General features: G+C 40.4%; 3 protein-coding genes across 3 annotated transcripts in view; 2 read left to right on the forward strand and 1 right to left on the reverse strand.

Annotated features, from left to right (window-relative positions):
• Positions 1–2,797: 2,797 nt before the first annotated feature.
• Positions 2,798–34,576, forward strand: qsox1 (quiescin Q6 sulfhydryl oxidase 1). Its single transcript, XM_080472677.1, has 13 exons — positions 2,798–3,287; positions 4,596–4,696; positions 6,895–6,943; positions 7,902–8,004; positions 9,040–9,130; positions 9,336–9,481; positions 13,833–13,967; positions 14,085–14,214; positions 20,817–20,939; positions 22,589–22,727; positions 24,262–24,438; positions 31,022–31,183; positions 31,686–34,576. Exons 1-13 carry the CDS (start codon positions 2,996–2,998, stop codon positions 32,507–32,509), a joined length of 2,472 nt encoding a protein of 823 aa, XP_080328803.1. The 5' UTR covers positions 2,798–2,995; the 3' UTR covers positions 32,510–34,576.
• Positions 34,577–44,778: 10,202 nt separating this feature from the next.
• lhx4 (LIM homeobox 4) lies at positions 44,779–56,214 on the forward strand (the record flags this gene model as incomplete). The annotated part of the gene is given in 8 exon segments (XM_080474177.1): positions 44,779–44,836; positions 44,839–44,876; positions 44,879–45,104; positions 48,874–49,045; positions 50,485–50,687; positions 51,284–51,438; positions 52,287–52,458; positions 53,273–56,214. Coding segments are annotated over 8 exon segments (1,413 nt in total). The 3' UTR covers positions 53,662–56,214.
• A 7,243-nt stretch (positions 56,215–63,457) lies between these two features.
• The window catches only part of acbd6 (acyl-CoA binding domain containing 6), a 32,388-nt gene continuing 31,759 nt past the window's right edge, over positions 63,458–64,086 (reverse strand). Inside the window, exon 8 of the mRNA XM_080473132.1 lies at positions 63,458–64,086. This exon is cut by the window's right edge and continues 335 nt beyond it. The gene's annotated coding sequence lies outside the window, so the exon portion shown is untranslated.

The raw sequence follows: 64,086 nt of genomic DNA on the forward strand, positions 1-64,086 counted from the left end.
ATGACTGTATCCAAGGGCTTTTGGTCCCGCTGTCGGTGCTGCTCTGATTCAACAAACTGTGTTCAAAGTGACTGTGGCATGTGTAACAGCGCATCAATCCTCACTGACTGTATGGCGCTAAAGTGACCTTAAACTTAGTACCTAGACTTTGTTTTCTACCGTCAATGTTTTAATAGTTGCCGATGTGTACGTTCAAGCTGTAAATTATATAATATAGTGAAAAGACCAAAAATATTTTATACCAATCTCTTCATGCTGTATGACTTGTATGTCTAGTCTGTATTCAGATGTAACTGTAACTATGACATGATTAGTACTTGAGAAACACTTTGTGCAAGGCTTTATGATAAAACCCTCGACCGTTGTCCTTTTGAATTGTGTGGGGGGACGTCGACTCCTCCTCTGTAACTATGCAGTACTTGGTCATACGTATGGACCTTAGCTTCGACCTCCACCCTCGTCTGTATATAACACACATCTTTAAGTAGCTTCAAGCTGTTTGCTCGTGGTTGGTTAGGCCCCAATTCGCTCGTCAGAGGTTTCAACCTCACTAAGTTATTTCAACAAGACAGTTTGATCAGATGAAAAAAGTATTTCTTTTTCTTTTTTTTTCTTTTTTAGTAGGCACAGAAAATGTTAATATTGAATTAAACCAGTAAGGCTAAATTGCCCCTCCTCATCTTTTGAAATGCTCATTAATATTTATACTTATGTGATGTGAGTGTGCGCTAAGTGCACTTGATGACTTGTACAATTCTTTTATGGGTGTATATATGTGATCTGACCCACAATGTTACTGTAACCTGAAAGACTATTCTATAAGTAAAGACTTTGTCTGCAAATATGTACATAGTATATATTTGTTCCCTAAATAAGATTTGAAACTGTAAATAAAGCTTTAATTGTTTTTGAAGGAATATGCAGTCTTGCATGTGTTCTGGGTTTTTTTCAAGGTTTCAGACTGGTTGACGACAGAATTGGCTTTTTATTTTCAATGTTGAATTAACTAACCAGTGGCAGAGTCTACACATCAACATGAGTTTTCAGGGTTACATTCTGAAGTTAGTCATATAGAATATATTTAATTCTATTCAGTTTCAATTAAACTTTATTTATATAGCACCAAATGCAACACAATCATTTCAAGATGCTTTTTACAGAGAGAAACCCAACAATTGATGCTTTTAAAGTACTATATTGTTCTTGCTGAATATGTGTGAATTCCTTTTTTTTTTTTTATTTCAGTAAACATACAGTCTATTGTACTTTAAATGAGAAATGAATGGGTGGGTTCATGCTGAGGTAAACTGCACCCATGTATTGAAATCCTTTGGCCCTGACAGAGAATTCCATTATTGCAAAGACACTGATGTTTTTTCAATGCTGCCAAATTTGTAAGCAGCTGAAGGCAGAATTGTGCTCTTATGCTATGGACATTTAAGCCTCGGGTGCCTTCATACAGAGAAAAAGCATTGAAAGAAACATACATTTTCATTTCTTTGAGTTAAATTAAAGGTAAACTATTTTTTTACATATATCTAGTGGATATTTTTTTTTATCCTAAAGGGCATCCGCTAAGTGGCTCATTCATAAATATTAAATTACGTATGTTTCACATATAATCCTGCTGATCACCTAATAGCCAATAAATGTCTCTCCACCAGGGAAGATGCATTACAAACAAATCACTGTAATAAGTGAGTATCGTTGGATACCTGAACTTTTAAGCACGCTATGAAAGCCAAAACTGTAGTTTATCTTGTCTTGATGAAATCAAAGAACTAAGAAAAAGGTGCCAGAAAAGTGTCTTTACTTGTCCCAGTTGACAAAATATTAAAAAGAAAATGGATTTCATTCAAATGTCACATTTATCACCTTTGATCGGAAGATCCCTGAAACAGTTTGTTGTACACCAAATGTGGAAAAGAAACAGACGCATATACAGTATTTATAATTGAAAAAATGTTTTTAAGCAACAGAGCACCACGACAGAGTGGCTGAAGAGTCACACATTGAAGACACGTGGTTTATACTATTTGTACTAAAGAACCTGTTTTCAAGAGAACCATGTAACCCAGAGGCATGGATTAACCAAAAACAAATGTGTTTTGGACTTTGGAAGGAAACTGGAGTACCTGTAAAATTTAAAAGTGGAAAATGAGGATATTATATGTAGAAAATAAGAAAGAATGAACTTGGCTGAATAAAGAAATAAATACACTAACTGAACCTTGAGAAAGTGTCAACCTTCTTTTTGGGGACTTTTAGAGGCATGTCACCCCCAAGTGTATCTCTTAATACACCCTCTGACCCTCAGATAATCTGGATCCACCCCTGCCATGGTAAAAATGACAGCCCATTAACCATTGTAAATTTGGCCCCTGGGAATTGTCAAATGTCATTCACTGTCAATGTCCCCAACTAAGTTCCTTCTTTGGGGTGAAACTTTCCCACAACAGCAATGAGAACGTATAGTTTGTATCTATCTACTGTATTTAATCATAAAACCGAACGTGATTCACTCCTGACATGCAGTATCTAAAGTATGGAGTAAATATAAACTGAATAGATGCAGTACTTTGCCTTTTTCTCGGATGATTTTTATATACAGACTGATTTACTTGTAGCCTATTAAATTGTTGAGGTAAATTGTTGGGGTTTAGTTTAAAAGACGTGTAGTCCAGTCGACGTTGTCAGTCACAGTGCGTTATATTAACACGGACCATCAGACGCGTCCTGGGTAAAAGTTGTGCGTCACTTTAAATTGCCACCGTAACTTTAAGGAGACGCGAAGTGCGTGCGCGCGCGCGCGTTGAAGGGGCGCACTGAGCTGGCTCGGGGGAGGACCCGTGAAGCTTGCAGGCCTTAAAAAAAAAGAAGAAAAAAAAAAACGCAAAAGAGCAGGAAAGTTGTGTCAAGTTTGGTGACAGGGAGGAGAACAGTGTCCGCACTCGGACTCCCGGATAGAGGCGGCAGCAGCAGCTCGGAGGGGAAGATGGCGCGGCGCTGCGGCCGTGCCACGTCTCGGTTTACTGAGAAAATGCAAATATCCCCGAGAAAGACAGCGATATCTGCAGTTTTGTTGTGTTTGTGGGTGCTTTTACCCACCGCTGTCGAGGCCGGACTCTACACCTCCTCCGACCTGGTCGTGTTGTTAACTCCGGGAAATGTGGAGTCGGTTTTGATCAACTCCACAGCCGCTATGGTGGTGGAGTTTTACGCGTCATGGTGCGGACACTGTATCGCCTTCTCTCCGGTGTACACGCGCCTGGCCCGAGATATTAAAGGTTGGTACGGAGCTGCAGCGCTTACACTGCCTCTTCATTGCATTTCTTTCAAAGGAGGAAGCCCCAGGTCACTGTCGAAGGGGACAATAAATAAACATTTCTCAATAGCTTTTTCTTACGGGAGGTGAGGGTCCACTTAAAGGTTCCCTCCAATCTCCACCAGTGTAGCTTCAGAACTTTCCAAATGCATCATATACGCAAATGATTTCAGGTTTCATCCCTAAACAATAGCATCGTCCATGAGAGGTCTCCCGAGCTGCAATCTCGCATTGCTCAGCAAACAATTCCAGTTTTTTCATACTTGTGTGTCAAGACAAGAATTTGAAAAATAATTATACAAACATTTAAATCGCAAAAAGCTACAGTGTCTCTTTTGGACCCGATCTGCATGTAAACAGTTGAAGCACCGAGCTGCTGTTTCTGTCTGTTAATTAGAGCGTGTGATCTAATGAAAGTGTTTTTATTCAGCTCAGTACGGTGGCTCTCCATCACATCCTCGAGCTGAGCCAAAGCCAAGAGAAATATCACAAAGCCTTGAGAGCAGAAATGTAATTAAGATGACAATGAAGGATGAAGTTTGTGATGATTACTAAGCGCCTGGTTACAGTCGGGATGTGTCTGTCCTGTGTGCAGGGTGGAAGTGGCATACTTCAAATACTCAGTCTTTTAATGTTATTTTACTCATACATAAGTACCTCATCCTCTTTGCTACTTGTGAAATCATGGATTGATAATGTGTATAGTCACAGTTTGATTTAAGCTTTTTACCAGCGTTTCTTTAACCAACAAGGTTGTTCTTTGAAATACTCTGCTTACCTTTGTTGAACCTGTAACATTTATTTACTTCTTTGTTCACTGGAGGGATGTTCTTTTGGTAGTAGATATTTCATCCAGGTGAATTGAATCAAATGCCTGGTATTGATGATGCAATAAATCATCCAACAACAAAAAAAGTATCAAATTTTCTCAGTAGTTTTTACAATAGTACTCTCATTTGGATGGTTCTTTTTTTTCTATTCAATAGTACTTTTAAATCTAACTGACATCGAAGATGATTTTGTGTATTTTGCGGGCTTCCGCTTCTTTTTATTTATTTCGTTTATTTTTTTCAGGGACCGTGTACAAAAACATTCATGTTGAAGAAAAGATGCTTCGTACCAGATTTTAGCCGTAGCGAGTTTCCATCTGCAGTCCCCTTGCTAAGACCTTTGTCATCTCGTATTGACTCATGTGGCTTTCGAACACAGTACATAGTACACTAAATATTTACTGTGGCTCTCCCCCTCTTGTTTGTTGTCTGTTGTTCAGAGTGGAAACCTGCCGTGAACCTAGCAGCTGTAGACTGTGCTGCGGAGGACAGCAGGAAAATCTGCACCGACTACAAAATCAGAGGGTATCCCACTCTAAAGGTATCACAGTATAAACATGAGGTTCCTGCCATAGCTCGAAGTAACTTTACTCTCATGAGTACTTTTAAGTATGTACTGCTCCTAAGTAAGAATTGTTTTTGTTGTGGAATGTATGTATATATGTCCCAAATGATAAATCTAATGTCTGATATTTCATTTAATTGATTTGCATTTTTTAATCTTTATTATTGTGAGGCAAAGTTCCTTTTTTTCAAAGTGTGTGGGTGTGTGTGTGTGCGTGTGCGCGTGTGTGCGCGTGTGTGTGCGTGTGTGCGCGTGTGTGTGTGTATTTCATTCATTTGCAGCCTTTTTCTCCATCATTGATATTTTGACATTGATAACCACAATACTGGTTTTTATGTGTTGATGACTCATCACAACAACTTCAAAATAATTGATTGAAAGAACAAAACATTACAGTACATTTTACATACTTTGTTTGTCTGACACATCCGCTGTAAACGTGCTCATTTCAGAGAAATAAATGGAATCAAATTCCTACTTTTGTTTACCACATTAAATGTGGTGGAAAGGTCACTGCTAATTTTAGTAGTTTTGGGGAAAGAAGTGCTTAGTACTTTTACATGAGTATTTGTTTTATTTTATCAACAGTCCCTTTACTAGTAACTTGAGTATGACTAAAGTAATGTAACATTAGTTTTTATTAAGCACAGCTCTTCAGTACTCCCTGTCCCTGTCTGCTGGTGACACAAGTCCAAAGACTTTGCTCTACATCCGGCCATGGTGGGCTCCGTTGGTAAAATTCCTCAATTATTCATGAAGGAGGCAGTAGATGATCAAAAACACAAAAATACTCCAAATCTTTTTGTTAAATATTGCAAAAATGCAAATCTAAAAGACCTGGCTGAGTAAAGTAGGTTAATGTAAAATAGAGAGAAGGAAAATAGACAAAGAGCAGCTTTGTTCTTCTTTGGAATGTCTTCATTGAATGAAAAGTTGATGGACAGAAAAATAATCAGCATCCAGTTTATTTTGAAAATCGTGTCATTGTTCCTATAATGTTCACTCTGTAAACATGTTAATATGAATAATTACTTGGATTCATTTCTTAAACTAGGCTGCATATTTCTACTTTTAGAACTGTTTATTTTGGGGGTGGGGGGCAAATACAATTTCCATTTGTTATTTTGTCAGTTGGAATACTAATAAATTCATTTTTAATAGAATCAATCTTAGCCGCAGCTGTGATTTGACCAGGCACTGTCAAATATTTGCTAAATAAGAAAAAAATGATGGTGCTGATGAAGCAAACACGACCCTGATTCTTGATCTTTCTTGGTCCGTGATTTGCATAAATGAATTGATTAAAAGTAACGTCATCACGTTTCTGTCATGCTGTGGTTACTATCCTGCACCAGCACACAAGGCTTGATTGAGCTTTACCCTGCTGCTGCTGCTGCTGCTGGCATACATTTTTCTGACTCGACCATAAAAGGAGTGAGGAATGTTCACAGTTTTGCTTAAACCTGTCTCCGAGTTCCTTTCCAGCCCTGATATGTCTTGATTTTGATTAATATTCACTGAAAAAAATAATTTACCGGGGACAAGACCTCTTTTCTGTTCTTTTAGTGCTTAGTTTAATGTCCTTGATACATTGTGAAGCACCAACACTTTAAAATCAGTTGAACTGGGTTTTATTTCCATTATTTCCGGAGTGAGACAAAGTATGTTTTTCAGTTATCTGATGAAAAACGTGGAGCTTTAGTTGGATCCCACAGCAATTTCTTGTTTTACTGTCGAGCTGATTAGAGTGTGTTGTGAAATGTGAATGTACAATTTCCGATGCTCTCAAAACGATGTTATGAATTTGTCACACAATGAATGCAGTGTGGCCTTCACTTTTGCATGATCAGCAGACACACTGCAGGAATACTCCTGTTCCAAACATCTGCATTTGTATTGGTAACATATCGGCTCAGTCAGCATTCGTGCGGCCCAAAGCCTCTGCTCTCGGTCGTCCGGTGAAAGCTGAAGAGACAAAGAGCTCCTTCTGTTGGAGCTCACAATGGAGCTCTAACATCTGTGCTTCATTTTAACCAGGAAGGACTCAGAGGTTGAGGTGGGCAGAGGGGAAGGCTCCCCCCACCATATATTACACAACCTCGCTTCGCTTCTCTCATGGTTGTGTGAGGGCCGTCTAATCTGTGTATCCCCCCCCCCCCCTTCTCTCTCTGCAGTTTTTCCAAGCCTACTCTGATTCAAATTTTACAGGAGGGCCTTTTAAAGGTATTGTTACACACTCACATTTATACAATTCAGACGCCTTCACTCTATTTACTTACCGTCTTCATACATCTAAAATAGTTTCCCCCTCTGGATGGTTCAGTGAAAACAGAAACTATCAGTATCAAAGTAGTCCTGCACTCCACAATGTTTATCTTGAACTGTCCTCTGGTCTGATATTGTATTTTTGTCCATTTGCTATCTCTTACTTGTACATTAGTGAAGTTAGCTTTAAAAATATCTGTACTTAATCCTGAGGGTCATTCAATAAGAGTAGAATAAGGACCATGGTCACCATTCTGTAGCATTATGTGTCCTGTTTTGGACTGTGTTCATATGTGACTTTATGTTTACGATATGCGTGTCTATTCTGTGGGCCTTTGTGGATTGTACGATAACCCGAATGCCTGAAGATCATGAGGAGCACAAAGACCTCGTCCCTCGTCCTCAGAGATTTTCCCCATATCTCTGAGCTATTTGAAAATAGTCTGTAGTTTGGATGGTTAGATCTTCAAACTCGCCGTTATTTCATGTTGACAAGAGACTTTTCTCATTTCCAATTGTTGCCCGATTTACACACAGATTTTATGACAAATTCTTGAACCTCGGCTAATTTTTACTTCTTGGCGACTGGATATAAAAAAACTCTTTTTATAGCCAGCCATGTAAATACACTGCTGCCAATTAGTCTAACTGGTTGCAGAATGCTCTTCCAGCTGCTCTTTATTCGTCCCACAAGCTTTTCAAGCCTTTTGTGGTGAGACGTGTCCTGGCCATTAAACTCACAATGAGCTTTTTTTTTTTTTTTTTTTTTTTAAATAATACAAATGATACTCTATGATAATATGATGATTTGATTTAGTGAGATTAACAGTTTCATCCTATATTTATTTTTTACATTTTTGTCTCAAATCCCAGCCATTCTGGGAATTAAGACTGTATAATATCTTTTGATTTGTAGATTTTCCTCGAGATCTTCGTGGCCTGCGTCACAAAATCATTGACAAGCTGGAAACCCATAAAGAGCCCTGGCCTCCTGCCTGCCCCCCACTGGAGCCCACCAGGTAAACATATTTGCACACTGTATTGATCAGTCTTTACCGGCCTCTCTCCATTTATGTAATCATTGAGTTATGATCTTACTGTGATATATTTTCATCCCCAAAATGCACCAAGTACATTTAGTAAAATGTTTGTTGGTTTATTACAGTGCTATATATACAATCTACACGTGTGTCTTTGTTATAACCAAAAAGTACTTTTAATACAATAGGAAATAAACGTGAAGTGATTTTAGCTGCCTTCTGTTCATGCTTATGAAAATCCACATTTTTTGTCTCCAATTTCTTATAAGTGAGTTATTTCCGTTGTTTGTAAATTACAGCTACTACTTTTCCCCATAAAGTTGCAGCAGCATTGATTTATTTTCTTATTACTGCTGCTTCAGATTTTTCTTAACTTAATTTTTTAGCCTGCAGATTTGTTGAACGAAGCAGTGGGGAAAAAGGTTTACTGAGCGCAACACAGTATGCAAGTCAGTATTGACAAAAGTTGAATTTAAAAATGTTTTCTTTATCAGATGTTGGTTGTGTAACATGTTTGTTTTTTTTACTTTGAGCACTCCTCCCGAGTGTATCAGTACTTTTGCAGTCTCATGTGCTGTTCGTGTGCAGACTATTCTTTCACTCAGGAAGCAAATAAGAGGAAGCAGAGTTTGCTTTTTAGTTTCTCTTTTTGTCACTGTCAAGACTTTTTTGCTTGTTTTGCTTGTTTTTTCCAACCTAAAAAAAAAGTACCTTTTCACCGCAGTTGTCAGGAAATCAAACATTTTTCTTTAAAGTTTTGTCTCAATGGGTTAAGACACCATTCTTATATCACCACAGCAGATTTGAATTAGATTATTTATTTAAAACAAAAAAATTTACTGAAAAAAACTCAAAACAAAACAGAAGAATTGTGAAGTGTCATTCAAATGTTTTCTTTTCTTTTTTATGAACTGAAGACCAAAGCCATTTACTGGTGATGTTTCAATTTTTTTCAAATCAGCGTCACGGGTGTCACTGAGGTTTTACCTGTTTTGTCTGCATGTCTGTCTCCAGTCAAGCTGAGATTGACAACTTCTTTGAGACTAACAATGTTCGGCACCTGGCCCTGATCTTTGAGGAGCCCCTATCCTACATCGGCAGAGAGGTAGAGGGTCGTTTCTCCATCATTCCGAGCAGCACATTTCCCAGTTTGCTTAATCAGTCACACACCACTTGGATTTAAGTGAAAACCTTTTTCTCTCTTCAGAAATCATGAAATCAAGATTGTGTAAGATGTGTATGTGTTGGAGTTTAACCTGAGGAAAATATTTTTGCCATTTATCAGTGTGTATCTGTGTTTTGTGCTTTAGGTAACCCTGGACCTGTTGCAGTTTGAAAACGTTGCCGTGCGGAGAGTCTTGAATACTGAGGACGGTCTGGTGGCCAAACTGGGCGTGACTGAGTTTCCATCTTGCTACCTCTATTACCCAGGAGGCAACTTCTCCAGACTCCAAGTGTGAGAGCATGAGTTGTCTTTACTACTTCTGCAGAACCGTCTCATTTTCATTTCTTTGTGTTTATTTCCTTTTTCCAAACATCTCTCTCTCTCTCTCTCTCTCTCTCTCTCTCTCTCTCTCTCTCTCTCTCTCTCTCTCTCTCTCTCTCTCTCTCTCTCTCTCTCTCTCTCTCTCTCTCTCTCTCTCTCTCTCTCTCTCTCTCTCTCTCTCTCTCTCTCTCTCTCTCTCTCTCTCTCTCTCTCTCTCTCTGGTTGACTCTATGTAAACATAGTTTCTTTATCGGTCTGGTAAAATCCATGTTGAAACAGCAGTAAAACATTTATAATCACTCCATGAATATTACTGTCCCACACAAAGATTTAGCGCCTGGTATTTAATAATCTCAGAGAAAATAAAATCTAATAATAAAAGTGCTAAAAGTATTAAATACAACTTCAGCTCCTGATAGGGACCTCAGAGGAGGGACAATATAACTTGAAGACTGTCCACAGCCTATGAGTTGTCTGTCTGTGGACACAATAATTTCACTTAAACAAAACACTGCACCTCTGGATTAAGTTTTGTTTTTCTTTTCTCCAAGATAATTGTCTGCCTCCAGGACATGTGATAAGATCCTCATACAGATCTATACATTCTGTATGTATAGGCTGCAGTACAGTCAGTTTGGCACTTCAGCAGTGCAGGTTGTGTGTGGGGCAGTGACAAATGTGTCACTATCAAATTTACAAAAGAATTCCTGCTGCACCATGAACTCCTTTACGCTTTGGGAGTCTTTAATCTTTTGAGTGCTTTTATATTTGTAAAGGAACTGGGCGTTTGTTAGTTTAGGTGTCGGGTGTTTACATTTCTGGTGAGAAATGTTTGAACATTTGATGCCATAAAAAGAGAGCTGTGGCATAGCTCGGTTGGTAGAGCGGTCATCTCCCAATCGGAAGGCTCTCTGCCTCCCTACATGCCGAAGTGTCCTTGGGCAAGACACTGAACCCCAAACTGCCCCCATTGAAGTGAGAGCGCCTTGCATGGCTGCAGCCTCCAATGGTGTGTGAATGGGTGAATGTGATGAGCTACGTAAAGTGCTTTGGGGTTGCTGTCAGTGAAGGCGCTATATAAGTTAGTCCATTTATCATTTAGTCTTTCAACTAAACAATTGTGTTGTTATTACTATTAAAATAACATGTTTCAATGACATGGCTGTTTTTGCCCACTGTGTCTCATTAGATGTCTTCGGAGTGAAGTGTAGCTCTCAGTCAGGCCGTAGTCTTCTAGCTCTTTCAGTTTAATTCACCTTTTCTTTTGTTAAATATACAATATTTTAGTATAGCTTTATAGAAAATCAAATTGAGTAGGTATAATCTGAATAGCCACAGAGTGAAACACGAGTGTGCATAACTTAAATGCACAGTGTGATGTGTCTTGAGTTTGTCGATACAAAATAAAAAAGATAGCTGCTGTGACTGACTGTTAATATTACCAGTGGAAAGGCAGAATTCCATTTTCACTTATTAGGCATTGCTCTACCAATGAGAGATATGAGGCAGAGTGTAGTCACACTGTTTCACTGTCCTCTTGAAGTCCTTGGTAGCTTTTTTTCTTTTTCTGGCAGCCTTTGAACATAAACAAGCCACTATGTAAATACAGAAATGGAAGAGGCCAGACTGGGAATGAGACAATATGTGATGGTAACCGTGGCTAAGCAGGAACACCAGCCACCTCCCACAGGATGTAAAGAGGTGTGTGCGCGCGCGCGTGTGTGTGCGCGTGCGCGTGCGTCTAATGAAGAGATTCACACAAACGCATTATTACCTGTATTTTTTCTAACATATTATCGTTCACATATTTTGGATGCTTTAGTTCCTCAATCCTTGAAAGTGAGCATTTCATAATATGAGGCTGAGCACTTAGAAGTTTACATTATGTATTTCAGTTAGAAAATAAAAGGCTATCCTTTCAAACGAACACGTGTGTTCGGACATAGTCGGGAGGTGTAGAGGCTCGGCAGTTCTATTTGTACAGCACATTTTAGCAATTCAAAATGCCTTGTATCAACAAAAAAAACTGTGGCAAATGCAGAAATAAAAGAGTAACAGTGGGAAAGGTGAATAAAAACAGAAGGAAACAAACAGTAAAGATTTAGTTCAGTATAAGATGAATATTTCATGGAAAAGCTGAGTAGCAAACAGAAATGTCTTCAGTCTTGCTTTGAACGTAATTCATAGTTTGAGCCATCCTGCAGTTTTCTGGGCGCTTGTTCTAGATATTTATTTGCATTAAACACTAAAAGCTTCTTCCGCGTGTTGGGTTCTGACTTTGGAAACAGAAACAGGTTTGAGACAGAAAACCTGAATTCTTCCTGGTTCATAACAGCACATCAGAAATGAGGCATTGGGCATAAACCATTCAGAGCTTCAATGAGAAAATAAGTATTTTGTGTAGGCAATACTACCTCCAAAGCATATTCATGGTTTTTGCATGCATCTTTTTTATGTAACGCCCCAAACTTGTCTCCTTGTCTCTTGATATGCCTTACACACACACATTATCTGCATTTGGTTGCCATTGTTCCACATGCAACAGCATTGCTGTCTGTTGCTAAGCTTTGTAATATGCTCATTATCTGAACCCTATTCATGAAAATACCTTTAAACATCTGGCCTTTTAATGGGATCAGAGCATGAAAATCGCTCCTATTATTCACTATCATAAAGCAGCGCTGATCATTCCTCACCCTGCAAATTCATCTGCTGTTTTCTGCCTCTTTGTTTGGCTGTTTCAATAACTTGGCATGCAAAGAGGACTCTTTTTAGTTGACAAATGCAAAAAGGAAATGATTTATTGCTGATTTATTTATTCACCCTCCATCTCTCCCCTTCCAACCCCCCTCATCTCCATCACTGTACAGAAGGGAGGTTTTTTAATTTCTTGCATGAAAACAATGCCATTGCTTTCCTGGCTTCACCTGCCAAACAAGCCCCAGCCGCGCACGGCGACAGATGGCCTCCCATCATCACTGAATGTCTGATTGATCCTGGGAGAGTTGTGTGTGTGTGTGTGTGTGTGTGTGTGTGTGTGTGTGTGTGTGTGTGTGTGTGTGTGTGTGTGTGTGTGTGTGTGTGTGTGTGTGTGTGTGTGTGTGTGTGTGTGTGTGTGTGTGTGTGTGTGTGTGTGTGTGTGTGTGTGTGTGTGTGTGTGTGTGTGTGTGTGTGTGTGTGTGTGTGTGTGTTTTTCAGTGTGTGCGTGGGAGTGGGAGTATGCAGGGGTGTCTCACATCTGTCATGCATGTAATGTGTGCATGTCCCAGGTGAATGCATTCCCTCTCAGCCCACCCTGACGCCCGCCTGCCCGCTGGCCCTGGGGATCACTGGATGAATGGTTTTCTCTCCACATCTGTACACTCCCACCAGACACGCAGGTGTAATTGAGTCCTGGGCTGGTGTGAGTGAGCGTTGGCCCAGAGTATCCATCCTCCTTATTACCATCCTGTTCCAGTTTTACAACGCTCCCTCTCTCTCTCACTCGCTCTCTCTCTTTCTATCTTTCTGTCTTGATGTCCATGACAAGAGGAGACAACAAATGAGAGGAGGATTGCAACCAGTGGAGGGTGGATGGAGAGCACATTAATGGCTGTGGTTCCGGTTGCAGGGTTATCACATGCCTAATGATCAGCGAACTCTCTCGTGTTGTTCCATGCAACTCTGGCTCCATCTGCTCTGTATTTAAAATGTGTTCCTGTAAATGTGTAAAATATGGGGCAATAAAAATGCCGGTCATAAAATATTTTTTATGGCAGTGGTCTACTGCAACACAACAATGACCAAAATAATTTGAGCGTTCAGTTATAATGTCCTTGCATATTTAGATTATCTCAGGTGGACTTAGCCCCAAGCGTGTTGCACACCAGAATTTTAAACAAGCATGTTTTTATTAATATCTTACAAATATCATTAGCAGTTGCATCCTGTTATCTTAAGCTCTTCACATGGCTACAAAAACTTGTTTTGATAACAGGATCTTGTGCAAGCTGAGTCCAATGCTCACACCGATATTGTTGAACGTTTCTAACATTTGCAGTTTGCTCAGTTTAAAGGCAGGTGGTTATGCCTTCGCGCCATGAGGTGTTGGACCAATTATGGCTCATGTGCTAGAGCAAGTCCTTTCTGCTTCAATCCCGATGTTCCATGCTGTAGGTTGAGGTATTCCCAGGCCTGTTGTTGCGACTGGTGTTTGAATAGTGGTGTGCTTTGAGACTGAAAGAGTAAAACACTGCTGAGATGAAACAAGCTCTCTAAAGGAAGTTGTTTCTGTCATTATTCTGTGAAATACTCACTTTTCACTTGTCCTTCTTTTCCACAGCAACATTGAGGCTCGTACGTTTTACTCTTATGCCCTCCAGAGGCTGCCTGGAGTAGTGCGGTCAGGAAGGCCACCACCAGTCTCACAAGACAGTCTTAAAAATAGGACAGAGGAGCCCTGGAAACCATTCAATAAGTATGAGTGAGACACAGCAAATATGTTGTGTTTTTTAATTTTACTTATTGGTACTATACATTTCTGGAGGTTTTTTTTTTAACTTCCAAAGTGTGATCATGTGGGGGCTCTGTTCAGATCCAGGGTGTACATGGCAGACCTGGAATCAACCCTGCACTACTCCTTGCGTGTGGAGCTGGCTGTACATGCTGTGATCAAAGGAGTGGCCCTGAAATCCCTCAAGAAATACATCTCTGTCCTGGCAAAGGTACTGATCACAAGCACCAAATACATACTGAACAAATACCTTGCTTTATTATCTATTTACTACCTTTGACAATAATATATGTTTTGCATCTGCTGAATACATTCAGGACTTAGAACTAAAATCTATTTCAAATGATTATTCAGAGACAAAAACCACGACGGACCTGCAGTTACATCTATACCTGATTAACTTATTTGTATGTATCGCAATCAACAGAAATGTGCAGTTACAGCAGGTCACCACTAGATGGGGAGTGAGACAGCAAAATGTTTATGTCCGAGCTGCTGCAGCATTTAAAATTTTGGTTTCTTGTTTTATTCTTTTAGCTTTCATTTTTCTATTTTGCATATTCACCTAATTGTTTTGCTGAATGCACTGTGATTTTGAGTCACACACACACACACACACACACACACACACACACACACACACACACACACACACACACACACACACACACACACACACACACACACACACATTATTGAAAGCAGAAGTAGATGTCCTGGACTGCAACAGGAGCACAAAGGCTCTCGTGGGTATTGTTGACCCTCTTGATGTGGGCTCCCAGGGGGATTGAAGCGTGGCTGCCACCCACTTGCAGCTCTCAGGCTTTGACCAGACGATTGGTAAACCTCACTCAGACACACTAACTGCACTCTTTTTATACTTGTGCCGTCTCCGTGCTTGTGGCTTCACACAAACATTTCTGTCAATACTTGTGGCCTTGCCAGTCCTCTGTGGTAAAAGGCGAGAAAAGCGTCATTTCTCTGAGAGAGAAGCAAAAAGAGGCTGGATGGAAGACCAGACTTGTTACTGCCACGCTCCTTTCTCCTTTATGTTCCCATATTTCCAGCACTTGTTATTCCCCACATTTTTCCGACATTTCTCTCTTGTATTCCATTTACATTTTGAAGTTTTTCCATATTTGCCCAATTATTCACGTTATTCTTAGTACTCCCTTTGGCTGTCTCTCTCAAACGTTTCCTTATTGATGACATACTTGGTCTTTCCCTCCTTCCTTTGTAAAGCGTGCCAGCCAGGGAAACATGCTGTGATGATGAGCCTGACCTGCTCGCCCTGTCCCCATTGGCTACGCACCAGGCTGTTTCACTGCCCTCATCTGCCACCAATCTCTCTGATTATATCTCACTCTCGAGAGGCGTCTCTCTCTCTCTCTCTCTCTCTCTCTCTCTCTCTCTCTCTCTCTCTCTCTCTCTCTCTCTCTCCCCCCCCCCCCCCCCCCCCCCCCCGCGTGTGTGTCTTACAGTGCCATGGCCTCCTATTAGCTCCAGTTTGTTTAGTCAATAGCAGCAGGTCCCAGTGGTATTTTTAGCCCACCCCCCCACCAGAATGCCCCGGCTGCTCAGCAGGCTTTGTGTAGCTGAGGAGGCGGTCATTGTTGCATCTGATCGCAACTTGTGACAGCCCGCATTGACATTTGACTGAACACTCGTGGTACAAAGAGGCTGAATGCTCTCAACCTGGCAGCTTGTTAGGAGCAGTTAATGTGAGACAAGGAAATAGTTTGTGAAACGGGGTGGAAGAGGACTCTGACACTGGAGGGGGGTAGTGCATGCAGCCGCCGGATTCACAGTGTAGTTTATTCATCACACTTTGAAGTTTTGTGAAAATCTCAGAAAACACTCTTTTTAATTTTCCTGCTTTTACCACAAACCTTTCGTTCAGTGAAGAAATGACCTTATCTTCATACTTCTGTTCTCATGATTCCTAACATTGTGTTTGGGACAAAAAAGAAAACCTGACGCTGAACTCCTTGTGTGAGTCATGTGACTAGAGCAGAGCCAAAGTGACTCACGATGACGGCATCATTTTAATGCTGCTGTTGTGTTTGTTTTTTCATGACTCATTTCTTAGTTTTTAATTAGAAACTGTTGTTTTCACATACAAGCTCACACATAATGCCTTTAAGCATGTTCCTGTGTTTGAACATGAAGTGTTGAACGAGCTACAACAAACAATTTGTTCTTTTTCCTTCACCCTTGTTGGACACTTTTTCAGTTTTGTTTTTATTTTAATTGCACCTATATTCTTTTGTCAACTGAACAAATTCTAAATGAATAAATCTATACACATTTCACAACTTGGCTGTACATTTACGTTATGAAATTTTTAATCGAAATATTTAAAAGTCAAATGAATATTGATGTGTTTATATTGCACATTAGAAAAATGCTGTTTACATTAATCTGAAATTTGTTAATGGGAAAACGGTGTCTAGAGAACATAATATACACATACACATAATATTGTTAATAAATAAAGGATTTTAGTCAAGGGACTCTTTTATTTCTGTAATTTTATTTATCTAAAGCGTTTGAGCTGAATTGAAAAACCAACATGATCAGACTTGCATTAAAAAGAAAATTAAAAGCAACTTAAGTGGACATTTCATTAATTTTGGGATTTGACATCTTTAAATTTTTTGTTGATTGATAACTGATTATTTGTGTATTCTGTGCAGCTACTGTGTGTTTTGTGTATTTTCAGGACAGTGTGAATGCATCATCTTTCATCCCCTTATCTTTTCACAAATCTCTCAAAAATGACTCCCTGCTCTGTCCAAGAATTTCAATTCCATGACTTGTTTGTTTCTTTGTCGTCTTTAATCATCCCATCTTTGTGTCTCCTCTTGTGTCTCCATCCACACACGTAAACACGTAAACATGGGGGTTGCTTTTTTTTTTTTTTTTTCTACATGCTATTTTTTCTCCATTTTACACTGGGCCATAATATTACTAGATTTACTGTCTTGTCAGGCTGAAGCCGGATTTATGAATCCTCTACATGTATATGAGGATTAAAAAAGTGGATCTTGGGAAGCATGAGAGCATTACATCAAGGTTTTTAAGGATTACACCTCTATCCTGCTTTTCTTGAAAGAAGCCCTTCAGCCCAGAGGGGACAGAGGGGCAGACGAATAAAACAAAGAATTAGGAGGGGGGGGGGGGGGGTTAAAGGAACACTGGGTTTGGCCTTCTCACGCCAGCACTCCACATATGACATTCATGTGCCACGGTTGCCACAGTGTTTTCTATGACCTCCGGAATTCTTTCTACAATAGCTGCTTGTTTAATTTTCCGTAATTTCACTGTTATTTTCAGATCATCAGTTAGCACATTGTGAGATATGATTTAGCTTAGTGTGTGTGTGTGTGTGTGTGTGTGTGTGTGTGTGTGTGTGTGTGTGTGTGTGTGTGTGTGTGTGTGTGTGTGTGTGTGTGTGTGTGTGTGTGTGTGTGTGTGTGTGTGTGTGTGTGTGTGTGTGTGTGTGTGTGTGTGTGTGTAAGCACATGGCTGCTGTTTGCTGTTCTCCGTTCTGACACGTGCCTGCAGAGCCCACCCCCCTCCTCTGTCTCTATGCTTTGACTTGAAGTTGGATTATAACCGAGGGGGCTTCATCCCGGTCTTCCTCTCCCGGGCCCCGGCCTGCCCTGCCCTGTTGCAGCCAACAGATGCTTCCCTCCCAGGACCCCTGCCACAAGAAGCTTGTGGTTTCTCAAGTGCTGCTGATACTAATCGGATCAGGGATGACATATTGCTGGGGTGAATGGGATTGTCATGGTCCAACTGGGATAGGAGCAGGAGGGTTACCGGGCTAAAAGAGTGTGTGTACGCGTGTGCGTGCGTGTGTGTGTGTGTGTGTGTGTGTGTGTACGGAGGCAGAAATATCAAGTTCAATCAGATAGGAATGGAATAAAGTATATTTCGACAATCTATAATCAGTGATGTCTTAGGCCAAACTTGATAATGTTTTTGTTCTACAGTAAACTGATTTTAAGAGCAGAGGAGTAAGATATCACCAGTTGCATTATTTCTTAGTTTTGGTCTCTTAACTGTGTAAGTTTCATACACAGAATTTGTGGACAACTACATTCAGTAAAATGGGTACAGATCTTTATTGAATTTATTGCAGACGGGAGCAGCCTTCGGCTTCACTTTCCTCATTGCCAAAATATAACCGGTATAGCTTTGATACTGGGTGTACATTCGTAACATAGTGAAGCACTGAAGACCAGTGACTCAGACAGAGAAAAGTTAATGAGAATAAGTGAGAAATATCTGAGTGAAAGACAACGTTTTGTTTTTCACACCAACACTTAGTGAAACACGTGAACGGCTTCAGAGTTAGTGATCAGAACAGCTGCAGAAACCTCCTGAATATTGTTGCTTGGTGATGCTGACATAAGCCCGTTAGTGGAAAACACCTGCGTTCTCTCTTCTGGTTAAATTCATAAGTCTGTTTAATGAGCTTTTCTGACTGGTGAGCACTCAGACCTTAGATCCACTCCTAAACCTATTATACGACGCTGCCACCAACTGCAAACATCACAAGTCTTTGTCTGCTCTTTACGTCCCAAATTCACCACTCTGTGTTTGTGCATCTGTGTTTTGTGGCACAGACGGGGTATTCGGCAAATCCTCAACAAGTCCTATTTTCAACATTTCAACCATAATCTCAAATGCAAATCCAAAAATATGTTTCTCCTCATATTTTACTCTAATGTGATTCAAATCTGTTTGTGTACATTGCACCATTCAGATGAACTCCGATTCATAACATTATGTTTATTTTGAACTGAGTGGGGGAAAATATCATCAGTCATAGCTTTTTTTTTTTTTTTCTTCTTCTCAAAGATGCAAAAATCCCATCATTAAAAGGTTGATGATTTATTTTGTGGCGGTTGATTGTTACTATGTAGAGACATTTAGGGGAAAGGGTGGTTTACAAGAATCTTTCTAAGAGAAACAGATAATTGCCCGGGAAAGTATGTTTTGTAGATTCTCCCCCAAATTGTTCTCTAAGTAATGTTTCAGTTTTGGCCTCCTTCAACACGACCAAGCCTTTATGTATTTTGATTAAGCAGAATGGCGGTTGAATTTTTAATGGTCAAATGATGAAAGGGGGAGGCTCAAAAACCAGAGCCTGGTTATACTCTGTTACACCCAACCACAAAGGTGTAAACATATCAGTCAGGATCTGGTAAGGAGGTCAGTGTGTTACGCACAGATTATGTTGGTGTGTGATGAATAGATGACGGCGTTGTGGTCCCCTAGAGAGGGCCTGTGTGACAGTGTCAGTGTTTGCAGATGTGTGTAGTGGAACAGATGGTTCAGGCCAAATTGAAAAGACTCGGTGATGCAACTCAAAATGGTCCATAAAGCGCTTCCAGTACACTTGATGTCCCCAAAGTGTCGGGTCATTTATAAACAGTTGACTGATGTTTTTTGGAGAGATTTCAAATATTTGTTTGTTGTCAAGAAAAATAGCCTACCAAGTTACCATGGGACTAGTTTTATTTTCTAGAAGTTTTGGAAACAAGCTTGATCCCTTCCCTGTTTCTGAGAAATGGGACCATTATCTTAAACTGCTCCATGCACGCAGGTTTACTGTAAGAACAGGAAGCACAATCAGCTAAACTTTTTTAAAGTGATCCACTCTCTCTCTCTCTGGCACTGGGATTACTGGAGACATCAGCTGTTTTCTATAGTCGGTGTATCCTCGGGTGTCTGAGTCTGTCTCTAGTCTGTCATCACTGGCCTCAGGCACCAGTCGGTGGGATTTCCTCTTTTTCTCTGCGTACCCACTTCGCAAGTTAGAGGATCGTGTTTCCTCACCGCTTTGGTTGTTGCCATGGTGATGCTAGTTTGACAAGGAGTAAATACACAATGGGAGTAAAGCCCTGAGCCGGGAGTGCCTAAGTGGTTGTTAGTGGCTTATGAAATGGATCTTAATGAAGGACGAGGCTTAAGCTCAGCTGTTGTCACATTTATTGAAATTCTCTAAAGATTCTTAGGATAAAAACACTCAAGCCTCCAGCCCCATCTCGCACGTAAAGTATGTGCACTATCCAAATGTATATAAAAAATAAATACATTTAAAAGGCTTATAAACCATTTCAAAACATAGTTGGGAAAGCAACACGAATAAAGTTAAATTGAAAAGTCAATTCATTACTTAATTTACTCAAAGTCGCAGCAAGTCTATTTAATTGAAGTACTTTCTAAACTTTCAAAGCCTCATGACCCAACTTCTCTATTAGAATAGTTTTTTTCCCCCAGTGAATATAATTAATACAAGGATTTTTTTGAGGTAAAGGTAATTTTGTGGGTATTGTTTTACAGTTTATTTAAGTACAATTTACACTATGATAATGTTGCCACTGAGTGTGTACATCATTTCAATTTGTTTCAAACCTTTTGACTGGCATTTTTGTTGTCATTTTATCTGTATAACAGAAGAATCCTGTTTTATATTTGTTTGTCTGCTAATCAAAGTGCTACGGTGTGTTTTTAGATACTTTTTTAATTGAAAAATGTCCTTTGAATGTTTTCTATTGTGAACCGATTCATACAACTGCTTATGGCGATCCAGTTAATACACTTAAAACATAGAGTACAATGTACTTTCACTTTAGTACACTTTTTATTACAGTACTTTTTACTTTTAGGTCAGTACAATTCAAGCAGTGTAACAATTCTTAATGGAAGGTTTTTTTATGTGGTAGAATAATAAATAGTTCTTCTGCTGGTGATTAAGTAGAAGGATTGATGGGTTTTTTGTTTTGTTTCTCTCTACAGTATTTTCCAGGCCGTCCTATAGTGATGAACTTGCTGAAGTCTGTGAACTCCTGGCTACAGAACCAGACTACTGATGAGATTTCCTACGTGTCCTTAAAAGAGATATTGGATAATACAGCACAGGTGAGCCAGCACAGGCACACAAACCTAAAACGAATTAAAGCTTTCATGTTGTACATCCTTCTTACAGAAATTCTTCAGCCTCCAAATTAATCTTTACCATTTAGGTCAATTGCATAATGATGCATAACAGCTAGTTGATCCAGAAACACAACGTATAGAAGTTAAAGCATCTAAAAGTAAAGGGATGGAAACGTAAAAGTTCAGGAATGGCGAGCTGAGAGTGTGTCACCACACCGACTGACGTGAGGATGTCTATCTGAGTGTCACGTTTTCATTTCTCTGAGCGACAAGGTCGCCTGTCAGTCAAATACCTCAGTCAGTTAAAAAACACATCACAGACACTGCTACGGCAGCGAGGAACTTAAAATTTTTTCTCTAAAATCCTTGTGTGCACACCAAGAAAATGTATATGTTTCAAAAGATGTTTGAGTGTGTGCTCTGGCCTTGTCTCTGTGCCAGCACCTACAGCCGAGGATCTATGTGCTGTTGTCTTTGGAATGAAGCCTGCATGCCTCCAGTGTACAGCCCCTTGCAAATTGAAAGAGTCACTTACTTACATCATTAGCTTTTAGCAGGCAAATCAATGAATCAATGAATCAATGGGAAGGTATGAATAGACTCTGCCTCAGAGGAAATGGACTCGCACACACACACACACACACTCATGCATAGACACACCAAATCTTTACCATTGACATGTGAGTAACCCTGTCAATCACAGCGGTGATGGCGATGCAGTGCTGCGAGTGAAACGACTTTATGTCAGAGAAAATATGTTGTTGGATTCAACTGTGGCTCGTGGTTAGAGATCTGGATAGCTTTGGTTCATTAGTGGAGGGCTCAGCCATTAACCTGAGATTGACTTTTCATTGATCAGGGAAACTACGTGCAAGGCCTTTCATTAAGTTGAACAGGTTCGGAGTTGCTCCAGAGATGCTTTGCTTTTTAGGAGATTTTACAAATATCACCCTTCAAATAATTTTTTTCTTTTTTTTCTTTTTTAAAACATAATTAACAAAGCCCCCTAAAAAACAACAAAGGTAATTCTGTTTATCCTTATGTTAATATGTCACAACCTCCAGGATCTGCCTGCATCTCTGAACACTAAATGTGTTTATTGTTAAAATATCTTAATGAGTCACTGTATCATTTATCGTTGCACTACCAAGTTTGGCGTCTAAATAAAAATAGTGCGCAGTTACTCGATAATCTCATAAAACCAAATTTTGTACTCAGTTAAAGATAGATGACATTCGACATGCTGGACAAGAACTTTTCTCCATTGCATGATAAATATTCACTCAGTTTGAGTTGTATGATAACTATACATCTCACCAAAGTAGAGACAGAACCATGTTAACAGTTTGTAGGGTTAGCTGTAAAAATAAATGAAAGTAACCTCCAGCTTCCTTGTTTATTGCAGTATGGTATTCTACTGTGTTATGTTCCAGTGCAGGATTATAAATATATAATAAAATAACTAAATTATATAATCTTACTTCAACTTCTTGGGTCAGCAGAGGGTATGTTGGGTGAGGGGGCTTTCATTTGACTGAAATAACAATTTATCATTTACCCCCCCCGAATGTTTTGCTGCTTTCAGCTTTTTTGTCAGTCGTCACTTTTCATTTGTTTCTTCACTCTTTCAGGTTCCAAACACTGCACTGCCTGAAGGCATGAAGTGGGTGGGCTGCCAGGGTTCACAGCCCCACCTCAGACGTTATCCTTGCGGGTTGTGGAGTCTGTTTCATGTCCTCACAGTCCAGGCCAAAATTCTGGGAGGCGCAGGTACGCACACGCACACGCCCACGCACAAGCACAAGCACAAGCACACACACACCGCGAGCGACACAAACAAAACAAACTGTGAATGAGAGCAGCTATTGAGAGTTCACAAAGCCGGGCGTAGACTGGGAATGAGGTTTTGTAAACAAATTAGCGTGCTAAGTTAGTGTCTGATGCATGTTCACTTCACACTGACCTGATTTAAATCTTCACAGAGAAAAGACTGAACAAACACACTCACAAATATTCACACACACAACATTTATCTATATTTGTGTTGTCCAATCCTCTACCTGGAGGGCCACTGCCCTGTATGTTTTACATTTCTTCAAGCACAAGCATAAGTTGTTGTTGTGGCTCGCTTGTTTACAGCTTTTGTGTCGAGCTTAATGACCATGATGACTATATGACGATGATGATCTGCATCAGAATTTTTGTTGGTGTCTTTTTCTCAATTTCTCTTTCATGTTTTGCTATTTTGCAAAAATTAAGCCTAATTGTGGGTGTGTGAAAAGGGATTATGTTAGATTAGTGGAATGTGAGTGGTTAATAAAACAGGCAGACGATCAGAGGCATCGCTCCTCGCAGGGATGTTAATCTGTCTTCAACACGCACGCGCGCACACACACACACACACACACACACACACACACACACACACACACACACACACACACACACACACACACACACACACACACACACACACACACACACACACACACACACACACACACACACACACACACACACACACAGAGGTTAATCCCCTGGTTTATGGACCATCATGTGACCTGCAGATGGACTGGTCAAAAAGGGGCGTCCATCTGGCCCCCCACAGATCACCAGTTTAATGGCTGCATGTACATACATGCCATACAGTAGTATACTTAAAAAAAAGATCTAATTCATATTCACACCTCTAATATAGAATTTGAGGTGTGAGTAAAGACCAGTGCAGGATCTTTTTACATAAACAGCCCATGCTCCTGTGCACACTGCGCCCGGCTGTGCGGTTCATCTAAAGGTCCTGCTAATCTGAGAACAAAAGCAAACAGCTCAAGGAAAATATGTTTGTGGACTGTTGTGGTCCTGAGACAACAGCCTGGCCACCATTCACACAGAGAGTTAACTGCGCATAATCTCCAGATTGGGTTATTCCATGCTCACAGATTATTCGCCCCAATATGGGGTTAACCCAGCTCTCTGTTACTGCAAGCCCGCAGAACCGTGGGAATCGACAAGGCTCCTCTTCCATTAGCGAGCTTTTAACAGCTCAGATTCTTAGTGTACATCATTCTCAAGTGATGGAGCTCTTTATTAAGGCACATCTGTCGTAGTCCCATCAGAGAATGGTTCTCTTTTCTAATTCCTTCTTAAATTATTTCACTGAAGTTTCCTAGAATAAATCAAATGCATTTCTGGACAGAGATATTCACTCTGTTGAAAAATAACTGTACTTCAGTGAGCTGAAAGTTGTATTGACATTTCTCATTTGATCTGCAGGTTGCTGACCTCATGTGGTTCTTTCTTTCAGATCCTCAAGAGGTTTTGAGCTCCATGAGAAGCTATGTGCACAACTTCTTTGGCTGCCGACCATGTGCAGAGCACTTTGAGAACATGGCAGTGGAGAGTCTAATGGAGGTGAACACCATGTCTGCAGCTGTGCTGTGGCTGTGGTCCCGTCACAACCGTGTCAACAACAGAATAGCAGGTAAGAGTCAACGCAATCATCATCATCATTTTTAATTGCACCTTCATTCAACCAGGTAAGTCTGACTGAGACTACAGATGTTATTCAGGAGAAGCCTGGTTGAACCAGCAGCATCAATTTGATTTTATTGCAATAGTGGCAAATATAACACCATTACCACTTTTAGAGGAAAAACCCAATTATTTCACATGAGCAAGGATAAACTACGGTGGAAAGGAAAAACTCCCTCTAACTTTTAATGGAGTCCCCCGGCTAGCTCAGTTGGTAGAGCAGGAGACTCACAATCTCAGGGTAGTGGGTTCGTGTCCCACGCCGGGCGCCACCTTCCCGTGGGCTCACCACCTGCAGGAAGGTTCTTAAATGGTGCATTGTGATCTGGGTGACAGTGCTCAGACTGTCACCCCCGCGACCCGGAAACGGATAAGCGGAAGAAAATGAATGAACGAATGAACTTTTAATGGAAAGAAACTTTTGCAGAACAAGTCTCAGGAGTGGTGGATTTCTACTACTCTAGTTGGGGGAGGGGGGGGCATGATGTTAACTGGCCGTTTGAAATTGCCCAAATGGTGAATGTGGGAGTGATTGTCAATGTAAGCTGTGTAAAGAGCTGGCATCCTTTCTAAATCATATCGATTTGTATGGAGTTTAAGACAGAATAAAGACAAGCACTGGGTGGCCAAGGAGAGCTCCCTGAGGATTGAATAATTACAGCAATTGTTGAAATGGAAAGGGCTCAGAAGTTTCTGTTTCATCAGGGGAGAGTTGGAGGTGGACTGAGGAAGTGCAGGAGAGCATTTCACAGAAGAGGTGTGTACAAGTAAATGGGAAAGGCAAGAGTGATGAATAAATTAGAAAGGAGAACATGCAGATATGTTGAAATGCAAAGAGTGTGCTCACGAAGATATCTGGGGATGGACCGTAAGGAAGGAGAAAAGTGCTTGTACAAGTTAGCAAGTCAAAGAGACGAGAGTGGAAATGTACAACTGAAGAGAATGATTAAGGGTGTAAAAGGGAAGGTACTAACAAGTGATAAATCTGTTAAGAAAGAGGAATGTCATGAATAGAGTATAACTGGATGTGGAAGTTGTGGATTTGGAAGGGAGGCATATCACTAAGGGTGAAGTCGGGACAGCTTTAAAGATGAAGAATGGAAAGGCTGATGGTTCAGGCAACTTACCAATGGAAGCAATGAAATGTTCAGTCGAGATGGCTCTAATTTTTTAGACAAGACTTTTTAAACCAATCCTTGAAAGTGAGAGGAAACCATAGGAGTGGAGAAAAACTATGGCCTGAATTTCGTGTCTACAGAAATGACGTTAATGATTCATAACATGAAGATGTGGGAAAGATTAATAGAGGTTAAGTTACGTGGAGACATGAAGCTCAGTGAGCAGCAGTTTGGTCTCGTGTCAGGAGAAAACAGATGTGATTTTTCATTGAAATTGCTGATGGGGAAGTACAGAGAAGACCAGGAGGAGGTACACTGTGTCTTTGTGTGATTAGAAGAAGCACGGGAAGTTGTGAGACCAGCTCTGTTGTATCGATTAGAGATGGTGCCAATGACCAAAAACACTGAAGATTGAACTGTAGGTGGCAGAGTCGAGAGGATGTTGGACGTTTTCATTGGGAGAAAGCAGAATGGACAGAATTAAGAATGAGTACAACAGATTGATGCCTCATCGGCTACAGTTTGGAAAATGATGTTGACGAGGTTGGGATGGTTTGATCATGTATGTAGGTGAGATGATAGTTTTGAAGGAAAAATGATTATCAGGATGGAGTTTTGAGGCAAGAGATGAAGAGAAAAGCCAATGAAGAAGCACATCAATCACCTGGTACATGAGGAAAAAGGACATAGGAAATGAAGGGTAATGGGAAGATACCAAAAAAGGAAAACCCTTTATTCATATACCGTTCATGAAGTTGAGAAAAATAATCTAATCCTAGTCTTATTCATCATGATGCCTTTCAGGTCTTCTGCAGTATGACCGTCCAGTTGGAGAGAAGATTTTCAATCCTGTCACATATTTGTTACATGAACTTCTCAGGACCATGACAAACACAGAATAACACTGATTAACCATGAAGATATTGAATAGTTTAGGTTATTTTGGAAAGAATATGCAGAATACATGTATTTTGATACAATTTTGACCCAACAGACAATCTTAAAAAGTCATCCCTCTTCTGGGGGAAATAAAATTACACTTCTAACATATTTATTGTTAAAAATATAATGACACCATGGAGCCATAATAATAAAGTAATTGGAATCACCATGTGCACATTACAGACAAACTAAATGGTTCAATAAACCACCTGTACATCTCGTCCCTCCCATTTTGCCCATTATATATTTCTGTCTTTCCACACTTCTCTGTGTCTACACAACCAGACTAATAGGATGATATGCACTATCTTCCTTGGTGTTCTGGGGGTCAGTTCTACATTTCAGCATCCATTCAGGGCCACTTAGTTCTCGTAATACGACTAAAAGAGGGGGGGGGGGGGGACCCTCAGATCAGACACCAGCTGTCACCCCGTCTTAGCCTTTCAAGTATCATCTGCCTCTGCCTCACCCATTTTCTCCTGACTCTCTTGAGCTACCTTCCAGGCTTTTCACACCATTCAACATCCCCATGAAAACTCTTTCCGTTTTTGCTCTTCTGTCCTCTTCTCGATGTATGTCCTAAAGGAATGTGGAGCTCACCTGTTTGAAATAGGCACAATTAACTGCTTTTCCAATTGAACTTCCTACATTTACTGTCTCTTCAGGAGATTTCTTGTCTTTACAGTCTCTGCATGTACATTTTTCCACATTCTCTATTTGTATTATATACTTCTTCACATGAATGGGAATGCTGAACTGCTTGGGATCGTTCCACCATCCTGTCTGATTTCAAATAATTTTATTAGGCACTGGGTTGTCATTAACAGCCTACTTTGTTAAATCACTATCTTTTGTTTGTGTTGTGTTGACTGCCCCCTCTTCCATCTCAGGGACAGCTTGTGTCCTGAACAGCAGGGGCCAGAAGGACACCCGTCACTGCATGCGTCTGCTCCCCAGACACTTAAACACCATCCAGCTCCCCCTCTTCATCCATTCGTCTTCCCTCTATTTTTGTGGCTCATTCGCATTCTCCCTTTCCGCTCATCATCCCCTGGGGCTCATATCCTCCGCTTGACAAGTACGAGTGCAGCATCCTCTCTGGATAGGTCCCAGAGGAGCCAGCCCCCTCTGCTCACACACACACAAACATACAAACACAATTCCCAAGGTATTGTGCGACAGCAGGTGGCAAACACCCCGACACAAGCCGTGCACGCTTCCCTTGCTTTCCTACCCCTCCCTATGACACACACACACACACACACACACACACACACACACACACACACACACACAGACAGATCCTTTCTGCGTGGGTCAAGTTGTGGTGTGTGGCAGGGAGCGTGGGGTGCTCGAGGGTGTGCTAGGGGGTCCACAGGGGATAAGTTGGGTGAATCAGAAGTAGCTCGAGGGAGGAGCTGAGGGTTTGGCTGTGTTTGTTGCAATGAGTGCTGGCGTCTCCCTGAGGAAAGCACACTCCATCCTTATCATCCACCCAGCCCCTCCTCTTCCCTTTTCCTAAAGTGGAGCTCTTTAGCAGGCCTCTCCACCCCTCCTTTCAGGAGCAGCCATGCATGAAAGAGCAGCTATTTGTAAAGCAGCCGAACAATTAATTTAACTGGCAACAAAGAGGCCCTAGGGCCCTCGGCCTTGTTGCAGCGGCTGAATTAAGACTGGTGGCAGCTCAGTTCTGTTGCTGCTTGTCAACAGCTGAGACAGATTCACATTTCTACAGATAGAATAGCCTCTGAAACAGGCCTGGCTGCCTTCAGGACTGTGAGACTCATGTGCAGCACTGCTGAAGTGGTTTGTGGTTTTGTTGCATATAGAAAAAAAAAATAACATTCATTTCAAAGGAATCATTTGAATGTGTCATGTGAGTGCACCAGTCCTATATGTTTAAATTCTCGACCTGAATCTATTTAATGTGTAATCATGAAACACTGCAGAAAACCTAATAATGAGCGAGATAAAGTACTGAAAAAACGAAACCAGTTTTTGTTTCATACTTTAACATAGATACTACCTAGGTTTTTTTTTTCCAGGTTATATTCTTTTTATATTTTCAGGTTTTGGAGCAATAAATGCTAAAGAAACAGGTCTGTACTGCAAAGAAATTTATAATAACGAGGCACAATTTAAATGACACTACTTTCTTCTACTACATTCATGACCAATGAAATGTACCACAATGTACAGGCGTGTATGTGGGAAATGGCTTAATGAAATCCCATAAATACACATATGTCTCACTTGAGAAACACGAATGCTGTATTAGGTCTTGTATTATAGAAAATGTCACTGAACCAGACCCAATTAAAAGGAAAGAACAAGGACATAAGATGATGATTATGACTGTAATTGATGTTCCTTAACATTTCAACACAAAAAAGGTTGTTATAAAATAAATGATCCAAATTTTAATCCCTAAATATTTCTTTGTTTCCATTATTCAAATGAGTATAGAATGTCGAGCGTCAGCTGCACTGCCCAACAGCTATGATGGTGCGCTACAGCATGTAGTTGATCCTCACTTACAGAATTAGTGCTGAGGAAGCTAGTTTGACGTGCTGAACAATACATATTTATACCTGATGAATATGTATGCCTGGCGGCGATGACATCGCAATGACAGGCCATTGTGGCAATCTCAATATGGCTGGTATGGCGAAAGTCACCCTGGCCGCAAACATGGCAAGCTGATTACAATAAGGAAGATGTGAGGTATTGTGTGTGTGTGTGTGTGTGTGTGTGTGTGTGTGTGTGTGTGTGTGTGTGTGTGTGTGTGTGTGTGTGTGTGTGTGTGTGTGTGTGTGTGTGTGTGTGTGTGTGTGTGTGTGTGTGTGTGTGTGTGTGTGTGTGTGTGTGTGTGTGTGTGTGTGTGTGTGTGTGTGTGTGTGTGTGTGTGTGTGTGTGTGTGTGTGTGTGTGTGTGTGTGTGTGTGTATACATGCTCTCACCTGCTGAAATATATAAAAGCACACACACACATACTTGCAAGCAACCGCCCCTCCAGGACACAGTAAAATTGATGTATCCTTTATGTAAAGTACTGTATGCAGAGTACAACACACATGCATATGACTGAGATTATTCTTGAGCAGTGGAGAGGAGGGAGGAGGTGATGGAGGATGTAAATTGACAGTGTTGTAAAGTGACAGACCTGCTGCTGATCTGCTTTTTCCTGCTCTCTCTCTCTCTCTCTCTCTCTCTCTCTCTCTCTCTCTCTCTCTCTCTCTCTCTCTCTCTCTCTCTCTCTCTCTCTCTCTCACACAAAGTGCAGAATCCTGTAATAAATTACTTGTTGTCACCAACAGGCGTGTTTGTGTATGTGTGCGCGCATGCGTGTTGGTCTATGTGTGTCTGCGTCCCATCGTGGACTTTTGTGCAGTTTTTGTCTAGGTCCTTGTTTGCAGCTGCATATTGTGGTGTGTCTGTGTGCGTGCGCGTGTGACGAAGGGTGTTACGGGGCAGTGGCTGCTGCATAAAAGAAAACATGTTAAAGGAGAAAGTTTCTAATTCATTAGGAGGGCAGCTCCCCTCTGAGGGTTCTGCTGCTCTCATGTTCAATTTGGAGATTGGACTTTGCTTTCAAAGGGGTGTAAATGGACGAGACAGGTGGTCCATATTGCACTGAGGTCTGCTGCCTCAAAACGGGGATTCTATGTATACTTGTGAGTGCGTGTGCATGTGTGTCAATGAGTGGGGAAGCTGTCCACTTTGGCCACATCTATTATCTCACCATCCCTCCCACTGGGACATCCCAGTAGCTCATTGATCATTGTTAGACTCTGTCATATGAACACACACACACACAAGTGGACACAAAAATATCAATCCATAGATTACATCCACACAAACACAGACAGATGATTTACATATACACACTTAAACGGATACATACACATATGCATATAGGCACTTAGTTTTTACGAGCACTGTGACAAGATCAAATGGGTTCAATGCAGATTGCATCCAGTCCTCAAGGCACTTACATCTTCCCATCATTGCAGCAACAAGGAGAATAAAGAAAACAACAATAGACGAAGCAGTTGGCTGAAAGATGCAGCTTTTGCATTGTGTGCAGCTGTTTTACTCAAGTTTAATTTAAAGGAAGCTTTTATTTATAACTACCTCTGTGAGGCTATTGAAACACTTGCTTTTTTCGAACAAATGCAAAGTACCTGATTCAATTTTGTAGTTTAATATTTTATTTGAGGTGTTTAAGAACAGCAGTTAAATATAACAGAAAGTTATAAAACAGACAGTTATTGCTCCGATTGGTGTTATTTTGCTTTATTATTTGCACACTTAATTGTGAGTCTACATGGTGTAAACATGGAAATAATGTGAGTAATAAGTTCTACATCTTTATTAACAAAAGTGGTGAAACAGAAATTGTGTAATAAATGGTAAATATTCTAAGGTCCTAATGTGCATTGCAGTGATCCTGTTTCTGTGTTGTCCTCACCAGGGGCACTCAGTGAAGATCCCCTCTTCCCAAAAATCCAGTGGCCTCAACCGGACCTGTGTCCAGTCTGCCACAACGTGATGGACAACAGGGAGCACAGGTGGAACAAAGAGGTGGTTCTCCCCTTCCTCCTCTCTTACTTCAACTCCAGTAGGATCCTCACAGGTACAAAAGAGTATTGCATATTTTACTGTACGAAGCGTTTGTCTTTTCACGATGAACAGTTTTCTGTCTGCTGCAATGTTAAATTACAAAAGTGCAAGATAACATGTTGACCATATGCTGTTCTACTTGACAGCAAGTAAAAAACACAACCTAATATATCTATATCTATTAATGCAGAAATGTAGGTAGTCATTTGTGACATGCTGGAATGAATTAGTTTGGAGTTTCAGGCTTAATAGTTGTATGACCTAGACCTTCTGTGGAACATTTTCATTATGTTTTTTGGGGGCTGTATTTGGTAAACAGCGTGGAAAAAAATGTGAGTTTTTAATTCTTTGAAAGAATGGACCGTTGGAGAAGTATTGCATAACTTCTTCAAGGAGATCCTAATGACACGAAATGTTAAATGGAGAATAGATAGAATAGAAGTGTTGAATGTAAGATCATGCTTTTGCTTTTAGATGAAATGCATCCTTGTCTGTCTTTTTCTTTTCTCGTGCAGATTACCTTGATGACGAGAGCCAGGTTTTAGAAAAACAGAGGGAAACACATAAACAGTTGACTTTAGAAGCACAGAAACATGTAGAGAGAAAAACAAGGGAAGCTTTGGACTCAAACATGCAGTTTCCACCATCACAAGCCACTGGGCAAGGAGAGGGGGAGGAGGAGGAGGAGGAGGAGGAAGAGGAAGAGGAAGAGGAGGAAGAAGGGCCTCAAGAGGAAGCTGAAGAAGGTGGTGAGGGTGCTCCAGCAACAGAAGAAGAAATTGAAGAAAAGCCTGAACCTACATCTTGGGCCAATCCTGAAAATCTGGGGGGTCCTGTTCAGAGGCAGGTCCACCGCAGGCCAAGTATCGTGGGAATGAGGATGCGAGAGCTGCAGGAGGACATTGTGGATCTGGACTCATTTGTCAACCAGCACTACAAGGCCAAGGCGCTACAGCTGGCAGCCTCCAGCCGGGTCAAACAACGCACCCTCCAGAGGCAGAAAGAGCAGGATCCCAGGCCTGTGTTCGGGCTTGGCATGGAGCTGGACACAGGGCTGGGGATGATGGGCCTGCAGCCGATGGAAGAAGACTTTGACCTGAATTTGGGGCACCAGAGGAAGCAGCTGCAGAAACGCGAACTATCAGGCCAGGTGCTTGGTCAGGAGGCGGAGCTGAGCTACAAAGGACGCTGGATTTCTGTGTTGAGTATCGGGTTCTCAAAAGTTGACATCAGCCTATGTGTGATCCTTTACTTCCTGTCCTCCATGTGTCTGGTAGCCATGTACCTTTTCTTTAAAAAACGCCTCAGGTTACGGCGAGCTAAAACAGCTCTGCCGTGAATATCAGTTCAGTACAAAATTCACAATAATCACTCTGGTTGATATTTTCAGTTTTGTGAGTGTTAATGGATATGTGGAGCTGTGACTAGTTCCCTGTTACCTTCAGCCAGAGCTTGTGACGTGGAGTTTCACTGTGACTCTTGTCACTGTATGACATTGAACTGAAAAGAATCAGCGGATTATTTTCAAGTCTTTGAGACCAGGGCAATCAAGTACCTTTATGCTTCATTTACCCTCCGCTTTTCATTAAACTCCAGAACTGTGGAAAATATGTGCATATAAGATGCATATAACTATTTAATTTTATTTGAGGTCTTTACCTCAGTTAAGGATCATTAATTTAGACGTTTGAATCTATTTGACCACTGGTGAAGGATGCTAAATGTCCAATAGGAGCTTGAAGATTTCTTTTAATTTGTATTAAGTAGTAGTTTGTTTTTATTTTTTTTCAGTGATCATTTGTTCTGTTCTATTTTACAGGAATTATCGATGTTTACATGATTATTTTAGATATCTTGGAGTAGGCAGAAGACTTTGTTTCACTACTTTCCCTGGTAATATGACAGAGAAATCTTTCATTCCTGTATTAAGTTTTATATATTTTCTTTCAAAAAGATTGAACAAGTGATTGTAGTGAATTGAGTCTTGTAGTTTTAGAGACCTGCTTTCTGAGTATGATTGAAGCTATCACACCATCATCAGTCACAGGTTAACTGTAGCAGAGCTCTAAGTTTGAATCAAAGAACATCTTCATGCTCTAAAAACACAACACTGTTCATTCTAAAGTGCCAGACTTTGCATCCATAATAGAAACAAACTCCTTAAAGCTGCTTTGCATTTATGCTGCATTCCAGTTACATTAAGCTTCGTAAGTTCAAATATTTTGCCGTGCAAAGCTATAAAAGTACCGTCCACTTCAGGTTGGTATTCCAACGATAAACTCAGTATAGCTTTCAGAACCTATAGTTCTGTGTTCAACACAGCAGCATGACATGTTAATGTTGTGTTTTTGTGTTTTAACAGCAAGCAGATGTGTTTCAATGAGTCGTGCTTGTAGCTCTGCCACAGTGTTGCTTTTGTGTGTACAATTCTGCTCCTGTTGAGAATATAACGTGTCATATTTGAACATATACTCAGAAAAAGCAAGCACAAGAAAAGCTTTACATCCTGTCTTCTAACTCACAAAGTAAGTGAAAACCTATTGAAGGTTCCCAGCAGTGAGTTAATTGTGTTAGAAGGTCCGAACACCAAAGGTAAATTTGTAGGAGCATCACCGTTGGGGAGAAGGGGATGAGGCTGTCATCATTTCCACTCCATAACAACAAAAACATGGATTTCCAAGGTTCAAGGTTCAAGCCAAAAGGAAAAGCAGCATCCGTCCTGCTTACGCCCCAAAGATATTGTATCATTCACTATGTACCAGAGCATGATGGGGAAGCCTGAAACCTGAAACATGTTCACTGACGACCAACTTTACAGTGGAACATGTCGAGTCTGGCAATTAAAAGGTCGAAACGAAATTTGTATGCATATTCATTTGATATGGGATTTGAAGGGAGTCACAGTCGATGTCTTGAATTGAACACAAATTATATTTAATTAATAGTTTGTATAGATTTTTTGACAATCAATGTATTTTTTAGTTTTTATTGCTAGTAAAAAAAATATATTTTTCTCTAATCACTGAGTGACTTTTTATAAACTATCTTTTGTAGACATTAAGGTAAAAACAGGTTTGAGTGCTTTTTGGAGTTCTGTTATGGAAAGTATGGATAGTTGCATCATGTTTTGAAATACGACTGGACTTTCTAGTCTTTTCAAGAGTCGATAATTAGTTGGTCCAAAGCACTGAGCTTCATGTAATGTCTTCTAATATTACATCACGCTGCTGAGTCCACACAATGACTACTCTAGTGGTTGGTGAAGTGTTGTGGAACGAAAAATATGTTCACACTGGATGGGTTTTACAAGAAGCAGGATTTGTTTTGGGCTCTTCTGCTGGTCTCCACAAAAACTGCTTTTCTGTTTGCTTCTGTCGGAACCAATAAAATTATTTTTGATAAGGTTTGTTTGCCTTCTCAATACTTTGATCTGCCATTTGAAACATTTTATTTGAGAATTTAGGGCTCACTGAAATTTATTTTGATGAAAAGGGAAGGGTGACATTTTAGCCCAATCTGTGAAGCCTTAGAGTTCAAAATATGTTTACCAGACCTCACAGATATATATATATATATATATATATATTTTTTTTTTTTTCATTACTAGTTTTGGAACAACAAGTTACTGTTTTTGTTTTGACCAAGAATAAGGACATGAAGCTAGGAGAGGAAGGGTGTTACATGCAAAAATGGGGGGTTAAATCATTCAAGGTTGAAGGAAAAAGCCTGTTGCCATCTGCTGTGCAGCGCAAGCTAAATCCTAACAATTTCATTGGGATTATAGCAAGTGAGTAATCCTGCTTTCCTTTAGGACTAGAGAGGAGAGATTACCCTTAAGGATTAGCTCCCTGCAGATAATAAACTTTATTAAAACGCAATCGGCTTTCATGAGCTTCTTCCAACCTCGCACACACTTGGAGTTGGACTCTGAAGTTGTGGTGGTGTTGGGGGGTGGGTGGGGTGGGTTGGGGGGTGGGGGGTGGCAGTGAACCCTCTGAGGTGGTAGGAGGGGATCGGATGAGGTCAATGAAAGGAAACAGCGTGTGTGTGTGTGTGTGCGGCGGGGGTGGGGGGGATGGGGTTGGGTAAATGGACGGATGGGTGGAGGACAGGATTTTGATGTTGAGATTACAACAAGCCCATCTAAAAGACAACTGATGCTTGATCTTGAGCTTTGTTTCCTGAAACACTGGTTTGAATCCCCTTGACGATTGCTTTTGCTCTTTACCTAGACACCCCCCCCAACATGTCACACATTGTGATCTGACCAGACCTAATGCTTACCTGTGAAGTATGACATACACGCAAACACACATACACATACACACACACACACACACACACACACACACACACACACACACACACAATATGCTGACTGATCGCCTACATGGAAGCAGAAGCGCGTCAAGCCTAAGCATCTGTGGTTGTGTGACTTAATTAAACTCTCAGATACTCTGAATTAGATTCTCAATGACCCATTACGACTTCCAGAATGGATTGAGAAAAGCACAGTCAGTCACCGGGAAGTTTTTTTTTAAAAGTTTCTTCCTCAAACAATGTCTAAAACATCTTCTGATGAATTTCAATATGAGGGTAGGCTGTTTTGGAAAAATGTCAAACTAAACTAAGCGTCATGTGGCGTTCCAAAACTTGTGTGTTGTCCATTTGTTTTAAGAAATTGTTCTAAAGGACTTTTATTATTTTTAAATCAATGTTTGCATCTTGACCCAGGTGATGAAGGTCCTGCACATCCAATCTGTTAATCTGGTTAAATGTTTACCTGTGTTTGTTACCGGATTGGAGTTATCGATGCTTTGGGCTGCATTACACCACAGAAGCCCTTTAACAGGTGTCTTGAGCTCCAGTGAGCTGTGAGTGTTCTGCTGGTTCAGACTAATGATGGCTAATGAGGAAGTTGGCAGGAGGGTAATATCTGTCGGAACCTTTGCCAAGACCACGATGAGCAGTTCATGTTGAGGACAGAGGCTTCAAATCTAAATCAAGACACATTCAGAGCTGTTTATGATTCCTACAAATTTCACAAAGGAATTAAGTTTTTCCAGGACGATTCCACAAGAAAAAAACAAAAAAAACATAAACAAACAGTAGTTGAGAATTAGGTTAATAAATCCATGAAACCTATGAAGCAATATCAGCTACTTGTACTAATTTTAGATAGCATTAATTTAATCCGGGGAATTAATGGGTTAGTAGTGTGCATGTGACAATAAAACAGAAAACAAGGTAACAGATCTGATAAATGACAAATTCCATGAAGGCAAAGTCTATAAACACTGTTGACTTCTCAAGCTAAATATCATTAGGTGTTGGCTTATTTGAGTGATGGCAACATTTGTGATTTCTCTGATAATTCTCTGAGGCACACTTGTCTGTTTTTTTTTTAAATGTTTCCACCCAGAAACTTTCACAACAATTTCAACATACATAAACACATCGATAGCACAACAACAACAACAACAACAACAACAACAACAACAACAACAACACTTCACTGGTCTCAATAGATGTTAATGAGCATCACACCACTGATGACATAAACCATAGCACTCTGATTGTGAATAAAATCAAAATGTATGAATAAATGTCCATAATACACAGGACTGGATTCCACAGTAATGTAGAAAGGCACAAACATTTTTGTGTCATATTTGGAACAAATACTTTGTAGTTTAGCATCACTGTGTTGGAGAAAAAATAATGTTTTCATTAAAATTGTATTGACATTAGTTTAACTGTTACAATATATGAAAGCATTATCATACTAAATATTAATATGTTGTACTGAATATCAGCATGACTATCTTGGAAGCCAGCCCTTTTAGTTCTGATTCAGCCCCATCCCCAATAAAATTCAATACAACATCCCCTCTTAAATACTATCGCTTAATTAAAGGCCTTAAACACACGGGATATAAAGCTGAATGAAGTTTTGGAACCAGCCTGAACTGGAAGCAGTTAACCCGTTCCTGTATGCAGTGCAACAGACAATCTGGGATGTTTCAATTTAAATGGAAAATTCCAGCTTTTTATCATCTTCACCCACTTTTGTGTGGATCCTGTCATAAAACAAAACAAGAAACATCTCCAGGACCTTTGACATACTATCACTGCTGATGAGTGAGGGCGGTAATGGGGGTGTAGTGATTTGCTCTGTCGCCTCACAGTGAGAAGACACAGGTTTATTTTTCAGGCACGAGTTAGAATGATCTCATTATTGCTTGGAGTTTTTGTGGGCACTGACCAGTAAGTTTCTTCTCAAAGACATGCTTGTTAGCTCATATTAATTGGTGACTCTAAAGTGTCAATGGAATTGATTACATGAGTGATTATGTGTCTCTCTAGGTTAGCTCTATGATGAACTGGTGACCTGTTCAGAGCAAGTCCTGCCTTTTGCCTGAAGTTAGATTAGATAAACGACATCCTCCTCGACTCTCAATTGGATGAAACAGATCCAGAAGCTGGACAGTACTGTCTTTAAACAGAAGTACCTCAATACATGTATGAATCATGGTGCTGGTATTGCAATTTGAAAAAAACACATGAAATATTCAGATAAAAAAATAGAATAGAACAGAACAGATTAGTGTTACTTCATGATCCCAGAGGGAAATTAGTTCAATCATCAGCTGCACGAATGAATGTGTTTTAAAAAAAAAAACATCAGTCCACAGCGTGGCTTCCTCAGACAAATCTTGAAAAGAGCTGCCCTGTACCCTGCTTAGTTCATTGATTATTTTCTCTCATTGAGTGCCAGCGCTGTCGCGGTGATAATATTTAATCCCATTGACCAGAGATGTCTGATTCTGGTGGTCTTGACCAGCCATAATGCTGAATCAAATAAAGCTGTCATCGCTGAACGTGAGCCAATCATTAGGTGAGTTAGAGAAGCGTCAGCAGGATCAGGATTCAACACGTCCACCACATGCTTAACAATCTGGACGGTACCCAAATATTTATATTTTACTTACATGTCTTTGGACAGCATGAAATAAGTTAACAGTTTTTTTGTCATCTGTCATCACTTGACTAATAATTAGTGGAGTAAATAGTCACAATAATGGCTCATGTAATATCAACATCCCTTGTGATCCAATTGATCTGACTACTTTCTTAGAAAACTTTTTTTGTTAATGCATGGACTGCCAAAAATTAAAGTCGTGTATTGAGACACAGTTGTGTTATGAAACCAGAGACTGAAGGGTAAAAACCTCACCTTGCTGCCCTGTTGTTGTCTTCCATAAATTAGACAATGCAGGGTTTTATAGTCACTCCTCTCCTGTGTGCTCGCTGCCTCAATGTTTATTACCCCTCCGGCATTGATATTAAAATGCAGGAGAGGCCTGATGCATTTTTCTGTCATCTCTCTTTCTGACTTTAATAATACTATAAAGCTTCCTGCTGTGGACAGAAGGAAATGCTGGGGTGGGGGATGAATAAATTATGAAAAAGAGGTTAATATATGGTATTCGTATATATCACATCTAAACTAAGCCAGATCCCCTTCCAGGTTTTGAACATGCAGCCTCTTAAAGGCAGGAGTCAAGTAGGGTCAGATCCATCTCATTTTACTGCTCCAGTCCCTCCCCCTTTCATGTGGTCACTCATCTGCTGAGTTCCAAATATCTCATCTCACCGGGAAAGAGTTGGGTTGCTGCATGCACTCGTGGGAGAACAGCGGGTGACTTTCACTTTACCGCCGCACAGCCAGACACATCGTGTTCAAACAAATGCATGAGTGAGACACACTCGATGCTCTGGTCGTACCTGGACCAGTGACTTTGTTCATTAGTGTCTGTTTGAACCTGTTTGCACCGTCACTCATGTTTGCTCTGTGACATTGTTCTGCAGCTATACCTTCTTCTTTTTTTTAACCTGTCTACATTTACTTTAAGTTCAACAATTTAACCTAAGTGAGAAAAACAGCTCATTCATTTGCATGGCCGACCACTAACATTTATGTTTGTTTTAAATTCAAATCAGTAAAGAAAGAAAATCAAACTGTGTCATTAAGCCAGCAGAAATATGTTAATACTACTTTCAATCTTAATCTGGGATGTGTATGTTATGTAATTGTACATTATAGAGTGTATTGTAGCATAATGTTTTCTTGTCTCTGTTTTAACTTTGAAGCAATGACATTAGTTTCATAGTTTTGAGTCTTGACTTAGATGCCTGCTTGTTCAATAGACAGTTTACTTAAGATTCCAAATGAAGTTATTTTGAAGCTTTGCATAATTGTGTGTATGTATGTTCCAGCTGCATTACGGTTAAAATGACATGAAATACTTGTGATTTTTGTGCGACATAGGGTCCATATTCAGCAACAATTTCTGTAATTTGTAAATCAAGCATATTATGCACTGGGACAAAAATTTCAATAGATTTTGTTCATCTGCAAAATCCATATATTTGAGTAAATTCGGGTAATTCAGCAAAATATGAGATTTTATTAATGTTTCCTTTGATGGTTTTAATTATGTGGAAAGAGGAACAGAAAAAATAAACTTGTGTTACGAACAACAATCCACCATCAATAATCAATTTGATTAAATTATCTTAAATTTGTATCCAACCTGAACTTTACCTCTGCTGCTCTGAGCTTCACTTCCCAAAAGAGCTTGATCATCTTATGGCTTTTGGGAAACAGGGTTATGGTCGGGTTTACACCCGTCCGTCCCCTCAGTTGGCAGATATCTCGCAGCGAGTGCTCTGGTAATGAAGTTGGAAATGGTCCAACAGTTGTCATTCACATAGCTTTAATTCACTCGGCGAACACTGTTCCTGTCTGTGAGCATCCTGAGAAGATTCACCTGTCTGTCCATCAGACACTGTTCAAAGAGATTTTGAAGTTTTTATTGTGATGTCATTTCAATCAGAAATTAAATTGTCTGAATTTAATCTGTAGCCTTCATAAAAAATAACAAGATTTAGGACCTGAACATATCATGTTTTACCAAGAATTAAGTGTGATGTTGGTCCAGGTTTAATTTGGACATATTAAATCTATAGAAATTGTTGGAATGCACTTTTACCAAAGCTACAATTAAAAAAAATTATATGGCCTATTGCCAAATGGCCTTTTTTTAAACAAAGTATTTATTTTTTTATTAAATTTTTTTTTCAAAATCGCAAGATCATTTACTTGTATTGGATGTTTGGTTTGCAGGAGAAAAAAATGTTCACAAAATAAAACAACGTATCCGAGACAGTCAGAGCCTCAACTCATGGAGACAAAAACGCTAATCAGATTATACTCTGGCTGTTAAAAAACATTGTGTGTGTGTGTGAGTGTGCGTGTATGTGTGTGTGTGTGTGTGTGTGTGTGTGTGTGTGTGTGTGTGTGTGTGTGTGTGTGTGTGTGTGTGTGTGTGTGTGTGTGTGTGTGTGTGTGTGTGCGTGCGTGCGTGTGTGTGTGTGTGTGTGTGTGTGTGTGTGTGTGTGTGTGTGTGTGTGTGTGTGTGTGTGTGTGTGTGTGTGTGTCACATAATGAACATATGCTCGTGACCTTTTTCATCATATTTATTTTGCTTACTGTTTTATTAATTTGTTGGAAACACGTGTCAGTCAATATTAGTCACATTCAGGTTCCACCAACAAAAACTGACAGTGTGGAGAACATTTTGATCCAAACTCTCATGCATGCAGTCCAACGTGTTGGTCATTTACTTTCCAGACTGATCAGATGAAGTTCATGCAGGTCTGGAGTCCATCCCAGTGCGCTGGGCAGGAATCGGACAGGGCAACACCTTGGGCTGCTGCCAGTGGAGCTTAAAATTAAACTGAATGATATACCTACATGGTGTTTCTGCTGTTCAGAGAAATTTCCAAAGAACCCCATGTTGTAGAAACATTGCTGTTATTTAAGCCTGTGGTAATCATTTTAATGTTTTCCAATTTTGATCCAAACGATAGTAAGTGTTCTCATCATTGGGTGTGTTTGTGTGAGGCTCAGTCGATGTGCGACTCACCAGCATGTCTTTACAAATAAAACAAGCCTATCAGGTAATTTGTAAAATCTAAATCAGGTCTCCCATCACACTGGTTTGGCTCGACGACTGGTTATTCGAGGCAAATGAGGCTATTACGGCCTCGTCTTAACACGACAGGGTCAGGTTCAATCAGAGAATTGGAAAATATCATTTCTGACTGGAATGGATTTCGTTTGTTCAACCAATCTCTTCTACTAATTACCCAAATGGACAGGAGCTGTCAGGAGACAATAACTATTCCCTAATAGAATTTGCCCCCCAAGTGCAATTTAATTTTCTCCTCCGCGCTCTCTCCGAAGGTTTCCCCCTCTCTTTCTGCTTCTCTCCCTCTCTCTGTTTCTCTCCTGCTTTTGGACCAAATGGTTATGGACACGGTGCCATTGCTATCTAATGTTGTTTTGTCAGAGGACGGAGGAGAAAGTTCGGATTGACTGCTGCTGTTCGGCTGAGCTCCGGTGCGTCCCGCCGAAACCAGCCGGAGCTGCACGGAGAAGAAGGAGAGGAGGAGGAGGAGGAGGAAGAGGAGGAGGAGGAGGAGGCGAGAAGAGACGCTGCCTCAAAATCACCTGCGAGAAGCCGTGATTAGGTAGGTCTGCGCGATGCATCGGGCAGCAATTCATCTTACAGAGGCCGAATAAATTTACAAGGTCCTAAAATATGCATCTTGCATGAAGCGAAGACAAGGGAGATATAATGCATTTTGTTTATATCACAACCTTAGAGGTGAATTTTAACGACTGTTGAACAGAAATTTAATGCGCGGTCATGATAGTGTTGTCAGCTTTGTAAAGGTGATTTTTATTTTTTTTTCCCAGCGTAAATTTAATTTTGCTTTCTTTGGGCGTGACTGACCTCTGTAAAACTGCAAAAGATCAACATCCAAATGGTATATTTATACACAATAAAAAATAACAAATCCTGTCCGTCCACTGTTTGCAGTTTTTGGCTCAGGCCTGCTGCAGGATGGCTGTGCGTGCATGTTTCTGACTAGAAGCTCAGTGAGATGGATCTGTGAATCGCAGATGTCAATAAAGTCGTCCACTGAAATATTATATCTAATTAGAGGTTGCTAGGTCAACCGTGGTGGCAAAGGAGTCGCCCTCTCTTTGAGTTATTGTCCGAGGCATGCATCTCCAGTGCAGAATATTTTTTCTTAATCTAACCTGGACAAAAATAATTGCCACGACGTTTCTGTGAGAAAATGTAGGCTATTTGTTCGATTATTTACCGTTAAGAATTCCGTTTGTTCTGTCTTTTTCATGTCGTAAGTCCTTACGTGGCGGTAAAGCGCATTGAAATTAATTTGACATGTGAAGTATATTTATATATATATATATAAATATATATGTATATATATGATATGATATAAACAAATGGTATATTTATATATATACTTATATATATATACTTCACGTGTGTGTGCGTGTGTGTAATTACAACACAATAGACCAATAGAGGCAAAGACGGAAACCTTAATTTAGTTTAGTAATAGCCACGTCTCAATTACTGTCTCAATTAAAGAGGAAAAACGTAGTCTTTTAGTGCTCCACTACACCAGATGTGCGCGTTCGCATCTTCCCTTTTTCTGCGTTTTGCATCCGTCAATTATTCTAATTGTGTTGCCCTTTGTTGACAGGTTAAGAGCATTTTTATCTGCATTATTTTCCAGGGCAGCTAAAGGCCCTCGATCCCAACAATCAGAGTAATTGAATAGTCGAATAAATTGAATGATCTTGAGGGGAAAAGTGTATAATGAAAACAAAGTAAGACCATATGATTCTGTAGCCACACGTGGATGGATGGATGGATGGATGGATGGATGGATGGATGGATGGATGGATGGATGGATGGATGGATGGATGGATGGACTAACGGACGGATGGATGGATGGAACACTTGTCCTACACGCTGCAGTTCTGAGTCGTTTTGATAAAATCCTGTAATATCCCAGCCTGCTTTTAATCAGCTTGATGCGGGTTTTCATTTCACTGAATTGCTTCTCAGGCATCGAGCATTCAGGCGAATGGGACTGTGAGTCCCAGCAGGAAGCGAGTAATCGGTACACATGAAGGAGTGAGATGCGTAAAAAAGAGTAACTGTGAATTTGACGTCCGACGTACTGACAAGGGCTGGAAAACTCACGTGTCTGTTACTGGAGGAAAGGTGCAGAAAATGCTTATCTCTTGGAGGGACCACATATTATATAATCAGCGTTCCATTTTTTCAATGAGCTTGGGCCCAGACGAACCTGACCCCACGTCATTGTGCCTGCTCCTCGAAATAAGAACGAGACCAATTGTTTTATTCAATGTCGTATTGATTTATACCACCTTTCAATGTATGTGGTCCACGTTTCCTACTACACCCTGATGCGTACATGAAATATAACTTAGAGGCCAGTTATATAAATCTCTGAAACAGATAAAACTGAAAGTGTGCAGCCAATAAAATTAAATATCATTTCGTCAAATAACGCCTGCTCATTGACTGAACACCTTGGCTTTGTCGTGGTTGTACATATGGTGCATGTGTGTCCCAGTGGCAGTCATTCACCTGGGACCTGCAGAACGACTCACAATTGATGGAAACGACCTGCGCCGGTTTGTAGGCGGATCGACGGCAAAGCGCCACGGTGTGTGCTTTTCTTTCCACGCTTGAAGTAAATTGGAAGCGAAGATTGAGTTCATCTAGCTTGAACTAGCAGCCCTCCAGAGGGAATATCTTATCCGGGAGAGCGGCCTCAGACGATGGGGTTTGAAATGAACAGTGTCAGGAGGACTGCGCCAAGACTCCTAATCCTACCTGTCAGAGAGAGAAGCTGCATGGGCGCAGCCACTGCCCCGGGAAATGCACAGCTCATACAGGTGACACATACATGAGTCCAATATTATTCCCTCAGTGTCTTGACTTCATGTTGTCTCGCGTGGCTCCAGTGACAGTTCGGTGTTCATTGAAAGTGATCCTGAAGATGGTTCCCTTTAAATGAAAATACCTTTTTGGACGTGTTGGTGGGTTTTCTCTGCTGAGAGCTCACTGAGAGCCGTGTAGGCCTACTTCTTACATGGCCTGTCAAATATAGGTAACCATCACGCCAAGGGTAAAACACAAAGGAAAAGGGTATTTGCTTTGGTGAAATGAGATGTTGATTATCTGTACAACCCTGTTTTTATTCAGAGGATGAAGCATCTATACTGTCTGGATGACCAGCTGTGATTTATCCAAAGACCGCGTTCTTGAATAAAATGATTTAATAACTGTTTCCCGAGTCAAACTCACGTTGGATTGATCCTCAGTTTTCCTGGCTGGAAGGGAGCCCCGTGCTCCTCTCCAGGAGGACTCCTGTCGGCCCGGGGTCCCTCCGGGAACCACTGCAGTGAGCTATTTATGTTCTCTACAAAAGCAAGGTCCCGCCTATCTGGAGACATTTTCATATACCATGTTAGACGCCTCTCCTCCTCCTCTCCTTTCTCCTGGTCCCTCGTACACCTATTGAAGATGTTTTCCGCCCTGGGGGCCTCCTCTTCCTGCGCTCCCATTGGCTGCCGGTGCGCCACTGCCGCGCTGACGTCAGGCCCCGCCGCCCCTGCAGCGCTGAATGGACCCAGCAGCCTGTCTGATCCACTCCAAAACAGCTCCGCACGGCACGGCACGCCACGGCACGGACTTCACCCGGGGAATAGACGAATAACAGGGACTTGACGGGACAAGCAGCTGAGAGCACTCTCCAGAGTGGAGCGGGGCCTCGACACCAGCATCATTTCTTTCCTTCACAAGACGAGGGGGAGTGCGCCCACCGTGTTGCGGGTGTATGTGCGTGCGTTCGTCTCCCGCTTTGGATCACGATGATGCAAAGTGCGGCGGTCCTACCGACAGAGAGTCCTGTGAAGAGTTTACCGGAGATTCTCGGAGTGCCACTGCAACGTAAGATATTCCCACTATCATTTTCTTTTCCCTTCGGTTTCTTATTCAATCTGGAAACTGGCGAGTGCATCCTGCATTGTGGGGATGGATACACGGAGAGAAGCTCAGTTGTAAATCGACTGAGATTGAAGAGAGGAAACTGAACCTTTCAGTCTCACATTGTCACCCACCGGCCAGTGATGTATGGTGCTTATATATCAAATGTGCAAAAATATGTCTGAGATAATTCTGCTTCATGGCCCCACAGTCAAGATATATGCATATTCAATTCATCTCTGCAGCCTCGCAGGGCTAGGCTGTACTCTGAAACAGGGTACGGAACCAGCGGGGGGAAAAAAACCCTGGCCCTTTGTCCATCATCAGAAAAACAAAGACATTAGAAAGAAAGTATATTTGATGTTAAATCCACAGTAATCTATTTGCTTCTTCAGTGTGGCCTTGAAGTTTGCAGCATCCTCCCCACGTTGTTGAGCTCACACTGAGCCTCCCAGCTGTTAATTTGTAAACGAGCCTGCTTGGTCAAGAGATCAGACGCAGTTGTCATCACCTATCAAACAAACTCACACTGACTTTGACTGACAGTCATTACAGGCTTTTATGAATACGTCTTTATTTGATCTGTTTGTGCTGAGAATATAGATTCAAACAATAAATTGTGACTCTACCCTTTACAATTGGGAAATACAATAGTTCCCATATCAGAATAGTCCATTATCACAATATTTTTATTACCTGGAGATAAAATGAAATAAAATAATATTCTTATCACGGTGAATTATTGCAGGAATGTCACCTTTTCCTACTTTGCAGCATAACATAGAAACAGGTACCTGTGTGTACCCATATATACATCTGTTGGCTCGCTGATCTGTGCCAGGCCTTCTTATAAACTCATCGTGCAATCCAAACCGAAGTGTACATTTCTGATCTGACCTCGTTATTTATAATAGAGTTGATAAAATACACAGATGGGCCGAGTCTAATTTAGTCGAACACTACAGAAAATCATCTACAATATATATATATATCCTATCAGGTCTTATTGACTTTTCTCCTCGTGTTTGATGAAACGGGATAGATAGGACGCGCTGCGTCGTACAGGACTCCCAGCAGCCTTTTCAGCAAAGTATTTAAATCTGACTACAGGAAGAGAGCCTGAATGTGTTCGGCTTATGCTCTTTAATTTTATAAATCGAGACAGATTAAAAGATTTGATAAAGATCCTGCCACTCAGTCCCCTGCGGTGCCAACATCCACCCTGGATTTAAACCTGGATTATTTCAGGAATAAACTCTGGTTATTTCTAAGCATTTCATATCGTAGACAGAGTACTCTGCTGACTCGGGGCGATTACATCCAAACCTTAACCTGTAGGCCATTAGTCGGTGGTCTAAAGTGTTTACCTCACGTTTAATTACCACAAATCATTTGACGATTGCACGTATAAGAAGCTGCCAGACTGCATCACCTCCACCTCCTTCAGACAGAAGCCCTGTTAGAGCACTGTGGCTCCGACGGTGTGTTTCATGCGTGAAATGACGGAGGCGATGAGACTGAAAGTGGTAAAGAGTGAAGAGTGGTGGTAACAGATAATACGATATGAAGAAGACCTCTCTCTCTCTCTCTCTCTCTCTCTCTCTCTCTCTCTCTCTCTCTCTCTCTCTCTCTCTCTCTCTCTCTCTCTCACACACACACACACACACACACACACACACACACACACACACACACACACACACACACACACACACACACACACACACACACACACACACACACACACACACACACACACACACACACACACACACAGCAGAGGCTGGATGCTCGGGTCTATGCCAAGAATCGTGCAGCTTTCCTTTCAGCACCACTTCTCTCTCCAAAACCATCCGGCTGCAGCTTCATCCTCCCACCACTTAGCTCCGGATATTATAGAACCGTCTTCATTTTAAAACGCGAGAGAGAGCCTTTCTCAACGATATCGCCACTTGTATTTATCGTCTCCGTACGAATTAATTCACAAAGAAAACACGGGCCGGTGTATGTGCAGGAATGCGGCTCGGTGTGTCTTATGGGCGCATCGCTCTGCTGTTGGTTGTTTTCACGCTTCAAACTGAGGCCACACACACTGTGTTGGTTAATCCTGCCGTTATTTATCTTTAGCAGCCGCTCTGAATGGCACATTGTTTTTCCACTGATTGTTTCAATCTTATTTTAATAAATTTTTATTGACGATTACCGCAACGCGTGCATTCACAAGACAAAAAAGGCTGTGTAAAAATATCTGTTAAAGTGTGTGTGTACGGGCGCGCGCTGCCTTGACCCACGCGTCGCAGAGGCTGTGCGCTTTGTTTTGCGCGCTGCACGGTGTGATGGGATTAAGCACAAGGCTTCCTCAGCCTCAGACGGTTATTGTAAGATGATTTCACGGTGGAGATATTTCCTCGCCTTTCTAAATGGCCACGGTGCCGCCCTGAGTGTGTCTGTGCTCTTGGTGGCTTCAGTATTAATGTCTCTTTTCTGGCTATGCTGAGAGAACGAGCGAAGAAAGACAGTGCGAATTCTGATGCTCTTTAAATAGAATATGTTGATTTATTGTTGGTTTATAGATCATAGCAGGAGGCCTTTTACAACATCAGTCTCTCATTAGTTCGCTGATTACTTGTTTAATTTAATGGAAGGGACAGGAGTTATTATATATATTTTTTTAAATGTGATAAATTAAATAGACACTCCACATACACACATCCTGAGGTACTAAAATAAGCTAAAATATGGAATCTGGCAGCTCTAAAGGTTCAGCTTTCAGAGAAAATTGACTTTTGTTTTGAGGAAAATTTTGGCTTGAATTTAATTTGCTTGAGCTATATGGTTCACTCACTTATATTTGATAGTACTGTTTCTGGATGAAATTATGTAATCGCATGGTCCCTGTCGATGAAGCACGATCAAAATGAATCGCCTTGACCCTAATTTTGCTTCCTACATCTCACCGACAACAGTGAATCATATCACCCTCAAAATAATTTTTATGGTTAAATACAGAGCAGAAAAGGGGAATAATAATAATAATAATAATAATAATAATAATAATAATAATAATAATAATAATAATAATAATAATAATAATAATAATAATAAACATTTATTCAGATACAACGTTTGCCTCTCCAACCTTAAAGCTCAGAGTTCAGGACCCTGGACAGAGACGCACATGTTCGCAGGCGTGCTTAAGTCATTCATCACACACAATTATATACAAAAAGTGCAGTGAAAGGCTTTATGTTCTGCACAGAAACAACAGTTTTTATGGGATAGAAGAAAAAACAATTTTTTTTAGAACCATCAGTTTTTCCTGATAAACAGTCACAGAAATGTAGACAAATGCATGATTTTAAACAATGAAAAAAATTTCCAGCACTACGACCAGAAAGATCATATTAAAAGAAATGAACAGCCAAACTGAGAAGATCAAGCGTGTGAACGACCAGACCCTTCATTTGATCACGATTACAGTATCATGGATGTCATATTTTTATTACTCAATGAGCGAACGTAATGCAGTAAATGTGAGCTCACTTCTCCTCACTTCACCGAGCATCTGACTACGAAGCTTTTTTACAATTTTTTAATTTAAATTATTTAAATAAAAATTGAATGAATAATTTCCTAGAAATGTTCATCACGGTGCGGAAACCAGGCGTCTGGCCTGTTATTTTGCGCATGTCCGCTGGCGGAGTGTGACCCTGTGCCCTTGTTGCCCTCGCAGAGATCCCTCAGTGTGCGGGCTGTAGTCAGCACATCCTGGACAAGTTCATCCTGAAGGTGCTGGACAGACACTGGCACTCCAAGTGCCTCAAGTGCGCCGACTGTCAGACCCCGCTGGCCGACAAATGCTTCTCCCGGGCAGGCAGCGTCTACTGCAAGGAGGACTTCTTCAAGTCAGTGCGATTCACATTTGTAATATGTTGTTGATTTCGTTTTATTCATACTATTGACAATATTTTTCCCCCCAAGCATTTCTGCAGACAATCATGTCAACATTTCTCTTGGTCCAATAAAAACTATCAAGTGGCAAACAGGGAAAGCTGCATTTCAATAACAATAACAATAACAATAACATTAACAATAACAATAACAATAACAATAACGCTTGTTTTTCAAGTCACGAACATATTTTAAAATGATATTGAAACGCCAACAATATAATAATAATAATAATAATAATAATAATCATAATAATAATAATAATAATAATAATAATAATAATAATAATAATAATAATAATAATAATAATAATAATAATATAGTATTTTAAAACACTATATATGGGGGTTTGTCCATGTGTACTTATTATAATGACATTATATAATCATCAGTTTTCTAAATTGTATTTTTATATATTTTTTCTCTTATTGGTGAAGCAAAATAAAAAAAATTGTAAAAAAATATATATTTATGTGTTATTATCTTTCTTGATTAATTTTTTTATACAATTGTATCTTTACTTAACAGGTATGATTATTTCTATTATGAAAAACGAAACTGGAAATTCATGTGCTGCTAATACCCACAATTTCTTTATTTTTTAATTTACATTGCAGTATGTGAGTTATTTCAAAAACTGTTTATTTAAAAATCTTTTTGTCATTTTGCCTCATTCTTTCAATGATTGGATTTCTGAGGCATTACAGAAGAAAATTGAGTTTGACGTTTATCCAAAACAGGATCAGTCGATCTGGGCTTTTTACTAAATCGTGTTTGAAAGGTTTTAATGCTGCACTGTGGACTCAGTGGGAAATAACTGTGTTAGTTGACCCAGGCAGCAGCATGGGGGCTACAGGCATGTTCAAACCGTGGAAACATGTGGGTGACGTTTCCCTCGAGCTTGCTTCCCATTGGTGATTTGACGACTTCACCTTGCTCTTTTTTATTTTTGTGGGCTGGTCCTGTGATTTAAAGCCTCTCCTGAGTCAGTGTTTTATTGATTCTCCTCAGGGTGTGTTTACTTTGATTACCCCTCCTCCTCATCCTCCACCACCTCGTCCTTAGCTCTCAGTACTTCATCTGCAAACACATAAACATGCAAACACGTACATGCACACGCAAGCGGCTGTGCACACACCACACAGTGCATTGATCATGTCCATCCATCAACCAGCAGACAGATCTATCGTTAGCGGAAATGCCTTCCAGTGCTGATCCCCCCTTCAACAGCTGGAGTTTCTATTAACACAGACATCACGCCATCATTCTTAGCTGCAGCTTCAATATAATCTTCTCACATGTGAATTTTTAAACCTAGCAAGCTTCACTGTCTTCTAAATTTTTGATCGTTACATTTTCTGATCCAATCTCTCTTCTCTATTCCTTTCTGCAGGCGCTTTGGAACAAAATGTGCGTCGTGCCAGCAGGGCATCCCTCCGACACAGGTTGTGCGCAAGGCACAGGATTTTGTGTATCACCTGCACTGCTTTGCTTGCATCATGTGCAGCCGACAGTTGGCCACGGGGGATGAGTTTTACCTCATGGAAGATGGGAGGCTGGTGTGCAAGGTGGATTATGAGACTGCAAAACAAAATGGTAAGTGTGCAAGAACAGATAACAATATTTTATGTTAAAACCCCAGAAAATATTTAGCTGAAATCCACTCTGCAAAGAATGTGAAAAAACCAACAACAACAACAACAAAAAAAGACTGGGTTAAACGGTACGATAAAAATACACATTCCCATTTCTCTGTGTCCAAATGCTTCGTGTCTCCAGCTTCACTTTTCTCCATCAGAACGAGAAGAGATTATGTGATTGGTCAGCTTTTCTGCACTGTTTAATGAACCGACATGACGTCTGCCTGTGGATCCACGTTGTTTGTTGTCTGTGTGCTTGCTCTGTGCTTGCTGTCTCTTCTGAGTTTTCCATGCATATCTGATTGATTATGTAAAGTGAAGCTGTGTGCTTATATGGTGGCAGCTCCAATAACTCCACTCTTCTGGCAACGGGTAGATTTACGTCCTCTGGTGTGGCAGTGGGACAGATACACAAGGACAATCATACACTTCTTTACATGACCATTCACTTCATTTGACAGGCATATGTTGTACGCAAAGGCCGAGGTTCATGGTCTCTTAGGCAACATGACAAATGTAACAAGTCCCTCACACTTATAATGGTGTTTTCAGATGATTCAGAGGCAGGGACCAAGCGACCAAGGACCACCATCACCGCCAAGCAGCTGGAGACCCTGAAAAGTGCCTACAAAAACTCGCCGAAGCCGGCACGTCACGTCAGAGAGCAGCTGTCTTCGGAGACAGGACTGGACATGAGAGTAGTGCAGGTTGGGCACTTTGTCTCCTCTCATTCGTATATTCCTGGAAAGACTTCCATCGGCAGCATAATGCAGCAGCTCAGTTATTTACATCAGGCGGCCTGAAATTGGCTTCTGTTTTCAAGTTTTATCTCACATGATTTATCCCCGCATGAACCTGATTCCTAGCGTGAACCTGCATGAGGGCCTGAGATTGTCCAGCAGGTCGTGCCTGGATCCAAACTTCTGAATCACTGCCAACATCTCTGATTTGTTCAGTTAATGAAACACTTAATGAATGAATAAATGAAGAGACGCAAAACAGAATCTCACTTTAATTAAACAGTATTTCAAATGATGTATTTAATATATGAAATAAGTAATCAGGACACTGTAACAAGGGTTTCTAGATGTTAGGGCAACCCTTTTAAAGATGTTTTTGAAAGACATATTATTCATTTTGCATTTCATCCTTTCTTTCTTTAGCCTTTATTCAGTCAGGAGAACCACATTGAGATTAACAATCTCTTTTACGTGTCCTGGATTTGCATATAGTATCGCCTTTTTCATTCCACATTCACTCTCATGCCCTCTTTTGAAATAACTTTCATTACATTTTTCTCAGTGTTTCTTTCAAAGAGATTTTCTTTGTAGTTTTAAAATATGTTTCAATTTGTTATTTCTTTGCATTTTAGTATGTTTTTCTTGGTCCATTAAGAAAATATGAGATAATATTATATTCATTGTTCTACATTTATTCTGCACATTACTGTGTCACACATGGTTATTTCTAGTACGAAACGAGAGGTGTTTGAAAAAAGGAACAAGTCAAATATTGATGCATATTTATATTGATGACATTTGCTTTTCTTTATCAGGTTTGGTTTCAGAACAGGCGGGCAAAGGAGAAGCGTCTGAAGAAAGATGCAGGCCGCCATCGCTGGACTCAGTTCTACAAAAGTGTCAAACGCAGCCGAGGAGGAACTAAGGTGGAGAAGGAGAGCTCAGCTGATGACGCAGGACTCAGTGACAGTGAGCTGAGCTTCAGAGGTACAAATTCCACCAAGTGTATATCTATTATTGCTTAAGACTGAGTTCCCTGAAAGGGAATTGTCAGCCATGTTGTCGTGCTGATGGAATTAACGAAGTCTACAAGCTGCTAAATGACATGAGCGGAGCAGCAATTGAATGTGTCTTTTGCAGCGTTTCATTTGTTTTCCTGTGTTGCTCAGTGCACGGTGTCGCTCTCAGACAAATCCAAAATGGCATTCTCATTTTACATTCCTCTCACACTATGCTCATGGCTGCTGACGCATCCTCCCGCCTCTGTTTGTTGCCATGATGGAGCTTATTGGAAGAGAGAGAGGGTCTTTAGTGGGATGCAAACGACATTTTAGACATCCCTGTGTTATTTAATGTTTGCAAACCCCGTTTTGGGTAGTCATAAAAGTCTTCAAGCCACTTTTAAAAAGAAGGCTATTTTTATGAGAAATGAAAACGTGGTGACAGAAACTCTATAAAGCCTGTGAGGCTTTTAGTCAATTAGAGAGAAAGTGCTCTGGGACTTTGCTGTTATTGAAGCCACCCAGGGGAGAGATTGAAGTGGAAACAAATATTTTGTGCAACAGTATGTGCACAGATAGAAATCTCCATTTCTAGAGCAGGAGAACATAATTTCTCTGTAATTTTGAATCCTACAGTTGCTCCACTCGCTGTCCCTCCATGATACTCATGTAACATTGCCACAATAAATTTGAATTAAAAGCAGTTCCTTGTATTGAAATATAACAACTATATTATGCTGAAGTAGGTGATAGTAAGTTTTTACACCCTCTCATTCTAAGTGATGACGTTTCCTCCACAGATGATCAGGTCCTGTCAGACCTTGGCCACACCAACGGGCTTTATGGGAGTGTTGGTGACGTGACCAGCAGTGGCGTGCTGAATGGCAGCTTCTCCGTCGATGCAACTGGACAGCCCTTTCACGACATCCGAGCTGGAAGTCCTTACGGTCTCCCGCAGTCGCCCTCTTCCATTGCCTCTCTGCCTGGCCACACCCCTCTCCTCAACAACCTGGGTTTCAACATGGACAATCTGGTGGTACAGGGAGGTCCGGGAGGCGTGGGACAGGCTCTGAGGGCAATGGCAGGAGGCCCCACCTCTGACCTCTCCACAGGCAGCAGTACAGGATACCCTGACTTCCCCACTAGCCCCGGCTCGTGGCTGGATGAGATGGACCATTCCCAGTTTTGAGTCTCATTTGTGGGGAAACGTGAAAACAAACTCAGAAGGCTTTTTACCTTTCTTTGTAACGCCCTCCAAAATTGGTATGTTTTATGAGGCTGGAAGATGAAGAGAAGAAGAGGAGACACACGGCTGTGCATCCTCATTCATAATGGTGAGATAGCGGTCGAGTCAGGATGTGTGACAAAAGCAGCGAAAAACACCTCCACACTGAATGTTCAATCCCAACACTGTATTATATGATTTTTTTTTTTTTTTGGTGATCACCTGACTTTATTTTCTTTGTTCACTCTCTGGAAATGAGACTGGATGTTGACGATGTTTGTGGATCATGCTCACAAGGGTGAAAATGTTGTCTCTTCTGCTTGAATAAGTCTAACATGTCCAACATTAGGGCTACAATCGAGATCAGAGTCCTTACGAGACCCAGGAGGCACCTGCATGCTTCTGATTCATAACGAGTAGAACTGCTGTCTGGCCGTATCGAAGCCTTTCACATTGGCAATGCACTTTACTCTCCTCCTCTTTTTCTACATATGGACAGGAGTACAGAGGGAGGAAGAGAGAAAGAGGAGAGACATATGCACAAGGCAAATACAGTGTTTCATTGGGAGAGGAATTTACAAGAACTGTGGCACAAGTGTGAATTTTGAACCATGCTGATGTTTTTTAAATGTATTGCTGAAGCTTACAAGTTGTTAGGAAGTAGATGGCCGTTGGTCAGTCCGTATGTCGTCTGTTCATCGAGGCCGACGCCTCCCCTTGTTTGACTGAGGGTGAACACTGTTTGCTACACAGCAGGTCTCTCTTCTATGTTTATAAGTGCTTGACTTATTATTGTCTGTGGAACAGCTGCTGGAGTGCAGATGTCTGTCAGTATTAAATTTCCCCTGACTCGCCAAGAATCAAAGCTTATGTGTTTGAAGACTGTCAAGACATTTTATGTTTGAGAAATTCAGCTCTGACCACATCACATAATTTTGTAAGACATGATATATGAACTATTTATTTATTATTTTGAAAGCCGAGATGCAGGCATTTTGATGAGACATGCAGTTTCTTGTTGTTTTTGCAAAGATTATTGAGTGGCTTCAGTGACTAAACATAAATTTGACACTCTGATTACCGACAAGTATTAGCAGGCACGCGGATAAAATGATAAAGAAACGTCCCTTTGTGCCTGCTTTTGTATTCCTTCAGTCTGATCCAGGCTTCCCTCTGTAATCCACTCAGTCCAGCAGCTCGGGCTTTGCCTGCTATCAACCTACTTACTGACCCCAGATGTGCTGTCAGCCTGTTCTCCCACCGTCTGGCCTCCAAGCCGGAGGGATTACCATAGTTCCCCACATTCAAGGCTGATACTTCAGCATCAGAGCTGACATGACTGCTGGGCCGACGCGTTTCTCACAGTTCGTGCAACACCGACTGCATCTTAAAGCCCGCCATAACAGATCGAATAGAGGAGTGAATCACGACAAGGACAACATATGTTGGTTGTCTTGAACTGCAAACTATCTTTGAGCGGCAAACAGTTTAAGTTGACCCGCTGAGCAAACAGCAGCTATTCCGATTTAAAAGGTGTTGAAAAGATGTCAACTGGGTCTTAGCTCAACTCCTGTTTTTATTACAAAGAAATCAAATGTTATTGATGTGGGCACCTTTTTTGCAGAAACATTGCCAATTCTTTTATTGTTATTGTTAATATCTTCGTTGTTATATTGTTACCAGAAAACAAACCAACAAACCAAAAGTGACACCATGGGAAAAGAAAATCTTGAAATTACAGCCTGCAAATTACACTTCATCCAGTAAATACCTACACTGGGATCAGGGTGTAAAGGAAGGGGTGAGGATCATAGGCCTGGAGTGCATAAACACTTTAGAAATGCATAAGTATGTTGACAATAACTCCACCATGAGAAAAAAAAGTTGATAAAAAATATTAGACAACATGGAAAAAGAAATTTGAATTCATTTAGTGGTGATGCAAATTGTTTTGAGTGCTGTGTACTTTACTTTTCCTACTAAATATTTGTTTTTCAAGACCAAGATGCTGTAAAAAATTATACAAACCAAGTCTGTTTTGGACCCCAAAATAAATCATTATGTTTCCAGTAATTAAAAAGGACTTATTGTTAATTTATACCTGCTTGATAAGAGAAGTTTTGTTACTCTATTATTCTAGGTATCCTTCCCTTTGTACATGCCAGTACAGGCTGCACTAATATGTGGCCATATACAGTAGGTGCATACTTTTTACAGTGTAATTTGTGGGCCGTAAGCTGAAGATTTACGTGAAAATTCTGAACAGTCGCGTTACCACTACAGTTTTGTTGAGTCTGTGTTGCCTCAGAAGTTTGCATCTTTATTGTTGTAAATTTTGTACAGTTTGAAGACGTGTTGATCATCTTGTTTCATCAGCGCTATTTATTATTGCCATGTGTCTTTGAAAAAGATGTAAAAGAGAGCACTGAATTTATTCATTTATGCCTTCTGTGTAATGGTATGAACATTGTACAGTCAAATCTATATGAAAAAATAAAGCTGAATTGTCTTTGGGTTATCCTCGACTGCTTGTCTCTCTCAGACACTGAGCCTGCTGTGATGAATTTGGGACTTTGTTTTTAATATACCAAAGGTAAAATATGTGCTGTTGGTGTTTTTATTATTTTGCCTTATCGAAACGCTCTTAGAGCGAGTTAACCCGCAAATTCATTTACCCATTGAGAGCATTTACCACACACTTAGGCCTCTATTCAATTGTGGAGATCCATTTACCACCAACAGACAGTGGTCAGTCAGTTAACAGTGATTGATACCGCTTTCCTCTCTCGCTCCCAGAGTGGGGGTGACAAGAAAGATACATGAAGAGGAAGAATAAAGAATAAAGAAAAGAGGAGAGAGGATCAAAGCCTGTGGAGAAACAGATGCTTCACTGGCTCTTTCTCTGATCCCCTCAGTGCTAAAGAGACACAGCAGCAGACTGCAGCACTGCACTGTCAAATCTACTCTTAATCCCCGTTCTGTTAACTAATTGAAGGAGAGCTTTGTGAAATGTAGGCAAATATGCCTTGTAGTCAGGCTAAGAGATACTACGGTCCATATGCAGGTTTTTCACTTGTATGTCAGTATGTCAAGGAGGTAAAGCATCTGTTTATGCTCGACTGTTTACTTGCTATTTAATCCATTGAGCCATTAACAATTTCCAATGTAATCTAAAAAGAAAGTGATTTTGGGGGGAAATAAGTTCCACTACAGCTTGAGGCAGCACCGAAGGACTTCCTCTACCTCAAAATATTTATAATCCCTGCAGGAAGAAAATCGTACGGCTGATTAATATCGTTGTACAGGATTGTTTAATATGCCATTTTTAACATGCATACAAAATATAACAGATACTGAGAGCAGACCTGTGGATATCAGATCTGTGAACATGTGCCTAGAATTGTTAATTACAAGCACCCATTTTCCTAAATTAGCTCTGCCACAAATAGTTATAAAACAATGCACTGATGTAGAAAAATACATTTGATGTGACACCTAATCTTTAACATGGAACCTTGGAAGACACAAACCATTTTCACATGTTCAGAACACAACTACACCAGTCAAAAGTCCAAAAACCCATGTTGTGTCATTTTACCATCCCACCTACAGCGTCGCTCTGCCAATTTGTGCCACACAAAACAAAACAAAAAATGTATACAGCAAATATTAAAGCAGAGACTGCACAGATTTTAAAGACATATAAAGATTTAAAAAAAAAAAAAGAAAAGTTTTTCAGCCTAACCCATTGAAAAGATCTCAGTTTCAAAGAGAAGTTAATGTTTCAGAAAAGCGTGTGAGTCACTTTGAGGATACTCTCTTAAGCTGTCACCTGACTCATATTCGTATTTTGCGGACTCATATTTTGACCTTTTGGTGTAGTAAACACTATCTTTAATGTATACAAGATATTCAGGATAAGGGTTCATACAGATTCATGCATGTTTGGATCAAAACAAGCATAATAGCGACAAAATATTTATCTTGCTACATAAAAATATAATATAGAAATAAAAATTTTCCTCAGATGATTAATAATGAGGGTAATTGGTCTAACATATTATCTTTCATAAACCTACTTTGGTTGCATGCGGGATCACTTGGTCAACAGATTACAGACATATGTAATGTAATGTAATGTACTATAACATAAGCAGCCTTCTATCAGGTTGCTTACGGATGCTACATGTGTACATACTGCTGGTATGACTGCAGGCATCCAAACCAGCCACATTTTGAGGGTCAGTTTCCAACAACTGCTTGATTACAATTTAGGAAAATATTAGAATCAAAACCATGTGACCTGCATTTGTAAACTGTTTGCTGCGTGGAAAAAGAAAGGTCTGTCAACACGAAGGACATGAACAAAGTGTCACAACCTGACAGGTTTGGATGTGTGTGTTGCTGTTGAGCCTCGAGTATTGTCCATTTGCATTTTCTGGACTGCTAAAACCTCTCAGGTTGCAGTGAATTTATTCTCGGTAACAATGGTATTGGCTAAGTATGTATGGGATTATAATGAAATTACACCACGGTGTACATCTGTATGAAGCTCATTTCTATGCAGCAACGTGCAGCATTTGTCTGAGAGCAGGCCAGTGGAACCCAAACTTAAGTGTTATCGATTCCTCGGTGTTTTAGCTATTCCTGTTGCATTACAAAAACAAAAAGCAAAGAGTCAGCCTAGTTGGAGTTTGCACGTTTGCATAAAATGCTACAAATTGAGCTGGTTTTTATTTCGGCATTGATTGGCTCGGATATGGGCATTAATGGATAGGCTCTAATAGTACGGGCTTACAAAGATAAAGGGCCACATGGACAGTTAGGATAATTTACACGCCACTTACAGCACTAGTATACAAATAAATCTGTGGAAACTCCACCACTGTTGCTTTTGCGAAGATGACAAACACAAACACAAATGCCATTATCATCGATCGAAAGGCTTTTATTACAAACTTCCTGAAGGAAACAGTTTTTTTCTCCATCTGAAGCAAACGGGAATAAATTAACATGCAAAACAGATAGGATTTGCTTTGGGCCAAAAGTCAATCTTGCAGCGTTGAGACAGGGCATTTTTCTCCCCAAACGACTCCATCCAGCCTGCAGTGAACAATGATCCGCAGGATGACGGAGTGAGTCTTAAAGAGGGGCTGGAGTCAAACAGAGGCCTCTCAATGACACCCTCAAGGTTGTGAGCTCATTGCTGTTTTAATGTGAAACTGAGACTTTTTCATTCAATAATCACTCTGCAGCAGATCACAGAGAGATGACTGGCAGTCAAGGGAGGAAGGTTCAGCACCCTGACTAAAAGGGGACAGAAAAAAAAACCCAACAGTAGTGACGATAACTTGTGTACAATTCTGGAGGATTTAATCTTGTGGCGATTTCAAGGCTTCGTTTGTCAGTTTGTGTGAAATCTGACATATCAGCTCTGGTGTGGCAGAAACACTCAGTCACCATCTTAAACTACTCATCAAGCTTTAGAGCTGAGCCTCAAATCCTCAGTGTGGGAAAGTAACAGAGTAAATAAAAAAGGTTTCCATGAGCATTTTAAATATTATTCTTGTCATCCACAAAAAAACAGTCGTCGAGCAGCTCTTTGTAAAGATCGCTGACCTGTTAGCTTTAGCATTAGCCAATCTGGTGATTACTACTTTGTTAAACACATGTTTACTCTACTAAACTCAATAATGGTGAAATATCAGTCCTCCGTACAACTTCATGAAGTATGTTAAATTGAACATCAATATTATCCTACATCCTGAGCAGCCCCGCATAAACATCTTCTCTGTATAAGATATTTGTCTAGTTTGGTAGCTTCGTTTGACAGTTTACTTTCTGCTCTTTCTCGTTTGTTATTCGTTCAACTGTTCTGCTTATAAACTGATAACATTTAGATCATAGACCATCCTCCTCCCAATATGTAACTTCAGAATGAGTGAATCAGTAACCCACACAGTGGTGACAACGCTCAACTAACATGTCATAGCAACACGATAATAACACAGCACATTAAAAACATACCAACTGAGAAAGACAATTCAAGGCAAGTAACACATTGTTTTTGTTTCAGTAAGTTTCTACTTAAAGTTGCAACTGCGAACTGTAATGAAGTACTATTTTTCACTAACTTGTAAAACACTGAGTCATACACACACGGGGGCAAATGCACAGTATTGGACACCTGTGAATGAATATTAGTGGGAAGTGGTTGAGCAGCAGTGATTTCTGCTTACTGTTGAGTTCCCAGCCACACTGCTGAGGTAGGGGGAGTGAGAAGGGGCTGCAGCAGAGAGACGAGATGGAGGGGGGTGTGGGGGACTGAGGCGGGTTGCATTAAGAGCTGGCCAAAGCAACAACATGGCATGGCTTTTACTCAAGAGAGAAAGGGAGAGAAAACAAGAAAAGAGCCACTGTGCAGAATCCTAGTGAGGAAAAGGTAAAGCAAGGATGGAGGTAGCCAATTTATCACATGTAAGAGAATAAACATTTACACTAAAGTGCAGATAATTACTATTCGTATAAGCATAATTTATAAGTATACATCAGTGTTGTGTTTTTGAGACTTACCCTAATTCAGTATTATTTTATCTTATTTTCATATTAGGTACAAGCACAGAACAGCACAAATAGTTTTTTTTTTAATATTACAAGCAACATGAATGTAAAATGATCCAGGTTATTGATAGTCTGTGTGTTGTTGATTCCTCCGCCCCTGAGAATGAGACCAGTTTATCTGTAACCATCCAGCATCTCATTTTCAGTGACGAAATCAAAATCTAAACTTTCAATAAAGTTTTATAGGTTATCATGTGGCTGCTGGTCAACTTGGCTCGGCCAACCCTGCTCACATTCAGGAGTCTCCAGAGTGACTGCCTCTACTGGGATGCCTTACAGGAGTTAATCTATTCCTCTAAGGGAGATGGGCATTTTTAGACACAATTGGTATTTCTCATGTATCTGTGGTCTTGTTTCTATTCGCTTGCTTGACCATTTTCTATTGACTTCTGGGGACTCTTCTCATTTAGTCATTTGCTGCCCCACCCCTTTCCCTGGGAAGATGTGAAAATGAGGTGATTAGATACGGTTTTACAATTCTCATCACTAAAGTCGGCTTCTTTCTCAATCGTGGTGATTGTCATTCAGCTGGTTTATATATACATTGTAATTGGAGTGTTTGCTGATGCTTCATGAATCCTGAATGGCCCTGAAGCAAAGTACTGCAAAACTTAAGTTCACAACTGGAGTAAAAGTACATTATTACTTTTCAACTTCTAAACAAAGCATAAATATTGGGAGGCTCAGAATGGCATTGTGTTTGGGGGTGCGTGAGTCTGTGGTTTGGAGGAGGGAGCTGCAGTGTCAAAAGTGAAAAGCTCAGAGGAAAATTGAAGCCCCATAATGGAAGCATAATGGGCTTAGTGTCAGAGTCTTGCAGACGAGCGAGGCAGGGAAGCACGGCTCCTGTCATCCTCTCTTACCTCAAGCCAGTATAACGGGGTTTACGAATCAACGGGGAGACGACACGGAGACCCAAACAGGCTTTAGAGATACACGGAGAGCCTAATGGCAGGATGCAGCTGGAATTCATAACAATGAGATGGTCACTGGTTGTCTCTTTGTGGGATTGTGGAGCATCATGTCTGACTCACACTAAATACTCAAGAGGAGTTCCTCCTCCAAATCCAAGTGCAGAAATGCACACAATTTCATTGAGGAAGATTCTTTGGTCGGAGTTTACCAAAGTGGATGATGTTACTTTTATATACACGTAAAATACCCTGCCCCGCCCCCTCCTCCCATCTCCAGCTCTGTCCTGTGTGATTTCTTAAAGAGGCAAGAACGAGACATGGATACAGATAAAGACGTTGTATGGGAACATTTTTAATTCATCTCGTGTATGGAACGCCTCACTTGCATCTCAATATCCCACCAGCACTGTACCACAGCTGTCAGGACAAAAATTGAATTTGAAGTGGTACCCCTGGTGATAACTATTAATCGTGGGTAGAGCTTCTTCAGCTGTCATAAACCTGTGAGTGACTGACAGGCTCCAAGCTGACACGTTAAGATGGTTATCTAACGCCTTGTGCCAAGACTGATTCAAAACACAAGGGGGAAACTGAAGAAGGGGGATAAACGGCCTGCACATAGCAAAGCTGTGTGTTCGAGGGTAGAGGATTAGGTTTGTCCCCTCTGTTGTGTACGAAATGGGCACTGGCATCTTTGTGACTCTGTAGTTAAGAACCAGGATCTAGATTTAGTGTGTTCTCATCTGTTGCTGTGTGTGTATGTGTGTGTGAGAGAGAGCTCAGGCGGAGAGAATATGCTGATCAGAGAGGCTTGTGGACGAGTAAAGCAGATTTGGACTCTGACCATGTGCTCGTTATTTTTGGAGAACATCCAAATCTCTCCTATATGACATAATAGTACACAGGCAGCTGTATATACAGTGCATTGTGTGCACACTGTGTGGTGTAAAAAGAAGGGCAAGTGCTGCAAAGTGGCACAAAAATCCTTGAACTAAAACAACAGTGGGCATCAGGTCTGTGAAAACAACATAACATTGCATTCATCAGCATTTACATATAAACATGAGCTCATTTGTATAAATATACAAATAATCTCAAACATTAAGGTGAATTTTTATATTGCACTTTGTGGGTGTTCTATTTTCAATGTGCAACATAAGCAGTAGTTACACCCGTTTCTTAAGACTGTGTATTGGTGAAAGGTGGAACAAGTGTTGCTCTAATTTATTTATGCAATACATGAAATGTCATCATGAACTTTTGATAAATACTTGCAGGTCTATTTCTTTGATGTGCTTTTGACAATGTCATCAGTCGCAGCGGGGCTCTTGTCCGATGAACATCCATCTTTATTAATAAGGTGTGTTTTCCATTTTGCTTAGTACAAGATGGTCAGATGCGAGTCTATGCTGACCAAGCTTGAAGGTGAACTGTAAGATCAAAGAATAAAAATATCTTCAGTTAATTTGTGTCACGAGCAGGTGAATCTCAATAAATTTAAATAAAAAAAATGTGTTTAGTTCATTAAGTTTGCCTAATAAACTAAACAGATTTTTCATTTTGATTTATTGAGCCATACTTGTTTCATGCTTTACGGCTTTAGTCTATAGATCATGATAATTTAAGGTAGAGCATCGCAAACGTGTTTAATAATTCATTTTCAATCATGTGCCATCTTTTTAATACTTGAATGCTAGTTAATATATTATGAATGTAACAACTGACAAATTAATATTTCAATTCTCAGTCAAAAGTGTTGGATAATGCAGGTCATTTCTTACTGACAAATATCTTTTTTTAAATGAGCATAATGCGTCCCATTAACTCCGTTTTATTCGTTGTCGTGGGTTGTGATGTCGTTTCTAATGTTGTACAACACAACATTTTCTTCAAAACTATATTTCATACAAAATTAGTGCTTCGTTTTTTTCTGCTTACAACTCAAAAATGCTTCTCAAAAATAATAATATAAATAATACAAAGAAGTACACAATGAAGGACTCCTTCAAGAGAGATATGCTGTCACCCTGGTTCATTAGTTGAACCTTTGCTGATGATTAAAGAGTCGGGATTACTGATCACTGTCGTGAGATGTGAGTTCAGAATTCGAGGTGCACTGTAACCGTATAAACACAATGCAGGATGAGTTAGTACTACTGCTGATGCAGTGAGAATGTATTTGCGTCTCCATGTAAAATAAATCGAGAATAAAAAAATTCAGAGAAGTCATTGAAACTCATTGAAGACTTTAATGTTGATATACGTCAAATAATTGGACAATCTCCAGTATGCAACACAACTGAAAGACCAACAGGTGGTCAGAGAGGACTGACCCAGGCTGAAAGGCCTGGCTGTAGGTCAGTGGGTGATATGTATAAAATCTTCAGGGGTGTACGCATTGTGATGTGTTAATGAATTACATAGTCATTTTGTAAAATTACATTACTTTTTACCACTTGTAGATAAAACAAATTGATGAGAATGACAGTAATTTTTTATTTTTTTGGGGGGGGAAGGTTTCTTCTCGTGATTTTAATATCTGATAAATGCAGACACTTCATCACATTGGTGGCACACAAAAGCAAATATTGCTAATAAGCCATCCTGCCAGAAAAGTTACTTTTCAACAAGATATTTGAGATGTTTATTGAAGATACAGTCAGCTCACAGTAATCATATCACCCAACTCTACAGTGCAGGTAGTCAATATACACTATATTAAAATGAAGATACATGGGGTCCCCTTAATATCACCTGCTTCATTAAATGGGATGTTTACAGTCGTAGCTCAGAGGAGCAAAAACAGTGAAATCACACTCACCTCAAAAAGTCATTGACAAAATAAACAAAAACT

The sequence above is a fragment of the Lipophrys pholis genome, assembly GCF_963383615.2.
Source record: "Lipophrys pholis genome assembly, chromosome: 10".
Taxonomy (NCBI): domain Eukaryota; kingdom Metazoa; phylum Chordata; class Actinopteri; order Blenniiformes; family Blenniidae; genus Lipophrys; species Lipophrys pholis.

Coding starts and splice junctions, on each gene's coding strand:
- qsox1 (XM_080472677.1), top strand. CDS start 2,996: ATGGCGCGGCGCTGCGGCCGTGCCACGTCTCGGTTTACTGAGAAAATG. Junction 3,288..4,595: donor CCTGGCCCGAGATATTAAAG/GTTGGTACGGAG, acceptor TCTGTTGTTCAG/AGTGGAAACCTGCCGTGAAC. Junction 24,439..31,021: donor TGTCAACAACAGAATAGCAG/GTAAGAGTCAAC, acceptor TGTCCTCACCAG/GGGCACTCAGTGAAGATCCC.